Source organism: Canis aureus, chromosome X (genome assembly GCF_053574225.1).
Source record: "Canis aureus isolate CA01 chromosome X, VMU_Caureus_v.1.0, whole genome shotgun sequence".
Classification (NCBI taxonomy): Eukaryota; Metazoa; Chordata; class Mammalia; order Carnivora; family Canidae; genus Canis; species Canis aureus.
The window spans coordinates 41,203,485-41,261,148 of NC_135649.1; the positions used below are offsets into that span (position 1 = coordinate 41,203,485).

A 57,664-nucleotide genomic window follows, 5' to 3' on the forward strand; every position below is an offset into this window, starting at 1 on the left:
ACCTACTACTCTCCTTCCTTCCCGATTTGGGCATCCTGAAAAAGTGTACCAGCATTTATAACCCCTTGGAACCCAACCTCAGACTCTGATCTGCTAGCTAGTGTCCGAGCCAATCTACCTGGCTGTGGGGAATTCAGACAGGCTGGACATGATGGGTCTCTAAAGACAGATAGGATATGAGAGGAACAGAAAGAGCAGAGAACTCACCATAAGGATGAGGGAAGTGTGTGTATGTGTATGGGGTGCTATCAGTGAGTAGCCAGCTTTACTGGAATGGTAGGTTTCATGTAGAGGCAATGTCCAAAAAATTCCTTTGATGGAGTAGGAGTGGGACATAGAAGATGAACTGTATAGCTGGAAGGATTCGTTGGGACCAGTGCTGGTGCAACAAACTTCCTTCCCTAAGCTGACAGAGTATGATGTTGAAGCCAAAGCAGTATGCAGAACCAAGGGTCAAGTAGGGAGCTAAGTCCAGGAAGGCAGAGAGGAGATTTGGACAAATTAATCCAAACCAAGAAACTAAAAAAAGATACTGAGAGCAAGGGTCAGGGATGGGAGATCCAGAGAGATAAGAAGCAGCCGATTAACAGAAATCAGGAATGGTCTAGGAATATTGCTTGCCATAGTCATGGCTAACATTTAGGTGCCTGCTACTATATGGCACCTACAATAGAGACATGCGCACTGGATGAGGGATGGGTGGTGGGTGGGAAACAAAGGCCAGATTGTGCTTGGTCTCAAAAACCAGGCTGATCAATTTAGATTTGAAGCAATGAGTAATAGGACGCTATCAGTAGACTTTTAAGCAGTGAGTTAATTTGCTGCAAACAATGTTATTGTGAACAAGATGTCTGACGGTTTGGAAGGGTTTGAAGGAGCAGAGGCTGGGAATGATCTCGAAGATCACGTAGCAGGTTCACGTGAGAGCTGAAGAGAATTTAGACTTGGGCAGTGCCAAGGAACAGAGGGTGACATATCCAGAAGACATTGTGAAGAAACATTCAGTAGGATGTTCGGATAGATTAGGTGAGAAGAGAGAAGGAGCTATTAAACTCAAACTTGAGCTTTTTCAGTTTGGAGAGGCTACAGTGGAGAATCGGGAAGGTTGCAGATGCTGAATTTGAAGCAATGACTAGATACTCACTTGGTAGGAAACACTGTTTATTGTTAGTTTGTAGGTATTTGGTCATATAGGGCTTAGAGGTCAAGCTACATCAACAGAGAAATGATCATTGGAATCATGGTGATGGGTGAAGGTAGAATGGAGAAGAAGGTATGAAGGGGTAGGTGGCTGAGCATTGCACATACATTCACATTTTGGGAATGGGAAGAGGAAAAAGAGACATCAAAGGAGCAAAAAGATAGGAAGAACTGCAGAAACTCAAAGATAAGGTGTTTAAGCAAAAAGAGGTGGTCTAATGAGTTCAATTATTACAGAGGAACATAGAGGTAGATGGTCAGCCAAGGAGCTGACAATTTGTTAAGACTTGGGATTTGGCAAGAACAATGATTCTCACACTTGAGCTTGTATCAGCATCCCCTAGAGGGTTTTTTGGTCTCAGATTGCTGGGTCTCCACCCAGAGTATCTGATTCAGTAAGGTCTGAGGTAGGGCAAAAATACTATGCATTTGTACCCAGTTCCCAGGTGACGCTGATGCTGGCTGGTCTAGGAACCACATTTTGAGAACTACTGGGCTAGAAGAGTGGTTCTTATCTTTTTGTTTGTTCATTTCTGTCCCAGCACATCTGAGTGCTATGACACACTTCTGCTCATAACAATGGCCCTCAAAGGCAGGGATTCCCCCCAACCTAGGGTTGGGGACCAATATATCTGGTTTTAAAAAGCACTCCTCCCACCCTCAGATAATTATGAACACCCTGTACTAATACTCAGGGAGAATCACGGAGTTGATACATCACATCAATATTTTTCAAATAGTAAACTTAAAAAATCATCAGAACTGTACCAAAACAGATAATCTTTTTCTTTTATGATGAAGAGGGCACTTAGGGTTCTAGTATGCTTTCAGCTGGAGCTGTGTAGGGGTGATGGGCCCTTCTATTTTCTGACCCTCAAGGTGAGTCTCTAGCTACCCCTGTTAGGGGGGGGGGATAGGAGAATAAGACCTTATTATCTCTTCAGCTGGATCGCCATCCACAGGTGGTTAATCCTTGAAACCCTGTCTCCCACTGTCATCTGCAGGTAGGCATTCCTTGCTATCCCATAGTCCACAATGAGGGTACTATTGATATCCATGGAGGAATATTTCCCTCTTAGGATCCCTGTTCTGCTGCTACATTTGCCTTTCTCTAAAGCATATCATATACCTTGGACCCTGAAGAAGGTTTAAGCAGTTCTGAGTTCAGGTGACGGGTCCAAAGCCACATCAAGTTGAGAGTGAGAGTAGGCATTGTGCCCTTGGCCTCATTCACGTACAAAGGCACAAACCCTCACTTCCTTGGTCCTTGGAGGCATCACATGGAGAAACTCCCCAGGCTTCCTTCTTCTGATTTGCCCCCTTCTTTATCCCTTTCTTAAGTCCTCTCCCCTTTCCCCTTTTCTTTCCCCACATCCCTGCCTCTCCTTTTCTGAGGCTACATGTCCCATCCCTCCCTACAGAAGTGATTGTGTCCATGTCTTTTGCTGCCTCTGGTGTTGGGTGAATGCCAGTGACTTTGCTCCCCTGCCCAACGTCTGCTGCATCTGCAGAGGGGAAGGGTGAGCTCTTGTCTTTCTATCAGATTTCATTAAAAAAATGTTCCCACGCTAGTTGAAAAGCAAAGTGGCATAGAGGTATGCAAAGAAAAAGACTGACTTCTTGGTCCACCCTCATTACTCATCACACCCTTTAAAGTAACCAGTGCTAACAGCTTGATGTGTATCATCTCACATCTTTCTCTACATTCTTACAAGTGTGTACTTGGCCGTGTATCTCTTTTCCCCATGGTAAATAAAATATTTAAATGAGATTATAGCCAATGCATTACTCTGCAACTTGCCCCTCCAAACCATAGGTCAGTTTGTTGTCTTTTGATCCTGTGAGTGGTGGAGTTGAATGAACTCTGATGTATGGGGAGGAAGCCTTCCAATTTATTTTGTTTTTAAACATTTATTTAGTTATTTTAGAGAGAGAGAATGAAAGAGGGAGGGAAGGGGCAGAGGGAGAGGGAGAAAAAAGAATCTCAAGTAGACTCCCTGTTGAGTGCAGACCCATACAAGTGGCTCAATCTCAGGACCCTGAGATCTTGACCTGAGCTGAAAGCAGGAATCAGACACATAAAAGACTGAGCCACCCAGGCACCCCAGCTTTCCACTTGAGACTGTGGATTCTACAAGGATTAACTTTCAACTACCTCTCTCTCAATGGGGTTTGTAAGAAAGATTCATATTTCTCCTCTTAACATAACTTACAACTTATTACTTGTGAGTCAATAACTGTGGCCTCGTAGTGCATTCACCTGAACTTTCCCTTCCAGCTGCCTAATGGCAGATGATTATTACAGTGTATTGCCTTGACAGCTGCTTCCCCCCATTCCTGGCTTCCCCCAGGCTGGGCTTTATAGGTTGGCAGTGATTCTTGTTGTTCTCTACTACATACTGTGTACCCTTCCAGCGCTTAGCTATCTTAGACAGAATCAGGATGCCCAGTTTCCACAACTGGACTCAATCTCCAGTCCTTGACTCCTGGCACCGCACTTGTATATCAAGTTCTTTATTTGTCTTGCTAGGTTATTCTGGGCCACCTTATCCTTTGGCTCAATTGCATATCTGTTAAGCCTGTTTCCTTCTTCACCCTGCCCCCTACCCCAAAGCTGAGGTCAGTGGACAGCTGGGGCTTCTGCGCAAATATCAGGACAGGGCAAGTAAAGCTGGTGGAGTCCTAACTGGTGTCATTTGTGGCCATTGCCAGGAAAGCCACATGCTGGCTTCATTGCCCCTTTTGTTCAGGGTACGGCATCCCCACATGTATCATAAAGTTATATAACTGAGGTCCATTGTACATGGACCCAGATTGGTGTGTGCTCATTTTTTGAATTAAATCCCACCCCCCACCCTCCACACATTCCAAAGACAGGTATAGATTTTTCCCCTCCACACCATTAGGTGCTCCAAGGTCTCCTTAAGTCTTAAAGTGGTCCTGGTAGGTAGGCCCCTTATGGAGGGGTTTTGCAGTGTTCGACTGAAGATTCATAGCACACTCTACTGAATAACTTTACCAGTTTGGGGTCCCTGCCCACTTCATCTTTACAAATTCTCTCTCTCTCTCTCTCTCTCTCTTCACCCCACTACCCACTTCAGTCCTCAATGGTCAGGTGTGGAAACTTCTCTGATGAGCCAAGTGATTTATTTGAATAAGAACCTGAGTGAATGGGTGACGGGCACTGGGTATTATTCTGTATGTTAGTAAATTGAACACCAATAAAAAAAAAAAAAAAAAGAACCTGAATAACAGAAAGGCTGGTAATATCCCACCCTCACTCCCTTCCATGAGGGCAGTGTGCCTGGTGATAGTGCCCCTCCTAGGGAGCAACTGAGAAATCTATAGGGATGCTTTTGGTTGTCACAATAATTGGGGGACGTTATTAACATTAATAATAGTCAACCTTAGTAATGCTCAGAATCTTCCCACACAACAAAAAATTGTCCCATAAGACTCTCAAATGCTCTGCTGGGTAGTCATGTGGGTACACAATCTGATTATTGGAGTTCAGAGCCTAATTCTATGTTAAGTACAAACAGAAAGAAATTTTTAAAAGGTTTCAAAATGGATTGAATTTTCCAGGAATGTAACTACCACATAAATTGAGGGAAAATTGTGCCGTGTTTTGTTTGAAACTTTGCCAAGAATTGTTTGCCACTTTGGAAAACCACAACACTGATCAGTTGTGGTATTTGAGTTGACAATACTACAAATCTTTATCAGTCTGCATTTCTGCCTGTTGTACTCACACAGTTGCTTCAGCAAAAAAGTGCAAACTACTGAGTACTTCAGCATTTCTCTAGTGAAATCGTAACCAAATATGTATATATTGAAATATGAATGACTGTATTCCTCACACCTAATTTTCCTTTCTCTCTCTAAATGTATCTATTAAAATCCATAATAATATAATAGTACTCATTAATTCACCACTCAAGAAATTAAGTATTCAAGAATACTTAAATTATTAATAATCTATATTTATTTACACCATCCTACTCTCCTCCTAAGTCCAGGGATAATCAGTATCCTGAGTTTTGTGTTTTTCATACTTTGCTTTAAAGAATAGTTTCATTACATATTTATGAATGCCTAAAGAATATTTCTTGAGGTATATAAATGATGTGCTACTGGATAGAGTCTTCTCTTGGACTGTCTTTTGTCCTGACCATAATGCTCCTAAGATCCATCCATGTTGTTTCATGTAACCGTATTTCATTCATTCCTACTGCTTCAGGATATCCCATAATTATTTCTCCAGTTCCTTGTTGAAAACATTTGGGTTGCCACCAAATATTTGCTATTATCAACAGTACTTACATGAACATTTCTATTTTTGGCTCCTGATACACATGTGTAAGACAGCAGACCAAGGAGTGGAATTGCTGGATTATATAAATACAAAATAATGCCAGGTGGTTTCCCAAAGTGGGATTTGACAATGACACAAGAAATAGATAGGAGATCCTATGTAGTCACATCCCCGGCAACAGTTGGTAGTATCAGACATCTTAATTTTTGCCATGGGCTTAAAGTGGTTTCACTGAGGCCTTAATTTGCATTGCCCTGATTACTCATGTTGTTTAGCCTCTTTTGCCGACCCTTTGTGTTTCTTCTGTCAAATGACTTTTCATTGCCTTTAGGCCATTTTTACATTTGTTTCATTTTTATTTATACTTATTTATTTCATGCTAATGTAATTCACATACAGTGTGACATTAGTTTCAGGTATACTATAGTGATTCATCAAGTCTATACATTTTTAATTTGTAGAAATCCTTTATATTTCTAGTTAGGAATCCTTTTTTGATTGTCTATATTATAAATGTCTCCAAATTTGTTGCTTACATTTTCATTTTCTTTATGGTCTCTATTTTAAAGATTTTATTTATTTATTACTCAATCCCAGGACCCCCGGATCACGATCTGAGCCAAAGGCAGATGCTCAACCACTGAGCCACCCAGGTGCCCTCTTTATAAAGATCTCTTTTGACAAATAGAAGTTCTTGGTGTTAATGTAGTCTGATTTCTCAGTCTTTTTTTATGGTTAGTGTTTTTTTGTTGTTCAAGAAATCCATTACTACCCCCTATCCTTGCATAGCATAACATAGAGAGTTGTCAGATCACCATGTTGTACATGTGAAACTAGTAGAACACTGTGTGTCAGCCATACTTCAATAAAACAAAGAAAAAAAAAAAGAAATCCATTACTCCCTCAAAGTCATAGAGATATTCTGTTATGTTTTATTTTTTTATTTTTTTTTAATTTTTATTTATTTATGATAGTCACACAGAGAGAGAGAGAGGCAGAGACACAGGGAGAGGGAGAAGCAGGCTCCATGCACCGGGAGCCCGATGTGGGATTCGATCCCGGGTCTCCAGGATCGCGCCCTGGGCCAAAGGCAGGCGCCAAACCGCTGTGCCACCCAGGGATCCCTTCTGTTATGTTTTAAAAGTTTAGCTTTTCACATCTGAGTCTAAAATCCATCTGGACTTTGTGTATGGTATATAACAATGATCTAGTTTTGGGGGTATATGGATAACCACTTGATCTAGACCAGCTATTAAATAATCACTCCTTCCTCAATAATCTGCAGTGCTACCTCTCTCATACATCACAGTTCCATATATGTCTTGATCTATTTCTAAGCCTTATTTACTTCTATTGGCCAATTGGTCAATTCCTGCATCAGTAGCATATACTGTCTTAATTACTATAGTTTTATAATAAGTCTTAATATCTGTTCAGGCAAATCTCCCCACCGTTTTATTCTTTTCTAGGTGTAATCTTGGCTAGTCTTGCTACTATATTGTCCCATATACATTTTAGAATCATTTGCCAAATTCAGTGAAAAATCCTGTTGGGATTTTGATTGGAATTTCATTGAATCTAGAAATTAATTTGGGGATAATTGGTATTTTTATGATTACTGAGCATGCCTATTGATGAGCATGGTTCTTGGCTCCATTTATTTAAAGCTTCTTTAATGTCTTTTTAAAATTTTTAAAAATTATTTATGATAGTAACACAGAGATAGAGAGAGGCAGAGACACAGGCAGAGAGAGAAGCAGGCTCCATGCACCGGGAGCCCGACATGGGATTCGATCCCGGGTCTCCAGGATCGCACCCTGGGCCAAAGGCAGGCGCTAAACCGCTGGACCACCCAGGGATCCCTCTTTAATGTCTTTTTTAAAAGTGGTAAATTTTTCTTGGTTAGGTCTTGTATTCTTTTGATCAACTTTGTTCTAGGCAACTTATGTTTTTTATTGCTGCCGTAAGCGTTTTTTTATTTTTTTAAATCACTGAATTTTCTAACTCCTTGTTGCTAATACAAAGATGCAAATGATTCTTGAAAATTGATATTTTAGCAGGTTACCTTGCTAAATCTCTTATAATTTGTAGATTATTAAGGGTTGTTTTAATCAGATGATTATATTATTTGCAAATAATGATGTTTTAGTTTCTTCCTTTCTAATTCATATCCTATTCATTTATTTTTCTTACTTTTACTTTTCTGACTTATTCTTTCAATACAGTAATGAATATAAGCATTGATAGTAGGCATCCATGTCATGTTTCTGATTTTAACCAAATATTTCCAACATCCTCCTTTCAAAAATCATATTTATTGTTTGTCTTCTTTTGTTTTATTAACTGCTGCTTATCAACTTCTTTTTAAATAAATTGCTGAGTACAGTTTGATAATATTCTTTTTTCAGTTTGATAATATTCTTGCTTATAATGTTCTTATGTATATTAATGAGTATTAATGAGTATGAATGGCTTATACTGTCCTTTTCATACAGTGTTTCTTCAGTTTTGATATCAAGGTTGTACCTAACTTGAAAGGAGTTGGGGAAGAGTCTTCCTTTTTCTATTTTCTGGAAGACTTTGTGTGAAATTAAAGAACCCTATCCCTCGAAAATTTGGCATAACTAAAATTTAATATCATCTAGTCCTGTTGTCTCGTTTGGGACATGAATATAAATATTATATTATATTATATTATATTATATTATATTATATTATATTATTATTTTGTTAAAGTAAAACATAGATACAAAAAGCAAAAAGTGCACAAATCACAAGGGTACAGCTTTATGAATTTTTACAAAATGAATGCACTTGTGTAGCCAGCCTTCAGAGTTAAGGAGGTCCTGATACCTCAAGTGAACTTCATTAAATTCCCTCAATTAGTTTCAATGTAATAAAGTTGAACCTAATCAGAGGTAAGCTTTTCAAATTACAATCATTCTACAATTATGTAACCAACCAAAATATTTCCCAAAATAAAATTATCTAATCTTTCTAAATGAAAACTTCTATTACTTTGCACATCATACAAACACGTTCTTTGGGATCTGGGTAGAAGGCCACATTACCTTAGTTTCCTTGTAGATATGGTTTGCTTTCTCTATGTCTCTCCAGTAGCTGTATAGGCCTTCTTTGTGGAAGGAAACCACTATAAGGGCTATCTTTTTTTTTTTAATCCAGAAGATGTGGTATATGTATACAATGGAATATTACTTAGCCATTAGAAACGACAAATACCCACCATTTGCTTCGACGTGGATGGAACTGGAGGGTATTATGCTGAGTGAAATAAGTCAATCGGAGAAAGACAAATAATGTATGGTCTCATTCATTTGGGGAATATAAAAAATAGTGAAAGGGAATAAAGGGGAAAGGAGAAAAAAATGAGTGGGAAATATCAGAAAAGGAGACAGAACATGAGAGACTCCTAACTCTGGGAAACGAACTAGGGGTGGTAGAAAGGAAGGTGGGCGGGGGGTGGGGGTGACTGGGTGACGGGCACTGAGAGGGGCACTTGATGGGATGAGCACTGGGTGTTATTCTATATGTTGGCAAATTGAACACCAATAAAAAATAAATTTATTAAAAAAAAAGAGTGAGGAGTTCCATGTGATATGCTTTGGTCCCTGAGATCACCAGACCTCTAAATTTTTTATTATGTGAGATGATAAACACGATGAATGTTCTTAGTGTTTAGCCAAATTGGAGCCAATTGTTCCCTAACTTTTTTCCTAAGAATTCCTCACTAATGTAAGGACCATTGAAAACAATCAGAAATATCAAAATAACTGAAAGACACTTATGCAATTTAAATATGAAGAAAGCAAATATGAGGCAATTTAAATATGAAGTTACCTGAATTTCCTGAAAAGCAAGAGTAAATAAAGCTACTTCAGAGATTTAAAAAAAAAAAAAAGGGCTATCCTTACACTGAAGTCTAGAGTGTCCAGACGATTGGCCTTGCAGTGTGAGGAGAGCAGAAAGACAGCATATATCCCTGCAGTGGGTCCAAGTGTCATGTATCAAGTAATCTGTGAAAGCTCAGGATTTTAATAGTTACTGAATCTGAATATGTTGGTTCTAAATATGATTTAGCGCACATAATGGGAGAAACAGGCTCCCTGCAAGGAGCCTGATGTGGGACTTGATCCCAGGACTCTGGGATCACCCTGAGCCGAAGGCAGATGCTCAACTACTGAGTCACCCAGGTGCCCCAAATTAGGTAATCCTAATAGGCTAACCCTGATAGGCTATATCAAGGATCCTGTATTAGACACAGGCAAGTCTAACAGGTTGGTAATGATAAGGTGGCCCAAAATCGAACTTAGAGTCGGGGACGCCTGGGTGGCTCAGCGGTTGAGCATCTGCCTTCGGCTCAGGGCATGATCCCGGGTCTGGGGATTGAGTCCCGCATCAGGCTCCCTGTGAAGAGCCTGCCTCTCTCCCCCTCTGTGTCTCTCATGAATAAATAAGATCTTTGAAAAAAAAAAAAAAGAACTTAGAGTCATAATCTCACTCTTTCTTATGGATGATATTCCACTGAATAGATATACAGCACTATATCCATTCATCAGTTCATGGATATGGGTTGTTTTGAACCTTTGCTAGTATGAATAATGATATTCTGAACATTGGTGTACAAATTTTTGTGTGGACATATGTTTTCAGTTCTCGTGGGTATATACCTAGGACTGGAATTACTGAGTCATATCATAACTTTATGTTGACATTTTGAGGAACTGCCAAACTGCTGTCCAAAGTGGCTGCACCAATGTATGAGAGTTCCAATTGCTCTATATCCTGTATAACATTTATTATGGTCAGTCTTTCTTATTATAGTCATCCTAGTGGACATAAAGTGGTATCTCATTGTGATTTCATTATTTGTTTCCCTTAACATCTAATGATTTTTTTTCTGTGATCGATGAACTATTTGGAAGTGTTCTTTTTAAAGGTTTTTCAGGTGCATGGAGGACTTTTCATTCTTGCTGCTCTTGATTTCAAATCTGATTGCATGCTGGTTGAAAAATGGGATTTATAGGACAGGTATTTGCGGGGGGGGGGTTGTTAAAAATGCCTAGAACATGATTTTTTAACATCCTACGTGTTTGATACATGTTAACTATATTCTTCAAATGTCCTATATCTTCACTAATACTTTGACTTTTTTTTTCTTAAAGATTTAATTTTTTTATTCACGAGAGACAGAGAGGCGTCGACATAGGCAGAGGGAGAAGCAGGCTCCCTATGGGGACCCTGATGTGGAATTCGATCTCAGGACCCCAGGATCATGCCCTGAGCCAAAGACAGATGCAGCTCAACCACTGAGCACCCCATGTATATTATTGTAATTATTCGGGTATCTGAGCTTATTTCTATCATCTTAATTTTATGTCCTGTCTTTTCTCCTCTTACCTTTTTTAGAGAGATTGATCTTATTTCTGTTTATTTAGAAAATTATAGTGTTTTTCCTCTATTGGTTTGGAATTTATATTCCATTTCTGATTTTTTAGTGGTTAGTTCTGGAATTTTCCCAGGCACATGAACCTGAGCAAGGTTTAAAATCAAATAATATTTTACCCACATCACAATCAACACGAGAGCCTTTTAGAATGATTCAGTTCATCACACTCCCCTGACTTATCCAGCATCATAATTTGGTTCTTTTTAAATCCCCCAAATGAGACATTCCTTTTTTTCATTTAATACAAGCAGACAGTGTTTATTCGGAGTTACCATGTTTACCATTGTATATTCCCACCATTCCTTCTTGGGTCTGTGAATATTCTTATTTTATCTTTGTTTCGGAATGACACTTTCATTACATACTATCTGTTTAAGACACTCACTCCTACAGCAAAAAGTTTATGATATAAAGTATCACTGCCTAGCATGATGACAATCAGAGATTAAAAATTTGGAATTTGTGTGGAATTCCTGGAATAAGTTGTCTCAATCAACACTACCACTCTGTGCTTGTAGGGTCCAAGGTGCTGAATTTGGGCAGGGAAGCAGGGAACTTCTACATTGGGATCAGCTGAGCAGATAAAACATCACACGAGCTGGAAAGATGTGAGAATCAAAGCAAATTGGACTTACTGCCTCAAATTACCCAGACAACTACAAAACAAAACTTATTAGCTCAAGCATGAGAGACAGAACTGGGATAAAGTTAGAGTTGGGGAAAGAGAAGGAGAAAAAGAAAAGAACTTCCAGGAACCCTGTGAGTAAGACTAGGACCAAACCCACCATCCTCTGGATCCCAAACATGTTTTTTTGTCTTGGGTTTTTTTTTTAAGATTTTATTTATTCATGAGAGACACAGAGAGACGCAGAGACATAGGCAGAGGGAGAAGCAGGCTTCCTGGGAGGAGTCTGATGTCGGAATCCATCGCAGGACCCTGGGATCATGGCCAGAGCAAAAGGCAGATGATCAACTACAGAGCCACCCAGGTATCCCCCAAATAAGGTTTTGATTAGATTTTTGGTGGTGGTCTGGGGTGAGGGTTAGGGGTTGACACCTGGGGGGCTACTGTGGAAGACTGTTGTTCTCCTTGGCAGCAGAACCATTAGCCAAATGGTGCTGAGAATTGAAGCAATCCAGGTAACCTCAGTGCGACGACAGGAACATATTTTCACAGCATTTTCATCCAAAGAAGAGACTGACATTTCCCCAGCACTAGGGCTACTGGAGCCTTGTTTCATCTAGAAGCTGGGGCTCTATGTTACTCTGTAGGTTTAGAAAGGGTTCGCAGGAGGAAAGGTACTGCAGGAAATTTCATGGAACTGGTGCCTAGAATGAATGGTGTGTAACAAGATTCTTTCCACCCCTTTTATAACCAACATCAAAGCCAGGCTCCTTTGGTTGTTAGTAAATGACTGACAACTGGCTTTCTAAGAGATGAGGAGGAGCTCCGGTTTGTAGCATTTTCCAAATTTTATGGTGTAAATACTTAAACCGTGGTTGATTTCAAGTTACCAAAGTGACATCAGTGAACACGGAATAAGGGGGACATGTGGAATAAGCAGACCTCACGGGCCAGAGTAAACTTATCCCTGGATGTAGGTCTTCTCACAACTGGGCCCTAGGCTGACTTGGAACAAGCAATGGGATCTGTGGTAGATGATGTCAGGGACTGAAAGCTTGGGTTGCAGATATAAAAGATTTCCAGGGGAAGAGGGCTGTAACGTGGAGAGGAAAGGACAACCTCTGGCCACTCACAACGGAAAATGGTAGAAAATGTATTCTTGACCTCTTACAGACAGAGGAGGAACATGTTGATAAGATGAGGAGGAACATGGTGATAACATGAGAGAAATGTTCCCATTTGGACTTGATGGGATGGGATCATACGAGCAGGCAAGGGTCAGACATGTGCTGGGGAACAGAGCAAAGCCAGGGTCTGCCAGCAAATGTCGGGCTGATGAAGGGGCCTAAGGTACATGCCTCTCTCTATTTTTCTGTTTACTACCAAACTGGAGAGGTGGAGAGAGATGTGGAGTGTGGGAAAGGAAATGCTGAGGATTTTGAAAGAAAGACAAAGGCATTTGAGATTTTTTTTTAATCCTCAGCCTAGTGGGGCAGAGAGGAGTGATAGTAGAATGGCACTTTAAGGTGTTTGTGGCAGCATGAAAAAGAATTAGATTCAGGTATGCCTGGGTGGCTCAGTTGGCTAAGCATCTGACTTGATTTTGGCTCAGGTCATGATCCCAGGGTCCTGGGATTGAGCCCCGTGTTGGGCTCCAAGCTACGGTGCAGAGACTGCTTGTCCCTCTTCTGCTGCTCCTCCCTCATTCTCTCTATGTCTCTCTTGAATAAATAATCTTTTTTAAAAAAAAATCACTCAACCCTCCTCTGTCCAGAGTTCTATTTCAAAGCTTTTCTCCCTAATCTCTTGGTTTCTCATCTGACTATAGAAGAGAGTGGTGGTGGGTGGAGGATATCTCACTTCTCTCCATGGCACAGATTGGCAGGAAAGTCCACTGAGTTATGAACTCAGTGTTTGCTGGCCAGGTATACCAATGAGCCTGATATACATTTTCCTAAAATAGGAATGCAAAAAATAAAGTTAGTCCTCTATCTTACAACTTATATCTAGTGAAAAATTCAAATGAATCTAAACTTTATAAAAGCCCAAGAAAATAAAATATCCCCAAATGTATGTAAGTTCTGGAAGAAAATATGAGAGGATATATTTATAATTTGGGGGTAGGGAATACTGCATTAAGGTGATCATGAACATCAGAACTTAAAAAAGAAGAGTGGTATGTTTGAGCGAATTAAAAAATACGTATATCTGCATGGCCAAAGGTATCAAAATCAACAGGATAAAGACAAAGAAAGTTTAGTGGAAAACTAGCAAAGAACATGAAGCAGTATTTCACAGATAAAGCACTATAAATGCTCATACTCACTCATGCTTAACTCAATCATTCATTTATTGAACAAATACTTAGTGAGCAACTACTATATGCCAAGCACTGTAAGAGATGCTAGGGAGGACACCCCGAGTAGCTCCGTGGTTTAGTGCCACCTTCAGCCCAGGGCCTGATCCTGGAGACCCAGGATCGAGTCCCAGGTCGGGCTCCCTGCATAGAGCCTGCTTCTCCCTCTGCCCACCGCCCCCCCCCCCCGTCATGAATAAATAAAATCTTAAAAAAAAAAAGAGGTGCTAGGGATTCAGCAGTGAACAAAATATGCAATTTCTCTGCCTTGGAGCTTACAGTGGACGGAGAAAATAGTAAAAACTAGATATATATCAGTGGTGAAAACTGCTCTGGAACAAAATAAAATGGAGTAGGGGGATAGAGAGTTATGAAGAAAGTGCTTTTTTAGAAAGGTTGGTTGATGGCTAATTTTATGTGTCAACTTGACTGGGCCATGGGTGCCCATATATTTGGTCAAACATTATTTGGGGGTATCTGTGAGGATGTTTTTGGATGAGATTAATATTTGAATAGGTAGATTGAGTAAAGCAGATTGTCCTCCTATGTGGGTGGGCATTGTCTAATCAGTTGAAGGCCTACATAGAACAAAAGGCTTGAGTAAGAGGGAACTCTTCCTGCCTGACTGAGCTAAACATTGGTCTTTTCCAGTATTTGATCCCTAACTGAAACATCAGCTCTTCTTGGGTCTTGAGCTTGTTGGCTTTTGGAGTGGAACTTATACCATCAGCTCTCCTGGGTCTCCAGCTTGCTGACAGGAGGTCTGGGAACTTCTCAGCCTCTGAGCCAATTCTTTATAATATTTCTCTCTCTCCTTTATAATCTCTCTCTCCTCCCCCGCTCTTGCTTTACCCCTCCCTCTTCCTCTCTTCCCTCTCTCTCCAACCCTTGATGATAGATAGGTAGATAGATAGAGATAAGATAGATAAGATAGATAGATGATAGAAAGATAGATAGATAGATAGATGATAGAATGATCTAGTTTATATGTATATCTGTATCTCTCTATGTTGGTTCTGTTTCTCTGGAGAACTCTGACTAATACATATAGGCAGGGAAGACCTCTGACTAGATGACATTTGAGCAGAAGAGAACTGAACTGTGGGGATGAGGTACAAGGTTATCTGGTGAAACAGTGTGGTGGGCAGGAGAAAAAGCTTTAAGGAGTCTTCCCTAGAGTGACCCACATTTAGCACAGAGGCCAAGGGGTTGGAATGGAGGGAGTACAAGAAAGATGTGATCAGAGAGACCCTGACTATGATGAGCAGGAGCCAAACCATGACGCCCTTTAAGGCCATTGAAAGAATTTTAGCTCCTACTTAGAATTACATGGGGAGATAGTGGGGGGTTTTGAGCAGAGGAGTGGCATGATCTGACTTGTGTTTTTTAATGGACCACTCTTGCTGTTGTGTTGGGAATAGGCTGGGATGGGACCAGGAAGACGAGGTAGGAGGCTTGAATAATAATCCTGGTAGAGACCAGGATGGTATTGGTGGAAGAAATGAGAGGTGGTCAGACTGTGGGGTGTGAGAGACAGGGAGGAGTTGAGGATGGCTTCAGGCTTTTGGCCTGAGTGTTGGAATGATGGAGTTGCCATTTACAGAGATGGGGCATGGTGTAGGTACAGCAGGTTGGACGACAAGATCAGGACTTCAGTTTACACATGTTAACTCCTTCCCATCTTAAATGTTTTTGTTGTATATACTTTAGTTTTCCATTTAAGAAAAATTTCCAAATTAGGATTTTGATTTGGAACATGTGAAAATTAAGTTAGAGTTGTCCATTAGACATGGGAATAGGCAATTAGTTTTCAGTACAACAATGGAGGTCAAAACTAGAGGTATAAGTTTAGGAGTTACCAAATTATCTAACAATTAAAGAAATACAAACTGAGACACACATTTTCTCACTAATGAGTTGGGCAAATTTTTAAAAATTAATGTGTCCAACATGGCTAAAGGTTTGGGAAAATGAGCACTTGTATCCATGTTGTGAGCATGTGAACTGATAGAGCCTTCTTGGAAGGAATTTTGCTAGTTTTAATCAAGATTTAAAATGTGCATATCGAGGCACCTGGGTGGCTCAGTGGTTGAGCATCTGCCTTTGGCTCAGGTCGTGATCCTGGTGTCCTGGGATTGAGTCCCACATTAGGCTCCCTGCGAGGAACCTGCTTCTCCTTCTGCCTCTCTCTCTCCCTCTCTGTGTGTCTGTCATGAATAAATAAATAAGATCTTTAAAAAATGTGCATATCTTTTAGCCTAACAATTGTACTTCTAGAATTAGATCTTCTAGATGTGCTCACAGGTGTGTGCAAAAATATATATAGAAGATATTTGGTGTTACACTGTAAGAAAGTAAGTGGAGACACCTGGTATGCCCAGTGACAGAATATGGTTAAATATGCTATTGTTCAGTCAGCCTGGAGTCCAGGTTCCCATTTAAAAATTGACCACATGATGATGGTGAAGATAATAATAATAATAGTATTTTTTACAATATTTTATTTATTTATTCATGAGAGAGAGAGGGAGAGAAGCAGAGGCACAGGCAGAGGGAGAAGCAGGCTCCATGCAGGGAGCCGGACATGGGACTCGATCCCGGGTCTCCAGTATCACGCCCTGGGCTGAAGGCGGTGCTAAACCACTGAGCCACCGGGGCTGCCCAATAATTGTATTTTTTAACTAACTGCTTATGGTGTGTCAGGTACCACACGAAGTATTTTATACCTTATCTCTTTTTGCTACCCATAGTTCTTTTTTCTAGGCATTCATTCACGTAGCAATTATTTGGGGGCCTCCTATTTTGTGCTAGGTCTACTTAGGGAATCCATAAAAATGGTCTCACTTACCTTGGACCAATAGTTTGTAATTTCTCTAGGACTACAGTCTCCTTTGAGACACTGGTGAAAGCTATAGTCTCTGTCCTCAGATAAATTCTCATTTCCTTGTGAGATCACAGCCCTCCCTCTTGATGTCCCAGGTCTGTGGACCCCGGACTGGTTTCAGAATCTCTGTTCTGGGACTGTGGTGCGAGAACACACGAGACAAGGGTGAGTGGTGGGGTGGGACAGAAGGCCCAGGCATAAGGAAAAATCTCCAGCAGGCCAGTTTGTGTTTGGAAAGCATGGGTTAAGTGCAGATTTTGCTGCCAGGATGCTAAGATGCCAGCATTCTAGGATGCCAGGATGCCGTGGTCCCTTGGTGAATACTAACAGTGCTATCTGGGCTCTCCTCCCATCCCCCAGCATTGCCCGCCCCCATCCTCCATCTCTTGCCCCTGCCTGCCAGCCCTGGATAGCCTAAGTGTCTCTCTGTTCCCTCTTCAACTCCAATTCTCAGAGAGCCAAATGCAATCAGCCAGGACTCCAGCCTTCTGCCCAAGTGGCTGGGAAGCTTCACCCATAACCTGGGTATGGGGCTTTTCAATGAGTCCTTGTCTCCTGTTTCTTTTTCCCTTGCCCATGGAAGGTTCTGTGGCAATGGGCAAACAGGCTACTAGGGTACCTGCTTGAGAAGCCACCAGCCACTTACTCTCAATATTGACTAGTGGTTCAATTCAACAAAGGACAGGTGACAAAGACCCCTGGGTCAGTTTGGATTCTCTCGTAAGCAGATACCGGAATGGAGTTAGAAGTGAATGGTTGATTGTGGGTGGACGCCTGTGAAAGATAGAGAGGAAGCAAGATTGGGCAGGGAAGTCTCCAGACGTTGATATGTACCCGACACTCGTGAAAGGACAGAAGGGCAGAAGCAGAGCTGGGCGGACTGTGATATGGATCTGAGAGTCATGGCTAAGCCAGGAGACAGCTCCAGAGCAAGGATAACCCTTTGGAGAAGTCATGCAAGGGACTGAAATGGCCAAACTTTAGCATCTTTGCTATGTTCAGTCATTGGCTGGAGGCTGCCCCAAAACAGCATGGCCTCAGCTCCAATGCTGCAGCCCATCCTGCAGGCACTGCCACTAGAGGTTGTTGGCTTGTCCTCACAGCCCAAACGTTAAGTTCTTTCTGGAAGAGTGAGTTGAACAGTGTCCCTAAGCCACCACCACCTTTAACCCTAAGGACCAAGAAAATGCCCAGCATGGCTGCACCAAGACAGATCAGTGCTAATACAAAGTCTCACGGGGCAACATTCCCAAGACAGAGTTTGCAACTTTGCATGGGCCCCCTGCCTTACAAGGAGCAGGGGTGAGAGCAGCTCCGGCCCTTGGCTATTGTATTTTTCCCTCTAGACACTAGCCCCAGATTCACCCTTGCTTGTGACTTGTGTACTGAATATGCTTCTCCACGCTTCCCCTCAATTCTAAGAGCCTTCCACCTGGGGAGGTAAGTAATAAGATGCCCACAAAGACAGACAATGGGTGGGCGCACATATACATTGGGCTAAGTCTCCCTCAGACTTGGATTTAAGAATGTAGGACATGGCAATTCTAGGATCCACTACCATTCATCAAGTGTCTAATTCTATCAGAGTGGTTAAGGTCACCTATTCTTAAGGTCAAATGAGATAATAATGCACGTGAGGTGCTCAGCATTGCCTGGTACATGTAGGTAACTGGTTAATGGCAGTTAGCTATGTTATTACTGTGTGCCAGGCACAGTACAGCTTTTAGCTCATGCAGGCTTCACCATAAGTGAAGTATTGCAAGGTAAGTATTACATCCGCCTTTTGTAGATGAGGAAGGAGGGGCTGTGCTAGAGGATTATTAACTTGCTAAAGGATCACACAGGTAGCAAGTGGCAAGTCCCCACTTCACCTCCATGTCTCTGACTCCAAGTTGACCCATTAGCTCATACTGACACTACGTTCTAGTGCTTTCCTTGGCTGCTGCCAAAGGGGCTCTGGAGGCTGAGAGGTATGGGGGCATAAATGGGGTTTGGAAGTGTTCTCAGGCCACTAACAACTGGGTGAGAGTGGCAATGGAAACAAAGACCTCCCTCACTGTGAACAGAAGTTAAAAGAATGCATAATTGGTAAGATATTTGGGAGGTTATATGCTGGGCTCATTTATAGCCCACAGTAGAGTATATAGAAGTTTGCTTTCTGCAAGGGAGAGTTTGAGGGGCATCAATCAAATCCCTCCCATTCCTCACACACAAAACATGTCCAAAGAGCTCAGATTAGTGGCCGGTTGAGTTCCAGTATTGTTCCAGCTGCTTCCGGACCAAGTGCAACAAGCCCAAGACACAGAAGCCAATCAATTCCACAATGAGCTTATGAGTTAACAAACTTAACCTGAAAACAGAGGGTGGGGTGTGAGAAAATGACTCTTAGGGCAATGAAGTTCTAGATGGGATGGGAAGAGGGATTTGAGGAGAGGACAGGCCCGAGTCTGCAACTCTGGGGACCTTGGGAAGAAAAAGGAGAGCCCCAGAAAGGATGGAAGGAAGGGGCATGGAGGCAGGAGGCCCTCCAGTCCCTACTTTTGCCACTGACCTCCCAGAGATGCGTGAGTCTATTTGTTTGTAGCTTCAGCTCTTATTCTGCAAGTGGAAGGGCTTCCTTAACCACCAGGCCTTCCCTCCCCAGAGTGATTATAAATCTTCTGAGGGAGGCTCGATTTTTTGGTCTCTCTCTCCAATTTCCTTTTTATTTCCAGTTGCCTGGAAAGCAACATCTATCCAATTGTCCCCACCCCACCCTACCCCCTTGGCCCCACCAGCTCAATTTCTCCTCTGGTCCCTTCTCCCAGGCTTGCATTTTCTTGCTCTGGCAATACCCAAAGCCAATGAATTACTAGCTCTGAGATTGGGTCCAGATCACTGGCAATTCTGGGGGGCACCGACAGGGAAGATTAGAGAAATCAGTGCAAAAGGACAGGGGAACGAAGTTCAGGTGGCTCAGGAAGCTCAGGGCTCCCAGTGTTACAGACCCCTCTCCCTGATTTCCTGCCCTGGTGTAAGAGAATTGGAATCAGTAATGTTCCTGGCCATTACCGGCACACTCCGCCCCCCCTGCCCATACAGAAAGACCTCTCAAGAAGACATCTGCAAATCGCTATTCTTGCTTCCCTTTAAGGGCCTCAATCGCTTTTGTCTGGGAAAATAGTCCTATAATTGATCTAATCTGAGCCTTGTTGGGGAGTTGAAGAAATCTCACACAGGCAGTGGCAAGTTGTGGTTGTGGACGGCAGTCTCGGATCACTGGATTTTAGCCTAAAAGAAACAGAATTTGGCGAGAGGCCGAAGCCCATGACTGAGCCAAGAACATACAGCCATCCTCTGGTGCAGCTCTGTCACATTCTTCTCTTATTCAACCCTCATAACTACCTGGTGGGCCAGATAGGGCGAATCTTCATTTAACACCTGAAGACAGGCCCACAGTGCAGGAATCACCACAGGTCACACACAGCACAGCAGGCACAGATCAGCCCTAGAATACAGATCTCCTTTGGGTTTGGGGCCAGGATTGACTTCGAGACTACCACAGCCTTTGTTAAACCAGGGAGCCAATACACAAAGTCCAGAATGTTCAAGAAAAAAGGGAAAGGGGAAAATACATACAATTGACTTAAAATAGACCAAAACAGTTTATTGCAGTTATCAGACTGCGTTTAGGGTGTTTCTGCCAGAATGCCTCCTCAATGCTATTCTTGGACACTTGAAATAGGGTGGCCTCCTCCTGATTTTGAGTCCTTTTCATCTCACATACACTGCTCTCAGATTCTGCCTAAAGACTAAACAGTTGCCCTCTTAGGCTTTGAACTTTGGGTGCAAGATAAGGAATGGAAGGAAAACAATGCCACCCTTTATGGCCTTCTGCAAATATGAGAGGAGGAAGTTTTTGATCTCTTGTAAGTCATGGTGACATTGCTTTTTGGAAGCCACCCCAACACCAAGCCCTACTAGAAAGTGACAGTTAAAATTACATGCTTGCTCCTTTTTGTCCTTTCCAAACTGCTGCTACAATCCACGAAGAAGTTGTAAAAATCTATTCAGCAGGCTGTGATCAGAATTAAAAAAATTATTACAATGAAATAGAAAGTACCAGAAACAACTTACAAGTAGTAGGCATGAGTTTTCTTTTGAACATTTAGTTTGTTACATTTATGCATCTGTGTGATGGGTTGTGATATTTCATACTTATTGTGTGTTAGAGCAAAACCTTTGAAAGCCACTGATCTAGAAGATGCATATGCCTCAATCCAGATGAAAGCTGTATCCTAAGACCCCTTCATCGGATATGTTACTCCAAGATGTTCCCTCTTTTTAGTGCTTCTCTAGGAAGCAAGACTGACCTATATGGTCCATAGATGGTCACCGAGAACTCTTTTACAGAAAGCTGCATTTGACAAAAGGGTGGAAAATATTAGAATACAGTGGTTTGATAGCTAAGTGTTTGGATGAAATATTTTCATTGTACAGAGCCAACTGTTAAATCCAAAAGCCAACTATGTCCTACCACTTCCCCCTAGATATTTATCCTTTATACCATGTTTGTCTTTTATATACCTTGTATTATTTTTATTATATACCCCTGTATTATCACATGCCCTCCTTAATGCCTGTCACCCAGTTACCCCATCCCCCACCCACCTCCTCTCCAGCAACCCTCAGTTCGTTTCCTAGAGTTACAAGTCTCTCATGCTTTGTCTTCCTGTCTGATTTTTTTCCATTCAGTTTCCGCTCCTTTTGTTATGGTCCCAATGGATAAATACCCCATATTAAATAACAAAAATCTGCAAGTGAAGTTCCCTTCTACTGAATTTCCTGCCTCAGTAGTTTTCAGTCAATTCAGCAATATTCCAGAATAAGACAACTCATGGTATCTTCTTGCTTTTGGACTGCTTGCTCCTTTCCCAAACACCACATATGCCCTTTAACCTCACTGGGATTATCTTTTTTGACACATCCTGTATTACCAGGTAATTTCCAAAAACCAGGCACATGTTAAGACTACAATTCAACAAGGCTCATGCATGTTTAAATAAGGTCTGTAGCTCTTCCAGCCATACAAAGCTAGTCGTACAAGTAACTTGAAAGAATCGGGAGTCATGAGTTACTAGCTCACAGCCTTTTCCTTTCACTATGCCCAAATCTATTTATTTACTTATTTTAAATTCAATTAAAATATAAGTGCATTAGTTTCATATGTAGAATTCAGTGATTCATCAGTTGTATACAACACCCAGTGTTCATTCTATCATGTGATCTCTGTAATGCCCATCATCCAGTCACATGACCACAGATTTAGACCTAAGTAGACTCCTAATCATTTTTAGAGAGGAAATACGTTACTGCACTTCATCAGTATTATTATTGAAGAGGCCATTGATTGTGAGATGTGCCGGTATTTTTGGTACAACTGAGAAAAGGGGGGGGAAGCCAATTAAACTATGATTTGGCAGAAATTTAGGATCCATACCAATTTCAGGGATATTTAATTGTGAAAAATAAGTGTATTTGTGAAGAAATGAAAAGTGGTAGATAGTTTCAAGGGCTGTTGCCTCTTCTCACTCCCATCCAAGTGCCTAGTGACTTATTTTTAATGTAGAATTGACACTACTGGAACCATTCTTTCTGGAAACCAACTGTCTTTTGGCTTAACTGCCTGCTGACCCCAGCATTTGGGCTAAAGTTTCCCAAGGTTAAAATTTCCAACATCTCACCAGAAACCTCACCGCTACCTCAAACAGATGATCCCGTGAGTGATTATTTGGTAGGAAAAGAACAAGGTGAACTAGAGAGAAGACAAAATCTAGGTTGTCAACCACTGTTATCAACATTCTATTGTGTTTGTTTTTTAATCTGAAAAACTTTATATTGTAAAGAACTACCTCTTCTGGCGTCTCAAAAAAAAAAAATCAAAAGACCTTAAAACAAGCTTGAGAAAACTTGTCACAAGGCAAATTTTATTTTTTTCAAGTTACAAAAATATGTGCATGTCAAAAATACAGTCTTAGTCCATACAAGAGTAGTTCCAGCCATTTAAAAGTTATACAGAGTTTGGAAAGAGCAATGCATACAGAAGTCTTAAAACATACAATATAACCACTCAATTCAGTTATTGCTAGTTATATGCAGCTTTTTACTTGAGATTGTTCTCTACCAGGGAAAGGTCAGTGTTAGGCACTGATTATTTGCTGCTGAAGGCATAGATGTAAACAGCCATTCTAAAATGAGAATAAGCTCACTCTGAGTAGACTATAATGTTTAAGTTTTGATCAGCAGTATAAGAGACTGTGGGTCTAAATTTCAGTTCCACCCCCTTTTCCAATATTTAATTCTATTCTGTTAACACATCAGAAGTGAAACATGCAGTTTGGGTCAAGGGTAAAGGAACTTCTGCTTTCCAAAGTAAGCGATAAGAAACCTTATATTTGAGTTGCAATGGAGAAACGAAGCTGGCACCTTTCACTTAAAAACACCGAAATGATGAACAAAAGCATGGAGAAAACTTTAAAGTTTTACAAAAAACAAAGCTAGCCTTTTCTCTTTATATGTCAAGATATAACATGAATCAATTTGTTCTTTTGAAGTGTAGGGGCTTATGAAAATCTGCTGTCCTCTATTTGCTCTTTAAAAAGACAGAGCTAGCCACATGACAGGAACATGCCTTACAATAGTTCTATTTGCTCAACAGAAAAACAAATCATATTAAATAATTTTAACTTTAAATAAGTAAAAAAGAAAGAAAAACACAGCCAACAGTGTAAAACACAGAAGAAATCACTTATTTCAGGGGGTGGGTAATACATAGGAGACTTCTGGCCTGAAGTTCACATGGAAGACTTAGAAGTGAAGAGTGTCCCGAAGAGAGAGCAATGGCTTGGTTTCCCACTTTCCTGTCAGACCCTGCAGGGTCAGGGTTATTGCTTCTCACACGTAGGACCATTTAGAAGGCTAATTTATGACTTAAATCCTAAAAATAGGCTACATTTTTAGGAGGTAGAAAACAAGTACCAAACATTTACCATTTGGCCACCGTTCTTATTTTTTGGCCAACCTTGGATCTCTCCATTTCTCACTCCCCATTCTCCCATTAAAGCTATGAGTCCTACTATCATTTGTTACCTAAAGTTACAAACTTGGAGCTGCCAAGAGAAATCTTTTTAAGTAGTTCTGCTTTTAAATCACTGAGTAATACAATACTCAAGTATCAACTGGGAACGTTTTAGTAGATTCACTCTGTAAGAAAACATGCCAACATAAAACACTTAACACGAAGAAAGACTACCGAACATCTCTACGTGCTAGTATGTCAGAGTAGCTATGCGCAAACCTAAATTAGTAATGCCTTCACTGAATGGATTTGGAAAAGCCTTACATTACAATTGCATTACCAGCAATACTGAAAATAGGTATGTGTCTTACTAAGAAATTAAGCTAGTAACAATGACCAAAAAACTCCACTTTTTCCCAGAGAGTTACTTTGTGCTGATATCCCATAGATAGTATTACAAAAGAATTTCATTTTTGCAATAGGCTGGGCTCACAGTGAGTATATTAATACAGAGACCATGTGTACAGTATTACTGTAAGAATGTTATTAGTGAAATGTATATAAGGCATGTAAAAAACTAGCATTAAAGCTTTTAAGGGCAATGATCCAAACAGGCAGCTGCTAAAAAAGGTGCTGCTAGGAATAAAAAAAGTATTAAAGAAAACAGAGTTTCAGCACTTATTAGTTTATAGTGCTTCCATAATGAAATGAATTACTTCACATAAATTTCTGTTGCTGGAACTAATGGACCAAAGAAGAATGGACTTTTGCCCCCTTTTAAGTACTAGCCCAATCTTGGAAACGGAAGCAATCACTTGCAATCTTCCACACAGTGTTGTTAGGAGTAGACTGGGCAGTCAGCAGGAAGTTCTGGTTGAAGTAGTGTTGTTTGTTTCCATCAAACTTCACAATTCCACTGGTCACAACGAGAACTGTAGTCTGGGCCTGAGTAGCTTGCTCTTTGCCCACATAGAAAAAAAGAGATAAAAAAAATAAATAAATAAAAAAAAAAAAAAAAAAAGAGATCAGTTTCTATCTCTAAGCAGATTTTCCGGCTTAAACTACGTTGCTTCAAACACAACACAGAAAAAACCTTTCATAAACTTTCTTTGCCTTGAGGACAATATTGAGCATGTGCCCCTAGAGGTAGAAAATTATCATTTCAAAGCATATTAAAATTATTTTTAGTCCAGAAGGATTTAGGGTAAAGTTTCAAAATGAAGAGCTTATACCCAGCACAGGACCATTCGGTTACTGTATTCATTAATATTTCACAGGGCTTCTAACAGAGCTTTTTCTTATGCTTTCTTAAGCTATGAAGGGGGGAAAAATCACCCTAAACTACTACTTCTGACACTTAGGACCCTACCTAGAGGTTAATCTTACATATCGCATCAATCTACTTTGAACCAAATTCTCTCTTGCCAAATCATTTTTTCGTGTAACAGAATAAATTTCTTCCATCAAATTTCAGCAGGTTTTAAGATAATAAAACATATTAATCAGATATTGGTATAATTTTTTTCTGGAAACATTTCAAGGTACAAAACGCAGCTGTTTATATAGGGACAAGGGATAATTGGTCTTCTCCCATCAACCAAAATCCCATTAAGCCTTAATTTCTCACTAACTTCTAATAAACCATAAGCACACAATCCATCAAAACCTACTTGCGGTCCTCTGGAATGAGATGGAACTAAAGGAAGACCAAAAGTTTGATCTGACTGAATTTTTCATTTTTAAGTTGTTCAAAGAGTAATTGCTTCTATGGCTAAAAGTTGCTTGCTGCTTTTGGTGTTCAAGCTCAGTGCTCACTAAAGGAAAAAAGACGACACTGAAAGACCATGGTCTTACCATGAACTGGTTGGCAATCTAACATATTGACCTGGAACTCACTAGAAGGCAACATCTCAAAAAAATTAGCTAGGGCCTCCAGCCCTGTAACAACATTTCCATTCCATATTAAAGTGGCCTTCTCCAGATACAGCCGGGTTAGTGCCTTAAAGAAAAAAAAAAGGGAAAAAATGGTAAAGATTTCTGTTCCTGGGGAAGCATTTTATAGAAATGGATCGAAGGGTTACAGGAGGCATATAGACATTTCCATGGTTCTACCTACCTCCATCTCCTCTCTCCTCAGCGCCCCTCCCCTCCCACTAGAAGATAACGGGAACAAAGCATATGCCTTATCACCTTGACTTTAATAGATATCATCTCACTTTAGCCATGAAAACACTGTGCATCCAAACTAAAAGAGGGTTTTAGAGTTTTACTTTGTTTGCTAAAATGAATTAAATGATTACAAGCTTCAACCCAAACCAGTTTTAGTCTCCCTTTAGTTTCCAGTTCTGAGAATTCAAGATGTCAATCAGATTCCACCGGTACACTTCAGCCCTAGTGTTTATATACACGTGAGCCACTTAATGTTTGAGCCATTTGATGTCCTATGTTTTAGGAAAAATTCCTTTTACTACTACTCAAACAGCCTATTTTGTTCAAAGGAATCAAAAGTACTTGCCAATGCAGTCTTTGCTAAGTCAGGTAAGTTAAGGCCCAGATAAAGCAAAATTCAACAGTTAACCCCTTAGGCACAAGAGTTAGTTACAGGAGTTAAGCGTCACAGGACACATTTGCTTAATCCTAAAATTTCACTTGGATTAAAAGAACAGCCTGTTATCTGGACTCTGGTAATAAAACTATGTTGCCTTTTTTTTGCTGCTTTATTTTTGAAAGCAGCAAGACACAATAAACATCCATTGTCAGGCCCTTGCCCTTGTGCTGTACCAGAAGCTTCTTTTATCTTCTACCTTAAAAAAATAGAAATTCTTAGAGATTAATTTCTGTACATGCAGCATAAAGGAAAGCTCTCTAAAACAATCTTATGCCAATAAGAGACCTAGGCAAGACTCCAGCACATACTGAAAGTTAACTTAGAAGATAGGACTCAAGGATAAATCACAACAAAAAAAGCTGATGAAGTAACTTGCTCTGTTGAAAACTTAAAGTATCCAAGCCATGTGGATCCTGTTTGTGAGTGCCAACTACAGCTTTGAGCTTTAATCAGAAATTAATAATATATGAAATTAAACAGTTCAAGGAACATTCCCTGTAATGGCACACTCCTTCACTAGCACTGATACTGTTTTAAGTATACTGGCTGAATGACAGCGTTAAAAAAGGTAACATATTTGAGTAAATATATGTCAAACCCCATGTCAAGTGCAGTAAGTTAATTCCCATTTACTCTCCCTAAAACTAGAGAATAAGAGAGATTAACAATTTACCCAAGGTCACAGAGTTAGGTAAATGCAAAGCTGAGAGAGGGACTCCAGAGCCCACATTTCCAGAGTATCATAATCAATCCTTCCCTTAAAAAATGCACTTTTAAAGAACAAGCCCACAGTTATCACTTATGCAAGTCAGATGACTGGATGGCTACAAAAAGACAAAAAGCAAAACAAAAAACCCTGGTACTTAACAAAGTGTAGTAGAGTCTATAAGGCTCACCCGTCTTCTTTTGTCCATTGTCTCATAGTAAATATTGACAAATTCCTCAGCAGCTCTACATGCCTGATCTACGTGAGTTTTAAAGTCCTATAAGAAAAAATTCAGAAGTGCACATTACCACCCCTCCAACTCCTAACAAAGAGAAAACGAACAAAAGCTGGTCACGTATTTCAATCACTTTGTAGCTGCATACACAGTTCACATTCTTCCATCGATATTTGGACATTATAAAGGTCAGGGTTCAAAAGTTTCCAGTTTTTTTATTTTCCCCCATTTTAAAGTACATGTGTTTAGGACATACTCATCCCTCAATAGTGAATTTTTTTCTCATTTCAAATATGAATTTATGTTTGCTTGGTAACTGGTACTGGAAGTACCTTACGCTTCCAATCTCTTACAAAACATTCACCTTAAAAAAACGATGTGGTCTGAACCTTATAAAGGGCAGGGTGGTGGTGGAAGTGCTGAATTCCCTCTTTAAGCCAGAACTCAGGACAAAGAGTTACTCAGTGGGGGAAAAAATGGAGTATAAAACGAAGTTCGATGAAATGCTTGAAAAACTATATAGTTAGGAAACTTCTACACATGACGGAAAAATTCACCGGCATTTGTAAAGAATTGTCGAACCGAAGGAGAGAAATGCTGTTGGGGTTTTTCTTCTGCCGGATGATTTAATAGGTACCTTTCTCCCAGCCATTCGCCGAGCCCAGCCTATTATTTGAATTAAGAATCCGTTTCATTTCCCTGTCAGGATATCGAAAGTCATTCAGAGAGGGAGATGATAGAGAATAAAAAATCGCAAGCCATAAACAGACCCCAACATTTCCGCTTCCCGCCAACTCTCATCTCGGGGTCCTTGGCAGCAACCGAAAGGGACTGCACGGACGCCAAGGGGTGGGGGCGGCGGGGGAATCTGTGGGCTCGCGACCCAAGGGGGCTACAGAAAGCGGGCCCCGCCCCGGAGCCCAGCGGGCCCGGCCCTGATTCGCCACGGGACCACGTGACCACCAGGCTGCCCGCCCCAGCGCCCCTCCCCTCAGCTGCCCGAGCCGCGGCGCCCCGGCACCCTGCAGTGGCCCCGGCACTCACCACAGACGTGGCCATGAGGGACCCCGAAGCAGCTTGTTCCGGCAGTGGCGGCGTCACTACCTCTTCACGTGTCGGGCGCCCTCGGCTGCTGCAGGACCAAAATTTAGGAAGACAGCTAAACCCGCCAAACGCCGAATTCTCTACCCGCCCATTCTCTCCCGGAAGTAGCTCGGTCCGTTGTTAAAAGCACCCCGATGTTCCAACCTTAAGTACACTTCCTTCAGTTCCGACCGTACCCTCCCATCTGCCTCCTCTATTCATTTGGTTGCTATTTATCTACTTGGTTGGGAAGAAAAAAATTCTCTGCTTTCGTAAACTAGATACTCCAAGTAAAAGTATCCATTTCCCTCACGAAGCGGGACAAGAAAAAAAAAATCTAAATGGCCCAATAGGGGGACTTCTTTGCGCCAGGAGGCGGGGCCAAGGATAGCAGAAGACCAACGAGAAACGCGAGGAGACACCTACTGGAACTGTAGACTATAGGAAAAAGGGGTGGAGTTTGGGGAGGGATGCCACCACACTGCGCATGACTGGCAAAGAACGGTTTAAAGTTCTGGAACATTCTGGAAGAATCTAGCCTCACTAAATCGAATCCCAACGGTCTCAGCAGCATTCCTAAAATTATTCATGATTTGGTTTTCTGCTATTCATAAGAAAAGGCTTATCAAGTTCCTTCATGCCCAAATTTTGGTCTCAGACTCCAAATGAAGATTAGCAAACCTTGCCATTCACCACCTTCTGCAGCCTACTTTCTAACTGCAACTAAAATTTTACTGCGTGGTGACCACGAGCAATGTAATTTTCTAAGCATTTTAATCGATATTCACGTATTACTTTAATAATGCTATGAGGTAACCATCTCCAGTTTATAGCTAAGGCACATTGTGATTAAGGAACCCACTGAGAGTCACAAACTAATTGGGGTTCAAGCTCAAGCAATTTAACTACCACTACAACCTGATTTCACTCTCCAGCATCCTTTAAAACCGTTCACCTCAAAGGCACCAACAGCTTCTGCATGGTTAAATCAATTAGCTATCGCTATAGTCTTACCTCGAATAGCTGGTTTCTGGCTCATCAAAATATTCTCTCCTTCTTTGGTATCTTCCTGAGTCCCTTCTATGAGCCCAGTCTCTTCTGAATCTTCTCATATTTGAATCTTATTTGCCCCCCACAGCGCTCCGCTCTTCAGACTACCTTCAACTGCAGGCAGACTGACTTTCTTCCCCTGCGCCCCTCTTACTGGCGTCACTTCCGGGGGTGTCTCTTATTTAAAAACCTCCTTCCTCCCACGTGACTTCAACTGCTATTCATATGCTAATAAATCTTCACGACACATCTCCAGCCCCCACCGTCGATGTCCAGTTCCGCTTATGGAATTTCACTAGATATGAACAGCAGAAATGCTTTACAGGTTTCTCGAACTCTTAAGAGTCCAAAATTTAAACTCCTTAATTCCTCTGCAATTCCAATCTTCTGTATTCTTTCAGTCATCTATGCTTGAATTCTTGGACTCTATTTTTAGCACCCCCATCATCGTAATTCACTTGTTTGTTCAAAAAATATTGAACACTTACTATGGACTACCACGTTATGCAAGGTTCTCCACATAACGTTCACAATGTAATGGGAGTTCTAGACAATAAACAGAACATTTATGAACTACAGAGGAATTCCAAGTAACTTGCTCAATTTGGCTCATTTTTTAGGCAACCTCTCTCTCTCTCTCTCCCCCCTTCCTCACCTCCTCTCCCCCTCCCTTCTGCTGCCCCCTCCCTTCCGCTGACCCCTCCCATATCCTCCCCTTCCCTCCCCTTCCCTCCCCCTCTCCCTGCCAGTCCCCACCCCCTCTTCTGCTCTGCTCCCCTCCACCTTACCTTCCACTGCGCCCTCCCTTTCTTCGACTCTTCCCCTCCTCCCCTTCCCTACCTCCTCTCCCTTCCATTCCCCTCCCCTTTCCATCCCTCCCCCTCCCTGCCAGTACCCACCCCTCCCCCTCCCTTCTACTCTGCTCCCCTACCCATCTCCTTTCCACTATCCTTTCCATCCCTCCCCTCTCCTCTCCTCTCCCCTTATCCTCTTCTCCCTTTCCCTCCTCTATATGCAAATATTCTCACTTCTCATTTTTCCAACATGTTTCTAATCTTTTAAGACCTACCTTGGTCTAGTCTCAATTTACCATTCCAGACTTCTCTCTCATTGTTCACCAACATCGGCAAAGTTAACTAGTACTGTTTGCCAAAAATGACTTGTGTTTACTGCTTTATAGGTAATTATGCTTATTAATTGAGAGCTCAGAATAGGTGTCTGGTGTTTATTATAATCTCATTCAATCCTCATGACCCCTGGAGAGAGACAAATTATTATCTAAAATTTTAAGAACTCAAACTGCAATTCAAAGAGGTTAAGTAAATTGGCTAGGATGACATAGCTAGTGGAGCTAGAATTTCAACCCAGAGCTGTGTAATCCCAAAGTCTTTTCTCTTAGACACTCTGCTAGTCACGTATGTGCTTAAACTACACTTTTTAAAAAAAGGTTTTATTTATTTATTCATGAGAGACACACAGAGAGAGAGGCAGAGACATATACAGGGAGAAGCAGGCTCCCTGTGGGGAGCCCAATGCAGGACTCAATCTCGGGACCCTGGGATCATGCTCTGAGCCAAAGGCATATGCTCAACCACTGAGCCACTCATTGTCCCTAAATTATGCTTATTTTGAAGTATTTACTCCCTACATTTCTACCTGCCCCAAAGATTGTGACCTGTCCTCTGGCCATGATGAGTGTCTATTGGTGGGAAGGCAATAGTGCTGGGGATGAGAGAAGTGCTGAGAGTATTGGAAGGGGACAGCTGAGCTAGAGATGGAGGGAGGTCTCAGAGTTTTGCACTGAATGTTTGCACGGAATTTTGAGTACTTTTATTGATGTGCTACAAAGGTGGGAGGCTGGGGAAGCAACATAGAAAACAATGTTGGGCTCTGGTTGGTCAGGACAATGAACTTAAACCATATGAAAATTGTATACAATGGAATATTACTCAGCTATTAGAAATGACAAATACCCACCATTTGCTTCCACGTGGATGGAACTGGAGGGTATTATGCTGAGTGAAGTAAGTCAGTCGGAGAAGGACAAACATTATATGTTCTCATTCATTTGGGGAATATAAATAATAGTGAAAGGGAATATAAGGGAAGGGAGAAGAAATGTGTGGGAAATATCAGAAAGGGAGACAGAACGTAGACTGCTAACTCTGGGAAACGAACTAGGGGTGGTAGAAGGGGAGGAGGGCGGGGGGTGGGAGTGAATGGGTGACGGGCACTGGGGGTTATTCTGTATGTTAGTAAATTGAACACCAATAAAAAATTTAAAAAAAATTGTATTTGGGGGGATAAATGGTAACCAGGCAAACAAGACATGGCATTGCTCTTGGCTAGATAACTGCACATGCATGAAAAGTGGGGAGATTGACTAGGAAGGGTGTGAAGGGGCTTTTCTTGGAATACAGAACGGCATCCTTGTTAAGCACATAGTTGTTGGCACCAGCATGAATTCAGATCTTGGCCGTTCTACTGAGGAGCTCTGTGACCTTGGCCAAGTTACCTAACCATTCCATTCCTTGGTCTCCCAGTCTGTAAAATAGAAATAATAATGTTAATACATGTTTTGTGATATCTTTGTTATGGACAAGCAGTCCCTGCCTGAGGAATGTTATTTCCCCTACCCATGGCAGAGATTATGCAGCCAGCTATTTAAGAGAATGAAGTTGAGACATACTAGGTAGCTTCAGTGTATTGAGGGGCATAGCTCAGGAGAGGGTTGGGTGCTCTGCAGGCTTAATAAATTGGGGTAATTAGGACTGCTTCTGGCTGTGCTGTGCAGCCATTTTTTCCTGCTCAAGCATAGACCTAATGGAATTAAAGCTGCTCGGAGTTACTACCATACCCATCTGAATCTTCTCCTTGCTCTGGAGTTACCATGGACTAGTCTAGAACAATCAGGGAAGTGATCCGAGGAGTCAGCCCCTTGCTCTTAGGTCTCTGGTTGTTGATCACCCTGCTCAACATTAAGTCTTATGCCCTACCAACTCAGTTAGCTCGGCGCCTTTGGCCCATTCACATCAGACAGCACTTCTAAAAACAGCTCTGCTGAGATATAATTCACATACCCTGTACTTTACCCATTTAATGTGTACAGATCAGTGGTTCTTAGTATGTTCACAGTCATGCAAGCATTGCCATGAAATTTTAGACCATTTTTCAATGGCCTGAAAAGAACCCCTTCTCTTCCCCATTAGCAGTTCCAATTCCTCTTGCCTGCCACCTCCTGGCACCACCGCCTGCTTCTATGGATTTGCTTATTCTGGACATTTCATATGAATGGAATCATACAATATGTATCTTGGCCTAGTTTTCAAAGCTCTTCCATGTGGTAGCATGTATCCATACTCCAGTTCCTTTAATTACAGAGTAGTATTCCATTGTATGGCTATACCACATTTTATTTATCCATTCATCCATTAGTGGGCATGTTTCCACTTTTTGGATATTATAAATAATGCGTTTATAAACATTTGTTTACATTTTTGTGAGGGTACATGTTTTTACTTCTCTTGGGGAGATATCCAGGAGTGCAATTGCTGGGTCATATGGCGACTTATGTGTTAAAAAATAAAATTCAACAGTAAAATTTGAAGATCCTTTTGGTTTTATTCAACAATTAATCAATTGGGCAACATCCAATCCAGCAGACATAAAGGAGCTCTGAGGAGTTGTGCAAAATGAAAGACTTTCACAGGCAGAAGGGAGAAGGAATAAGGAAGTTCTATGAAGCAAAAAAGCAGATGGGTTATTGCAAGGTTCTTTTTCTTTAGGGGATGGTAGGGGTCTATCAGGCAGATCACCTAGCTAATACTGATCAGGTGATTCCTGATTGACTGGTTTGAGATTCCATTTCCTGGAGAGCTAAAATTGTAATTAAGTAAGCCTTGGTTTGATGATGTGTTGCTTAGCATAAGCAACTGCATCTGTGGGGGCCTGTTGTCTTGTCTTTAACCTGTTTAATGTTGTAAGGAACTACCAGACTGTTCTCCTCAGGGGCAGCACCAATTTACATTCCCAGGATTGTTATTTCTCTACATCCTTTCCAATACTAGCCATTGTCTATCTTTTTAATTATAGTCATCCTAGTGGATAGGAAGTGGTATCTCACTGTGGTTTCCATTTGGATCGCCTTGATGCCTCATTATCTTGAACATCTTTTTATGAGGTTATTGGCCATCTGTTTATCTCCTTTGGAGAAATGTCTATTCAGATCCATTGTTTGTTTTAAAAAAATAGGTTGTCTTTTCATTATTGTTTTTTTTTATCCTTTACATATTCCAGATACAAGTCCCTGATCAGATATATGATTTGCAAATAGTTTGTCTTATTCTGTGCATTGTCTTTTCACAACCATAGAGTTGTGGAGCAGCGTACAGGAATAGGTGAGTAGATCCAGTTACAACACTACAAGCGCTAATGTCCTTATGGGTGTTCAGTAGTCTTTCTTGAACACATGCTCCTCAGATTTTTCCAAGTATTTGCTTAATTTCTAGAGTTCTGAACGAGTTAATTTTGACAAAGTTAGTGTTCTCATTGCTTTGGGGGAGGGGTTAACTTATAGATGTTCTCACTCTGCTATTCCGAAGCTTTGTCTAGATGGCACTTTGATAGATCTTTTGAAAGATGTTATTGGATAACTTTTATTATTTATACATTTTCTAGACTTTTAGGGAATAACTTTATGTGCTTTTCATATATTTAATATTTATTTCATACCACTGGCACAGAGTAAAAAACCTAGGCAAAGTAGGAGGTAAAAAGAAAATGACCAAATGAGAATTTCTCCTCCTGATAGCTTGCTTTTATCCCCATTTTGAATCCATTCTGGAAGAAGTGAAGATGTGAGCTAATTTCTTTTTCTTTTTTTTAAAGATTTTATCTATCTATCTATCTACCTATCTATCATCTATTTATTTGACAGAGAGAGATGGAGAGAGGGAGCATGTCTGTGAGTGGGTGGAGGAGCAGAGGGGGAGAGAGAGGGACAAGCAGACTCCTAGTTAAGCCTGGAGCCCAACTCAGGGCTTGATCCTCTGACCCTGAGATCATGACCCTAGCTGAAACCAAAAGTCAGATGCTTAGCTGATTGAGTCACCCAGGTGCCTCCCATGCCCCCACTCAACCCCATTTTTTAAATTTTAAATTTTTTTTAATTTTTATTGTTTTTTTATGAACTTGTTTCTTATAAAGGGAACTTTTTCTTCTTGTCAGGAAAGAAGTGAGAGAATAATCCATTTTCACCTCATTATTTTTTTTATTTTTCAATTGCCTCCTCTATGGGGTATTCACAAGTCTTATCTTCAGGGGAGAACAATTCTTGCAACCCTCTGCTGGAAACTTCTTTTCCTTAAAGTAATTCTTTCCAGAAGCAAAACATACAATACAGCTTTTCTATTGGTTGAGCTCACAGGTTTGGGGAAATTCCACTAAGACCCTGGCTCATCCACTCCGCATATTTCTTAGACAAATACGAATTGTCATTGTCAAGACATTGCTGCAACATAAGGTTCAGACAGGGGCATACATTTAATTAAGAAGATGAGGAACTAAAATATGAACATTTCCTTATCTCACTTAACTCTGAGAAGTCACCTTCATACAAAACAACTCTGTCTTATATTCTCTCTGCCATCTAGCTCCAGGCTTCTTTCTGTTCCCATGAACTCAATAAAAACAAACCCAGAAATAAGCAAAATAAAAAAATGCTCCCTCTAAAAAAAAGAGGGGGGAAGAAAGAAAATGTTAGGGGATTCATGTAGTCACGTAATTTTTTTCTATTCTTTTTACCTTTAAATATATGTTTGCCTGAAATTAAAATAGATCTACAACAATTTTTTGTTATTATTTGCTTCATGTAAGTTTTACATCATCATTTTATTTTCAATCCTTTGAGTCTGGGCACCTGGGTGACTCAGTGATTGAGTGTCTGCCTTTGGCTCAGGGCCTGATTCTAGAATCCCAGGATTGAGTTGCTCATCGGGCTCCTTGCATGAAGCCTGCTTCTCCTCCCTCTGCCCGTGTCTCTGCCTCTCTTTCTGTGTCTCTCATGAATAAATAATTAAAATCTTAAAAAAAAATCCTGGGACGCCTGGGTGGCTTGGCGGCTTAGCATCTGCCTTGAGCCCAGGGCATGATCCTCGAGTCCTAGGATCGAGTCCCACATCTGGCTCCCTGCATGGAGCCTGCTTCTCCCTCTGCCTATGTCTTTGTGTCTCTCATGAATAAATAAAGTCTTTTAAAAAAATCCTTTAAGTCCTTATGTTGAGGTGTGTCTTTTGTAAATTGCATATAGTTTATTTTTTTTGCCTGATATATATATTTTAAAGATTTTATTTATCTATTCTTGAGACACACACACAGAGAGGCAGAGACATAGGTAGAGGGAGAAGCAGGCTTCCCCCAGGGATCCTGATGTGGGACTCGACCCCAGGACCCCAAGATCATGCCCTGAGCTGAAGGCAGATGCTCAAGCACCGTGCCACCCAGGTGTCCCTGTTTTTTAAAATGATATACAATTCACCTAATGTTCATGAATTTTAAGTGTAGTGCTTGATGGATTTCACAAAAGTATACGCCCACAAAACCAGTAACTACATCACTACAGAGATTATTTCCAGTGCCCGGTGGGTTCCTTCCTTGCTCTCCATCAGTACTCCCCAAACATAATCACCATAAGGACTTTTATGATCACACATAGTTTGTGTCAGTTATTTAATGTCATGTAAATGAATTCATATAGTATGTACTCTCTAACATCTGGCTTCTTGCACTCCACAGTAGTGTGAGTCATCTGTGTTGTTGCATTAGAGCACTGGCTTAAGCATTCTTAAGCATTCTTTATTTATAATAGCCTCAAACTGGAAACAACATACATATTAATCAGTGGGATGATGGACAAATCAATGATCTCAGGGAAAAGAATTTACTATTTCACCCTTAAGTATGATTCCTGCTTTAAAAAGAACATCTTCATTAGATTAGATATGTTCCTTTTTATCCCTAGTTTGATTTTTTTTTTAATCATGAACAGATGTCAAAATTCAATCAAATGTCCTTTCTGCATCCATCGGCAACTTGCTCCTTTATTCAGCCTATATAATAAATTACATTGGATGACTTTCAAATATTCAGCTAAGACTCCATTACTGGGATAAACCCCACTTAGTCATGATTTATTGTCTACATTGCTGGATTCATTTGTTAATATTTTGTTTAGGATTTTTGCATCTATGTTCAGGAAAGAGCTTGGACTGCAATTTTCCTTTCTTGTACTCTTTTTTTTTAATAAATCACATGATTTATTTATGGGATTTCTACATCACATTGTGGCTTAAAAGAAGTTCTGCATGTGTGATATGAAGAGAATGATGTACAATCAATATGAATCTTGTTAAATCTCTCTTCCATGGACTTTCTCCATCTTCCTGCTTAGCAATAAAAGGCATTTTTAGGTTTATATAAACATTCTTTACAATTGCCCTCTTAACAAAAATTAGTATATAAATAGCACTAGGCATTTAGTAAATAAGTCACAGGTCAATAAGTTCAACTGTGCAGTTGTGAAATGTAATGTGAAAGAGTCTGAAACCTTAAGACTGGGTGATCTGCAGTGTTTCCAACATGTCTTCAACTGCCTTAATTTTAGTTTCCTTCTTACTTCGACTTGCAAACTCTCTGGCTGCAGGTTAACATCATGATTCTTCTACTTCCTAAACCATTAGCTTCTATGGTTGAATCTTGATTTGATAGAGTAAATAATGGGGATTTCTGATAAGCTCTGTTTATTTGACTAGCTGCCCAACTAGCATATTTCATGTTGTCCTTTTTTGTTTTTGCACTTGCTTTTGGATTAGAAGCAATATGACTTGCCGACATGTAAAGCCCAAACAAAGCTCTCATATTTCTGTTGTTCAGTTTCAGTGCCTGCGCAAAATACTTTCTTGAAAGTTCGAGGTTTTCAAGTCCACCTTGGGTATATTTAACTTCAGCATACTGCTGACAGTATAAGTGGTTGTGTGGATTAGTCATCATTAGCTCCTCTAAACAAAAGGCTGCTTTAGCATAGTCGTGTTCATTGATATAAAGTTCTGCAAGTTCATGCCAGGCTTCTTGGTCCCCAACAAATTGTTCCAGATACTCATTCAGTTCCCGAATGGCCTCCACATTTTTCCCCTGGGCTTTTCGAATGGCAATCTTAGGCTTTCTTGCAGCAGTGTTAGTTGGATCTTCTTGTAAAATTCGATCATATAGTTGTATAGCATCATCATATCTTTCCATGGCTTCAAATCTCATGCCTGTTAGTCTCTTGACTCTGTGGCTGCCAGGAAACTGTCTTCTCAACTCCTGAAGACAAAACAATGCCAAGTCATCTCAACCATAGTCTAGGGCTGCAATCATCACTTGTTCATATATGATCCAAATATCATCTCCAAGCTTAGAAGCATATTCATTAATTAATTCCTCTCCAACTTCCACAATTTGCTCACTGTTTCGTGAGTTTTCTTCTCTCCATTTTCTCATTTTATCTCGCATTTCTTCCCAAGTGACATCGTAAAGCTCTGAGACCTTCGCCATCTTCTCAGAACCTCCCTTTCTTGTACTCTTGTTAGGTCTTGGTATCAGGGTTCTACTGGTGTTCTTAAATATAACTGCATTACTTTCTTTTTTCACTATTTGCATTGTATGTATTACTACCTTTTTTACTTCCAACGTTTCTGTATCCTTTTATTTAATATCAGTTGTAAGCAGTATGAAGTTGCATTTTGTTTTCTATAAAAGGAGAAGTAGCCTGATAATCTTTATATTTTAATATAAGTTCTTAGTCCATTTACACTTTAAGTAATTATTAAATACAGTTGGGTTTCTAGCTACCATCTTCCTACTTGTTCATCTGTCCAATCCTTTATCTTTTCATTTGTGACTTCTTTTTATTAAGTATTTTTATTATTCCATTTTATCTTCTATAACTTTTTAGTTATTTATTCTATTATGATTCCTTTTGTGGTTATCCGCAGATTCTTATATGCATCCTTGACTTATTCTAGTTCACCTTAAATTCATACTTCTATCACTTCCCCAAACATGTAAGAACCATATGACAGTTTCACTCCCTTTGCTGACCTCTCATCTTTTGTGCTATTATTATATATTATATTTCCATGTATGTTTAAAATTGTATGGAAGTTAATTTTTAAGTTATGCGTATTACACCACAATTTTTAAAAAAGCCCTACAGGACATTATTGTCATTGTTTTAAACAGTACTCTTTCTTTCTCCTGCAGTATGCTTCCATCTGTGATCCTCTTCCATCAGCCTAAAGTGTCCCTCTTTCATATTTCTTGTAGTGTGCATCTGTCGGCAAAAACAAAACAAAACAGGGGCACCTGGGTGGCTCAATCAGGTAACTGTCTGCCTTTGGCTCAAGTCATGATCCAAGGGACCTGGGATCAAACCCCACTCGGGCTCCCTGCTCAGTGGAAAGTCTGCTTCTCCCTCTACCTCTGACCCTGTACCCCTGCTCATGCTTTCTGGCTCTCTCTCTCTCTGTCAAATATATAAACAAAATCTTAAAATGTAAATCCAAACAAAACCTCTTTTATTTGAAAATCTCCCTTTTTTCAATTGATGTGAAATTCACATGACAAAATTAACTGTTTAAAAGTGAACAGTATGGTGACTACAGTTAACAATACTGTATTATATATTTGAAAGTTGCTATGAGAGTAGAACCTTTATCGTTTTCTGTTTTTTTTCATTATCAGTCTAGCTAAAGGTTTGCCAATTTCATTAATCTTTCCAAGGAGCCAATTTTTGATTTTATTAATTCTCCATGCTAATTTTTCTATTCTCTTTCATTGATTTACACTCTAATTTTTTATAATTTCCTTTATTCTGCCGGCAGTGGGTTTAATTTACTCTTCTCTTTCTAATTCTTTAAGGGATAAAGTTATTGTTTTGATCTCAGATGTTTCTGCTTTTCTAATGTAGGTGTTTAGTGCTATAAATTTTCCTCTTAGCCCTACTTTTTCTGTATCCCATGAGTATTAGTATGTTCTGTTTTCATTTTCATTTGTCTCAAAATATTTTCTCACTCCCCTTGTGATTTCTTCTTTAATACATTGGTTGTTTAAGAGTGTGTTGTTTAATTTCCCTGTACATGTGAATTTTTCCTTCTTTTGGTGGTTTCTAGTTTTATTGTGTTATGGTTGATGTCATGAAATATACCCTTTTATATTTTGTATCCATTAAAATGGTTTTATAATTATAGTTTTTAATAGCTTTATCTTTTAAATTCTACACCTGAATTACAGGTTATTTTTGCACTACCATTACTGTATTGTAGGATTCTGTATTTGTCTACATAGTTACCTTTACTAGAGGGCTTTGTATTGTTGTATGCTTTTGCTTTCTGATAAGCTGGTGCGGAAAAAGCCCTGATTTATAGTATTTGCTGATTTACACAGTGGCATACGTATTCCCATCAAGGGATAATGTGAAGTTACCAATGTGACATAGTCGATGTGAAGTTGGGAAAATATGTGCACAGTCATACATCAGGTGAGAATTGGCTCTAAAATAGCACTTGTTTCGTGGAGTTTCCACTGGGACATGTGTAGTTTAGGAGTCTCTCAACAATTTGTGGGGAATTCATAATCACCTTTTGGGACTAATTTCTCTGTGATTCCCTCCTTTTGGTGATTTTATCTCTCAAACTTCAGCCCCTTTGGTAGCCCTGAACTCTACATTTGTCTCTTTATCCCCGAACTGCTGAAACTTTCTTGTCAGTTGCTTCTTAATATCTCTGAACACTTTTAAAAGTATATATTTTGTGGGGCGCCTGGGTGGCTCCATAGGTTAAGTGTCTGCCTTCGGCTTAGGTCATGATCTTGGGGTCCTGTGATCCAGCCCTGTGTGGGCTCCCTGCTTAGTGGAGAGTCTGCTTCTCCCTCTCTCTCTGCCCTTTCCCCTGCTCATGTTCTGTCTCTTTCTCAAATAAATAAATAAAATATTAAATATATATGTACTATATAGTACATTTTTTATAACTTTTTCCAGTGGGGGAATTAGTCTTCTATCAGCTACTCCTTTATGCCTGGAATTGGAAGTCTTTTCTCCTATCCAGCCTTCAGTTTTCACTGAAGAGATTAATCTATTACGTTTATTGTGGTTACTAATGTATTTGGATTTATTTCTACATTATAACATCTTAGTTTGATCTTTCTCATGATCCCACTTATTTCTTTCTCTTTCTATACAGCATTTTTTGCTTCCATTTTTTATTGGTATTTGAAAATATGCATCTGATTATATCAACTACTTTTTCTTTTCCCATTTTGGAGTTAAATGCCATGTTTCTGTTCTTTTAGTGTTTAACCTAGAAATGTTAGCATGCATATTTAATAAAGGTTAAAGTAAATCAATATTATTTGCTATCCTCCCAAACAGTTCAAGGACCATAGGTCACTTTAACTTGATCACCCTGTTTTGACTTGTATGTATATGCATATTTTTAAAGATTTCATTTATTTATTCATGAGAAACACACAGAGAGAGGCAGAGACATAGGCAGAGGGAGAAGCAGACTCCCTGTGGGGAATCTGATGTGGGGCTCCATCTCAGGACCCTGAGATCACACCCTGAGCCAAAGGCAGACTCTCAACCACTGAGCCATTCAGGTGTCCCAAGTTGTATATATTGCCCATTATTTTTGTTCTATATTTTTGATGCTACAATGCAGACATTATTATTGTTTTTGTGCAGTCAATGTTTATTTTGGCTTCCTCTTATATTTATCACTTTCCAAATGTATTAGATCAAAGGAGAGGAAATGTAAGACTGTGTAAGGCAAATATATTGATAGAAGTGCACTCTCCTGGGATTCAAGATTGGAAATGAGATGGGACTCACATACTGGGGACTGACACTAGTAGTCCACTAATCAAATGTTGGTCTCAATGTCTCAAAGTGCAGTCATGTCACTGAGTTCTGGCCAATGGAATACGAGCAAAGTGATACGTGACATTTTCCATTAATCCTACCAGCTGAATGTAGAGGTTGCCTATTGTAGCCAGTTCAACCTGCTGTAACAAAATTCCATAAACTGAGTGACTTAAACAACAGAAATTTATTTCTTATGGTTCTGGGGCTGGGAAGTCCAATGTCAAAGTGCCAATGAATTCACTTCCTGGTGAAGACTTTCTTCCTGGTATGCAGATGATGCCTTCTTACTGTATTCTCACATGGTGGAAAGAGAAATAATTTCTCTCGTGTGTCTTACTATAAAGGCACTGATCCCATTCATGAGGGCTCTATCCTCATGACCTAATTACCTCCCAGAAGCCCCACCTCCAAATACCATCCCACTGGGGATTATGGCTTCAACATATACATTTTGAGGAGACAGAAACCTTCAATTCATAGCAACTCCTGAGGCCTAAAGGAAAGCAGAGCCAAAGAATGAAGGGAGACTGGGTCCTCGAGTAACGGTGGAACATAGTCCTCCTCCTGACTCACTGCTTTTTTTTTTTTTCCTGACTCACTTTGAATTGGACATGAATGAGAAATAGACATTTTTTAAGCCACTGAGATTTGGGAGTATGTTTATTACTTACCCAACTTATGGCACTGGCCAACCAAGGAGTTTACCTGGAAGGCAATGGGTTGGGTCATGAAAGGAAAAGTGAAACAACCAGGTCTCAGAAACAAGACATCTTCTGGGATCTAAATAGAAGGAACTAACAGAGCGCTTTCAGGGCACCCCTGACATTATGAATCAGCTCCAGTTATTTTCCATCTTTGCCTTGCTCAGCTCAAGATTCAAATTCCTGGGAAAAATATAATTGACTTGACTTAGAATTTGTGCCCACCTCTTCATCAGAGGAATGCAGGGTATATTGATTGGCAGTCCCCAAATGCTGCACACAATGGGGGAGGGGAGTCTTCCAAAGGGAATAACAGCTGGCACTTGACATGTCCGGAAAAGGAGCTGTAAACTTTATGGTTTATGTGGCTCATCTATTGAATTCTTTTTTTTTTACATCTATTGAATTTTTAATTTACTGTATTTTTCAATTGTAGAATTTTTATTTGATTCTTTTCTATAGATCCTAGCTTTCTGGTGAAAGTTATCATGTCCTTTATTTTCTTGAATATTTGTCATCTGTGTCATATAACTGCAATAATTGGATCACTACGAGTCAGTTTCTTTTTCTAAAATATTTTATTTGAGAAACAGAGAGAGAAAAAGAGAGAGAGAGAGAGAGAGAGAGAGAACGAACACAAGTAGGGAGAGGGGCAGAGGGAGAAATAGGGAGCTGATGTGCGACTGGATTCCAGGACCCTGAGATCATGACCTGAGCTGAAGGCAGATGCTTAACTGACTGAGCCACTTAGATGTCCCTTCTACAAATCTGTTTCTATCGGTTGGGTTTTTTTTTTTTTTTTTGAGCTAGTTTATTGGTCCATCAGTTATTCTTTTTTATTGACTACCAGACTTTGTGACTGGAAAGGTGTGTATGTCCTAGATGACCTTATGTCCCTCCAGAGAGGGTTCACCGTATTTTCTCCAAGGCATCAGAAGGATAAGTTACTTTCATCCAATCAGCCACTGCAGTGACTTGAGACTGGTTTACAGCATTTGCTGGATATAGCCTATTTCCAGTTCATTCCCTTCCTAGGCTATAGGTCTCTAAGGGGTCCCAGATGAGAGCCAGTGATGGATGTTTCCTAAGGATCTTCCTCCTTGAGAAGTTCTGAACTCAATTTTTGTCTCTTCAGCTCTGAGAACTTTTTGAACATTCCACTCTACTTTTAGCACTCTCCTTGGCTTCTCATTTGTTACCCTGTGCAATCGAATGGGCAATTTCCTGGAGGGCACAACCTGTGCTGAGTGTCAGATTCACTTTTATGTATTTCTCCCCTCTCGAGATCTTGGCCACCCAAATTCTATCTGGCCTCACAGACCTTAAACTCACTTTTTGTCCCCCTAGTCTTGTGATATTATGTGACATTCTGGTGGCTTCTCTGCCTTTTGAGAGCCATTTTCTACTTAGTGTTTGGTCCCAAAACTGGCAGGTATTCTAAAGGAAAACAGCAACATGCAAGAAGTTGTGTTTACTCAGTGAATTTCATGTCTTCCCCTCTGAAGTCCTAGCTCTCTGATGCCTTCAAAAAAGAAAATTCTTTTTCATATTTTACCTGATTTTTCTAGTTGTTCTCAGAACAGCATTGGTCTGCTACAAGTTACTACATTTTTAAAAAAAGATTTTATTTATTCATGAGAGAGAGAGAGAGAGGCAGAGGGAGAAGCAGGCTCCATGCAGGGAGCCCGACGTGGGACTTGATCCAGGGTCTCCAGGATCACGCCCTGGGCCGAAGGTGGCGCTGAACTGCTAAGCTACCTGGGATGCCCATCTTTTTTTTTAAAACAATAATCCCTACACCCAATGTGGGGCTTGAACTTACAGCCCCAAGATCAAGAGTCACATGCTCTACAGACTGAGCCAGCCAGTGGCACCCAAGTTAGCTCATCTTGAAGCAAAATTTTCTTGTGCACTATGGTATATTTTACTGAAGTATAGGTGACATACAGTATTATATTACTTTCAGCTGTACAACATAGACAATTCTATACATTATGAATACTCACCACAATAAGTGTAGTTACCATCACCATACAATTATTACATTATTGACTATATTACCTATGCTGTACTTTTCATACCTGTTACTTATTTAATTTAGAACTGGAAGTTAATCCCCTTGACCTATTTTGCTCACCCTCCCACCTCTCTCCACTCTGGCAGCCACCAGTTTGTTCTCTGCATTCATGAGTCTATTCCTGATTTGGTTTGTTTTTTGTTTGTTCATTTGTTTGCTTTTTTAGATTCCACTTACAAGTGAAAGCATGGTATTTGTTTTTTTTTCTGTCTGATTTGTTTCAGTTAGCATAGTAGCCTCTAGATCCATCCATGTTGTGAATGGCAAGATGTCATTCTTTTTATGGTTAATATTCCATTGAATACATACAATATTTTAGTGAGTATTGGGCCTCCAAGAGTTTTCTTGTATATTTATCTAATTTAAGTGGTCCATAAGTAGATAGGAAACCAGATGTTTGAGATATATGTTTAATGATGATGACGACAGTGTAGCACTGTGTGTGTACCAGTCAGAGTTCAGTGCAGGAAACAGAAGCCACTTTAAGAAGTTTAAGAAGTAAGCAATGCCTTTCAACCTCTTGATTTACAAAATGGAATTATACAACCTGTTTCATTAAATACATCATACATTATGGCATGCTGTCAGCGTGGTACATATGCAGCCTTATTCTTCAATGCAACCTATCATATTCCATAGTATGGATGTCCTATAATGAATTTAGCCATTGTTCTATTGATGAACATTCATGTTGTCCCCGGGTTTTTTGCCAATAAAAATGACACTACAGTAAATGTCTTTGTGACAGTGAGTCGTGGTACTTTTATTTCTATGCAGTAGAAGTTTCTAAGTGAGAATGTTGGGTCAAAGGGTATACATATTTTGAAACTGTAATAAACACAACCAGATTACATTCCAAAAAATTTTAAAACAATTTATGGGAATAGATTTGAAACAGAACTGAACCCTTACAAAGTTGCTAGAAGGTCTAAAAGAGTGGGGTATAGGCTGGATTTAAAATAATAGATCCAGAAAAATACAGAACTGAAACTTCAAGGGAGCTACTAACTCTGATGTCATCCCTCGAGCTCTGCCAAGAGTCAAGAAGCTGCCATTGAATTCACCTCTCCAAGCGGTCTGTGAATATTCAGGGAGCTAGACAAAAAGCATCCATCGCTATGATCCCATGATTAGAAACTGGATCAAGAAACTGCTGTTGCTGCCTTTGCTAGGGGTAACCCCTTGTTTTTTTTTTTAAGATTTTATTTATCTGAGAGAGAAAGTGAGTGAGAGAGAGAGAGCTTGAGCTTGGGGAGGGAGAGGAAGAAGCAGACTCCCCTGCTGAGCGGGGAGCCAGAGCGGCTGGCTGGCGGCTGGCGTTTGATACGGGATCATGACCTGACCCAAAGACAGACATTTAATGGACTAAGCCTGCCAGGTGCCTTTTTGTTGTTGTTGTTTGTTTGTTTGTTTGTTTGTTTTTGATACCCAAGAAGCTGGAGAAGAAACACTGCAGGAAAACCTCATATATACAAACAGGACTGCTCTTTCCAGCTTGTGAGCTCACTTCCACCTGCCAGAAATCACATAAGTGCATCTACTTCTTGATCTCTAATTTGCATGCAAAACCCGAGCTGCATGAGATTAAGAGATGGAAATGGAAGTGGAGTAAACCAATCCATAGTATTAGCACAGTCTATGATTATTATATAGTATTACTAACTACTTCACATAAGCCTGGATAAGACACTAATTTCAGCTATCCACTGCCTACCTCTGGACCTTAGAAGTGAGGGAAGAGACAAAGGCAACTCAAAAAACAGGAAATGCATATGACTTACAAAATTATGGGAAAAGATTTTTTTTAAAAGACTTTACCCATTTATTCATGAGAGACACAGAGAGAGACTCCCCGCAGGGAGTCTGATGTGGGACTCCATCCCAGGACCACTGGATCACAGCCTGAGCCAAAGGCCCAACCACTGAGCCACCCAGGCAATCTGGGAGAATGATTTTTAAACAATGCACAAGTAATTCTAAATCAGTAATAAAATTAGTTATCTTTTGGGGGGCTTTTAAAATTAGTTAATATGTAATTAGAGACAACCTGAAGCTGTACAGAGCAATAAAATAGACACTTTTATTTACTGTTGAAGAGAGCAGAAAGCAGTTCAAATACTTTCGAAAAGAAATAGACCATATATGTCAAGAATCATTACTGATAGTCATACATTGTGACCCAGTAATTCCAATTTGGGGAAACTATCCTAAGGTAATATTCCTAATATACTGAAAAGAGGCTTATACTCAAAGATACTTATTGTAGCATCATTTATGATAGGGAAAAATTGGAAACAACCCAAATATAATAATAAGGGAATGCTTAAGTAAATTTTCGAATATACACAAAATTAAATATTTTGCAGCCATAGAATAATGCATTAGCGAAAAGATCATAATGTTACCAGAGGCTTTTATTTTAATCAGTTGATCAATATAAGTACAATGCCTAAGTTCTATGAACTTTTCAAGGACCTACAAAGGTACTTGAAACTTGACAAAAATTACTGGCTTGGAAACAGAAAGATAACTGAAAAATAAAGTCAGTAAATGTTTAAGTAAAGGCTGAAAAATGTAACACAACAGTTTTATATATTATTACATTTTGTGTTCAGAAAAAAACTTCAATATTTTGGAAAAATTGTTGGTTGGATTGTATCTGTTTGTAGGAATTCCTGAGCATATATAATCCGTGCCAAGAATTCATAACTAATAGTAAATTTAAAAAACAAAATTTATTTATTTATTTATTTATTTATTTAAGTTTCAAGTTTTAATTTTAATTTTAATTAGCATACAGTATAATATTAGTTTCAGGGGTAGAATTTAGCAAATCATCACTTATGTATAACAACCAGTGCTCATCACAAGTACCCTTTTTTTAAAAAAAGATTTTATTTATTTATTTGAGAGAGAGATAGAGCATGAGTAGGGGGCAGAGGCAGAGGGAGAAGGAGAAGCAGATTCCCCGCTGAGCAGTGATTCCCGATTTAGGGCTCAATCCCAGGACCCCGAGCTGAAAGCAACTGCTTAACCAACTGACCCACCAGGCGCCCCAAAAAGTGTCCTCCTTAATACCCATCACCCATTTAGCCCAACCCCCTGACCACCTCCTCTCTTATAACCATCAGTTTGTTCTCTATAGTTAAGAGTTTGTTTTATGGTTTGTCTCCTTTTTTCCTCCATGTTCACTTGTTTTGTTTCTTAAATTCCACATATGAGTGAAATCATATGGTATTTGTCTTTCTCTGAATGACTTATTTCACTTAGCATAATATACTTAAGCTCCATCCATGTTGTTGCAAATGGCAAGAATTTATTCTTTTTATGGCCGAGTAAAAATCTCCACCTCTTCTTTATCCATTCATCTGTCGATGGACATTTGGACTCTTTCCATAATTTGGCTATTGTTGATGTTGTTGCTATAAACATTGGGGTGCATGTATCCCTTCAAATCGGTATTTTTGTATCCATTGGGCAAATACTTGGTAGTGTAATTGCTGGATCATAGGGGAGATCTATTTTTAACTTTTGGAGGAATCTCTATACTATGAAAAATGAAATTTAAGTTTTACTTCTAATTTTTAGCAAAAGATATATTTAATGTAGGATATGAGTATATGTTAAAGTATATGGTAAGATGTGAGGTGGTGCCTTCAAAAGCAGGAACGCTTAGGGTTCAGCATGGTCTTAAAATATTCTGCATATATTTTGAGCACCTACTATGTGCCAGGCACTTAATACGCACCATCTTCCTTGTTTTTCTTTTTTTAAAAAAGATTTTATTTATTCATGAGAGATACACAGAAAGAGAGGCAGAGACACAGGCAGAGGGAGAAGCAGGCTCCATGCAGGGAGCCTGATGTGGGAGTGGATCCCAGGACTCCAGGACCACACCGTTGGCCAAAGGCAGGCGCCAAACTGCTGAGCCACCGAGGGATCCCCTTTGTTTTTCTTTAAGTAATCTCTACATCCAAGTTGGGGTCAAACTCACAACCCTAAGATCAAGTCTCATACTCTACCCATTGAGACAGTCAGGCGCCCCTGCACCATCTTCTTTAATCCCCACAACAGCTGGGAAAGGTAGAGCTGGAGTTTGAAGGCAGGTGGCTTTGACCCCAAGTTCTGAGCCCATAATAAGAACTGACATGTTATAAAATTGTTTACATGGTTCGATTATAATCTTAGAAACAATACGGTATTCATTGAAAGTAAAACATTTTTCTGACTTCTACTGTTCTGCACTCTCTAAAATATTTTTTGCAACAACCATGTAACATTTTTAAAAATTGGAGTTTGAGAATTCTTGTATGATAGTGACATCGCGTGGCCACAAGAGATCATTACAAAAGTACCCGTAAAATTGCTTTAATTTCAGTTTGGGAGCTGGCTACTAGAGGGCAGCACTGAGCTCTTTTCTGGTCAAATTCTCTGGGGCTGAACTTGGCAGAAAGTTGGGTCAAGATTCCACCTCTCCCCTCAAAACTACCATAAATAAATCAATAGATCAATACACCGATAGATAGACTAAATACCCTTAAATAGCCTCTTTGCATTCGGTAGCAGTATAACAAAGTTATTTAGCTCTGAGCCCTGGAACCATGCTGCCCAAATTTGATCCCTGACTCCACCACTTACTAGCTGCGTGAACTTGGCGGAATCACATAACCTCTCTGGACTTTTTCTCCACCTCCAAACTGAGAATAAGAATTGTCCTCACCGGGAGATCCCTGGGTGGCTCAGCGGTTTAGCGCCTGCCTTCGGCCCAGGGCGTGGTCCTGGAGTCCCTGGATCAAGTCCCACATCAGGCTCCCTGCGTGGAGCCTGCTTCTCCCTCTGCCTGTGTCTCTGCCTCTCTCTGTGTCTGTCTCTCATGAATGAATAAATAAAATCTTAAAAAAAAAGAATTGTCCTCACCTTCAGGCGCTTGGCTGGCTCAGTCGGTAGAGCATTCCACTCTTGATCTCAGGCTCACAAGTTTAAGGACTGCATTGGAAAAAAAATAAAATAATATTTCTAAAAAACAAAACAAACAAACAAAAAGAACCCCACCTCTTAGAGTTGTTATGAGAAATAAATGAAAAAATATACTGAGAGGACTGATCGTGCCAGTTGAGAGGAGATAATTGATAATTATGATATTGCCTCCTACCCCAAACTATCCTTCTTTGAAGAATATATATAGATATAGATATATAGATATATAGATATATAGATATATAGATATATCTATCTTGTTGAGTACCATAAGCAGAATTAACCAAAGAACTTTCAGTGGGATAGGGTTTATATAAGACATTTAAAGAGAGGTTGAGAATTGCAATTCAGAGCCTGCACTGGAATCAGGCAGATCCGGCTTTGAGGCTGGCCTGGGCAGGTTACCTGTTCTGCCTCAGCCTCATTTACCTAATATGGAGAAAATAATATTACATGCATCATAGAGTCTCTGTGACGATTGAAATGAGAGAGTGCCTTTCATGCTGGGACACAGTGATCCACACGTAGAGCTCACACAGCTTTTGTTTCCCTCCTTACCCTCGGTGGGGTTCTACGTGACATGGCAGCCTTTGTGGCAAAACGTGGACATTTGTCTAACATCCTTTCTTTTAGTTTTCCTCTCCTACTCTCATTCATCTTCCCCCAACTCCCTTGCTCCCCAGGTTCTCACGTGACTTCCTGACTGCAAGGAGTGACTTGTCTAAGCCTCGTTCTGGATGATTAACTAGGGACACATCATTCTGGACTTATTTTTATAGTCTGTGCCCAGACCCTGCAAAGCTATTCATTCTGTGTCTCTGTCTCAAAAGGAATACATAGAACCCAGGCTAATGCCAAGGAAAGCCTTTGCCCCTTTCCCATGATATATGTAATTGGGGAACCCTGCAGTGTCTAGCAGTACAAAAAAAATCATTAAATGTGAAGGGACTGTATTTTTGTCTTGGGAACTAATGTTAAAAGGGAAGCACAAGAGATGTGTCTGCCCTTGCAATCAGTCTTGTGGGGAGAGAGGGTCATTTTGGATGCTGTCATTACATGGCTTCTTAGGAAGTAAAAATCATTCAAAGATAACTGAATTCTGTAAATTATTAGGTTCTGATATTGAGAATGTAGAACAGGGACTGATATGTTTCAATGAAATCCAGTAGGATCCCGCTAACTTTCCTGTGCAATAGGTCAACAAGGCAATATTTAACCAGACAGTTTAGCTAAGGCTTTTGTTTTTAAGATTGTATTTATTTATTCATGAGAGACAGGGAAAGAGAGAGAGAGAGAGGCAGAGACATAAGCAAAGGTAGAAGCAGGTTCCATGCAGGGAGTCTGATGAGGGACTCTATCCCCGATTCCAGGATCGTGCCTGAGCCAAATGCAGATGCTTAACCACTGAGCCACCCAGGCGTCCCTTAGCTGAAGATTCTGACTCAGTGGTTCTAAAAAGTCTGTAGGCATGATCCCTGATTATACTCATGGATATGGAGTTTTTGAGTATTTTTTTTACTCACAAGGAATCCAAATAGTTCTAAAATGATCATTAATTATATTGTCACAGAAGTCTGGAGATCTAATGGGCATTTTTAAATCTATGGATAAATTCAATGGGTCCACACTGTAATTTTGTTTAAGAGGCAGTGGTGAAGAACTTTGACTCTAAATCTCAACCACTGGGATTCCTGGGTGGCTCAGTGGCTTAGTGCCTGCCCTTGGCCCACGGTGTGATCCTGGGGTCTCAGGATCAAGTCCCTCATCGGGCTCCCCGCTTGGGGCCTGCTTGTCTCTCTGCCTATGTCTCTGCCTCTCTCTCACTCTCTGTGTCTCTCATGAAAAAATAAATAAAATCTCTTTAAAAAAATAAATCTCAACCACTTATTTTCTTCACAATCTGGTTCTACCACCTACTAGCTGTTTGTCCTTGGGTAAGTTACTTGAACTCTGTGCTTCAGTTTCCTCATCTATAAAATATGGATGATAATAATATCAACCCTATAGGACTGTTGTAATGGTTCAGTTATTTAGTATATGTAAAGACCATAGAGCATTGTCTAGCACATAGTGAACCCTCAATAACTGTTAGCTATTAATATCTACCGAGAGGGGCACCTGGGTAACTGACTGAGGGGCTCAGTCAATTAGATGTCCTACTCTTGGTTTCGGCTCAGGTCATGATCTCAGGGTCAGGGATCAAGCCCCATGTGGAGCTCCATGCTCAGCAGGGAATCTGCCTGAGCATCCTCTCCCTCTTCCTCTGCCTCTCCTCCTTCTCTAAAATAAATAAACAAAACTTTAAAAATATTTACAGAGGGACTCAAGGGCTTATGGAACTCTTAATTTTAAAAAAATCACTTTAGGGGACACCTGGGTGGCTCAGTGGTTGAGTGTCTGCCTTCTACTCAGGTTGTGATCCCGGGGTCCTGGGATCGAGTTCCACATCAGCTTCACCACAGGGAGCCTGCTTATCCCTCTGCCTATGTCTCTGCTTCTCTCTGTGTCTCTCATGAATAAATAAATAAAATCTATTTAAAAATTTTAAAAAATCATTTTAGAAATTTTATTTATGTGCTAATTCCCAGCTACTTCTACTTATAATTTTGGAATTTTATGTCTATTCAGGATTTGGGAGCATTCCTTGGATGATGGTTTCTTGAGCATCTGGGATGCCATCAGAACTCTGTGAAGTATCTTCTGGGGGTTGTTCATGACACCATGGCACCAGTAGAGAAGCCTAGAAGGCCCTCACCTGTGTAAACATTTTGATCAGGTCACCCCAAAATTCTGTAATTAGGGATTGTTTACTCTGTCACCTTGTTTGTCTGGAGCCCTTACCAAAGCGGGAGCAGTCTTGGAGAGTGAGCACAAGAGATGTATCTGCACATCTGGAATTCAAATAGCATCTACCTCATGGATCATTGTGCAGATTAAAGGAGACAGAGCTTCTAAGAATGATTGTCACATCATCAGCACTCAGTAAATAACATTGCCTTATATATCTAAGTCTTGGTAACCTCATTTACAAAATGGGGAGAACAGTATCTATCTTCATGGTTGTTGTGAATATAAAATGAGATGATGTATATGTGAAACTGCCTACCATACTAAAAAAAGACAGATAATGATGAGTGTTGACAGGGACATGGAGAAACAAAACCCCTCATAAATTATTGCTAGTGGGAGTGTAAAATGGTACAGCCTCTGTGGAAAACAGTTTAGTAGTTCCTCAAAAAGTTCAACATAGAGTTATCCCATAATCCAACAACTCCAATTTTAGGCATATACCTAAGAGAAATAAAAACATATGTCCACACAAAAATGCATACATAATGTCCATGGAAGCATTATTCATAATAGCCAAAAAGTGGAAACCACTCAAATGTTCGTCCATGGATAAACAGATGAGCAGAAGTGGTATAGCCAATACAATGGAACATTATTCAGCCATAAAGAAGGAACGAGGTACTGACACATGCTACAACGCACATAACCCTTGAAACCATTATGCTAAATGAAAGAAGCCAGTAACAAATTGCCACATGCCATGTTTACATTTATGGAAAATGCCCACGATGGGTACAGGATTTCTTTGCAGGGGCATAACGAAAATGTTCTGGATTTGGACAGAGGTGATGGGTGTACAACCTTGTGACTGTATTTAAAAACACTGAATGGTATCCTTTAGATGAATGAATTTTGTGGTATGTGAATTATGTCTCAATAAAGCTGTTATTTTTTTTTAAAATGTCTGCCACATAGTAGCCCTAATGTAAAACGAATAATTTTCAGCCACCAACACCTCAGCGCTAAATTCTTAGGAATCTAGAACAGGGCCGTGAATGAATGGTATCCATTACAGAAGCCACTCAGGGAAAAAGGATAGATCTGGAGTATGGGAGTTTTGCTGAGGTCTGGGGTAAGTTGGAAGGAAACACAGTGAAGGCATTTAAGGGGTCTAGAAGGAGAGACAACCTATACCTACTTTGAATTCTTGCAGGGAGCCAGCCTGGATCATCTTTCATACCCTGGACCAAAGTCACAGCTGATGAATGTCCTGGCATTTATTTATTTTTTTTTAAATTACAGGTTTTTGATCATCATTATTCTTTTTATTTTTTAAAGATTTTATTTATTTATTCATGAGAGACAGAGAGAGAGAGAGGCAGAGACACAGGCAGAGGGAGAAGCAGGCTCCATGCAGGGAGCCCAATGTGGGACTCGATCCTGGGTCTCCAGGATCATGCCCTGGACCGAAGGCAGGCACCAAACCACTGAGCCACCCAGGGATCCCCTGTCCTGGCATTTAAAGCTGTCCCAGAGAAGGAGCTATGTGTGGCTATTCAACAGAAAGATAAAAGGAATAAAACAGAGGCAAATCCGAGGGTATGTCAGTCTGATTTTGAAAGGCAGAAGGCAGTAGTCGGCAGAGGATGCGTTTATCCAGAGGACTCTAGTTGTTTGTTAATCTCTGGGTCAATGCATTTAGGTCAGCACTAACTATGCTACAGGTAGGATCAATATAAAGGATTAGAAGTGTCTGTCTAAATCCTAATCCTGGTCTTGGTCTGGGGATGCCAAAGAGTGATTTACAAAAAGGTTTACTATCCCTCTCAATTATTTACCCCATTAATGGAATTTATCAGCAGACTGGAGTCCTTGGCAGGATTATGAACGTACAGAGGATGCACTGAGATGAACACACTGGGTAGCCGTGCCAGAGATTTGCATGTGCAGAAGGCAAATTGAAGACATTTGAGCAGTGAATTACATGGTGAGTAGTTGACAGCTCTTGTTTATTAGAAAGATTGTAATGGGGAAGAGACACAGCCCACATGGGAGCTGAGACTTTTGACTGAGATCTATCAGTTTTACTGCAGTATGTAGTAAAAATAGGAAAGAAAGAAAAAGAAGGAAAGAAGGCAGGGGGCGGGGGATGCCTGGGTGGCTCAGCAGTTGAGCGTTTGCCTTTGGCTCAGGGATTTGGGATCCAGTCCCACATCGGACTCCCTGCATGGAGCCTGCTTTTCCCTCTGCCTATGTCTCTGCCTCTCTCTGTGTGTCTCTCATGAATAAATAAATAAATCTTTTAAAAAAAGAAAGGGAGGGGGGAAGAACTTTCAACACTTTAAATCAAGATTGGGCTCAAAGGTTCTCACCCCAGCTTTCATTCAGATTCACTCATGATTCTTTTTTATTTCTTCCTGATGTTGTCTTACACAAACTGTTAACTTGATTCAGGCTGCAACAGCAAAGATCAATCATCCATAGAAGTCCTCGGCTTGACAAGCTAGGATAAGGAACCATTTCCCTCAGAGCTATTTGTCATAGTCTTTCTTTGTACATATTTAAAGAACAGTCCCTTTCCTTGTGAAATCAGCCTTCCCAACAGATTGTGAAAGCCACCTGAAATGAAATAATGCATCCCTATGCTCTAGCTACTTTCTACGAAAGCCTGATTCCATGCAAGTGTTTGAATCTGAGTTACCTAGGCAACGGCCCCAGAAGAGCTGTGGGTCAGTAGTATCCTATTTCCAAAATTTCGTACCTTCGAGCTTTTACTTATGTCCACATTTCCCATTAACCCGAGGAGGCTTCAGCCAGCTTGTTTTAAGACAGTGTCTTTTACACAGGGCTTTATAATTTTGTCTTTAAGTCCAAATCAGCAGGTGAAGGCATAGAGCATTTCCCTCCCTCCCTTCCTTCTCTGTTTCCTACTTTTTAAAAAAAGATTTTATTTATTTACTCATGACAGACACACACACACACAGAGGAGAGAGAGAGAGAGAGAGAGAGAGAGAGAGAGAGAGACAGGCAGAGGGAGAAGCAGGCTCCATGCAGGTAGCCTGATGCGGGACCCGATCCTGGGACTCCAGGATCACGCCCTGGGTCGAAGGCAGGCACCAAACCGCTGAGCCACCCAGGGATCCCTTTCCTACTTTTTTTTTGAAGAAAGAGTTTCCTTCTGCAAAATCTTGGGATCAGGAACAAAACTAAATCTTTGAGTAATATAGAGCTTTCTGGTTCTACAGGGAGTACTAGCAGAGTTAGAAATACTACCCAATGCATGAAATAGAACCCAGAAAAAAATGAAGGGACAAACTGTCAGCATGGGGGTTGTTTAATGAAGAGAAAAAGCAATCAAGAAAAAATAGCAAGAGCTACTTTCTAACATGAGGTTTGAAGAAAAACCGATGTTATAAATGTGTAAATTTGGAAAATGCTATTTTTAAAAAGCTAAAATTTTATGTAATTTTTTGTTTTGTTAAAAACACTCAACATGACACTGTCAACAAATTTTTAAGCGCACAAGACAGTGTTGTTAACTATATAAACTATACTGTACTGCAGATCTCTAGAATCTATTCATCCTGCTTGACTGAAACTCCATGCCCATTGAACAGCTCCCCTTTCCTTCTCTTCATAGCCCTCAGCAGCCATTATTCTCCTCTCTGCTTCTATGAGTTTGGCTATTTTAGTTATCTCACTTAAGTGGAATGCTGTAGTATTGTCCTTCTGTGACTGGCTTAGCATAATGTCTTAGCATAATGTCTTCCAAGTTCATGCATGTTGTTGCATATGGCAGGATTTACTTCTTTTTAAGGCTTAATAATATTCTGTTTATTTATTTAAGAGAGAGAGAGAGAGTGGAGGGGAGGGGCAGAGGGAAAGAGAGGGAGAGAATCTTTAGCAGGCTGCACATCCAATGCAGAGTCCGATGCAGGGCTTGATCTCATGACCCTGAGATCACAACTTGAGCTGAAATCAAGAGTCAGATGCTTAACCAACTGAGCCACCCAAGTGCTTATTTTTAATTAATTAATTAATTATTGATAAGAGAGAGAGAAGGCTTAATATTCTATTTGACATATGTACTGAATTTTCTTTATCCATTCATCCATCAATGAACATTTAGTTGGTTCCCCATCTTGGCTCTTGTGAATAGTGCTTCAATAAACACAAACGTGCACACAAACAAGCAGAGGGGAAAAAATGAGATCGAGATGGAGAGAGAGAGAGAAAGAGAGAGAGAGAGAAATCAAGAAACAGACTCCTAATTATAGAGAACAGACTGATGGTTACCAGAGTGGAGGGGGATGAATAGGTGATGGGGATCAAAGAGTGCACCTGTAGTGATGAGAACAGGATGTTGTACAGAAGTGTTGAATCACTATACTGTTCACTTGAAACTAATATTACACTGTATGTTAACTAACTGGAATTAAAAACTTAAAAAACATAAACATGCACATATCTCTTTGAGATCCTGATTTCAATTCTTTTGGATATATACCCAGAAGTTGAATGACTAGATAAGATGATAATTCTACTTTTAATACTTTGAGAGATGTCCAAACTATTTTTCAGTCACTGTACCATTTCATATACCCATCAGCAACAGCGTGCAAAAATTTCTCATTTTTCCACATCCCTGCCAACACCTGATTTCTTTTTGTTTTTTTATAATAGCCATCCTGACAGGTGTGAGGTGGTATCTCATTGTGGTTTTGAGTTACATTTCTCTGATGATGAGTGATGTTGAGTACCTTTTCTTGTACCTACTGGCCAACTTTTTTAAAAGATTCATTTTAGGGGATCCCTGGGTGGCTCAGCGGTTTAGTGCCTGCCTTCCAGCCCAGGGCGTGATCCTGAGGTCCTGGGATTGGGTCCCGCATCAGGCTCCCTGCATGGAGCCTGCCTCTCCCTCTGCCTGTGTTTCTGCCTCTCTTCTCTGTGTGTGTCTCTTATGAATAAATAAATAAAATCTTTTTTAAAAAGATTTATTTTTTAAAGATTTTTCATTTATTCATTTGAGAGACAGCAAGCACGCATACACAAAAGCATGAACAGGGAAAGAGAACCAGGCTCCCCGCTGAGCAGGGAAGCCCTACACCGGGCTCAATCCCAGGGTCCTGAGCTGAAGGCAGCCGCTTCACCGACGGAGCCACCCAGGCACCTGGGTTTATTTATTTGAGAGAGAGAGAGAGAGCGAGCACATGAGTAGGCTGAGGGGCAGAGGGAGAGGGAGACAGAGAATCCTCAAGCAGACTCTCGCTGAGCACAGAGCCCAATTCAGGGCTTGATCCCTGGACCCTGAGATCATGACCTAGCCAAAAAGTTAGATGCTTGACTGACTGAGCCACCCAGGCGCCCCTTCCTACTGGTCATTTGTATGTCTTCTTCAGAGAAACATCGATTCAAGTCCTTTGCCCATCTTTTAATTGGGTTGTCTTATTGCTATTGAGTTGTGGAAGTTCTATATATATTTTAAATATTAACCCCTTATCTCATATAGGGTTTGCAAATACTTTCTCCCATTCTATAGGTTGCCTTTTCACTCTGTTGATTGTTTCCTTTGCCTCA

At 40.3% G+C, this 57,664-nt stretch overlaps 1 protein-coding gene and 1 pseudogene across 4 annotated transcripts; both read right to left on the reverse strand.

Annotated features, from left to right (window-relative positions):
• Nucleotides 1-22,786: 22,786 nt before the first annotated feature.
• Nucleotides 22,787-29,748, reverse strand: NXT2 (nuclear transport factor 2 like export factor 2). 4 transcript variants are annotated; one of them, XM_077890112.1, is made up of 5 exons: nt 29,551-29,748; nt 28,498-28,585; nt 27,409-27,495; nt 25,759-25,903; nt 22,787-24,863 (listed from the first exon to the last, which is right to left on the reverse strand). In XM_077890112.1, the coding sequence occupies exons 1-5, from the start codon at nt 29,646-29,648 to the stop codon at nt 24,682-24,684; spliced, it is 600 nt and encodes a 199-aa protein (XP_077746238.1). In that variant the 5' UTR covers nt 29,649-29,748; the 3' UTR covers nt 22,787-24,681. The 4 variants fall into 4 exon arrangements, with proteins under 4 accessions (XP_077746238.1, XP_077746239.1, XP_077746241.1 ...); XM_077890113.1 differs by lacking the exon at nt 29,551-29,748 and adding an exon at nt 28,702-28,720; XM_077890115.1 differs by lacking the exons at nt 28,498-28,585; nt 29,551-29,748 and adding an exon at nt 28,224-28,356.
• A 7,127-nt stretch (nt 29,749-36,875) lies between these two features.
• On the reverse strand, nt 36,876-38,183 carry LOC144307632 (ER membrane protein complex subunit 2-like; annotated as a pseudogene).
• Between the last annotated feature and the right edge of the window lie 19,481 nt (nt 38,184-57,664).

What these genes read in the sequence shown, in the direction of transcription:
- NXT2 (XM_077890112.1), bottom strand. Translation starts at nt 29,648, where the DNA reads ATGAGAAGATTCAGAAGAGACTGGGCTCATAGAAGGGACTCAGGAAGA. An exon ending in CCAGAAACCAGCTATTCGAG is followed by an intron (nt 28,586 to 29,550) that starts GTAAGACTATAG and finishes TTGGTCCTGCAG; the next exon opens with CAGCCGAGGGCGCCCGACAC. An exon ending in AGATTGCCAACCAGTTCATG is followed by an intron (nt 24,864 to 25,758) that starts GTAAGACCATGG and finishes ATGTGGGCAAAG; the next exon opens with AGCAAGCTACTCAGGCCCAG.